This window comes from Musa acuminata, chromosome BXJ3-11, assembly GCF_036884655.1.
Source record: "Musa acuminata AAA Group cultivar baxijiao chromosome BXJ3-11, Cavendish_Baxijiao_AAA, whole genome shotgun sequence".
Lineage (NCBI taxonomy): Eukaryota > Viridiplantae > Streptophyta > Magnoliopsida > Zingiberales > Musaceae > Musa > Musa acuminata.
The window spans coordinates 24,415,799-24,487,887 of NC_088359.1; the positions used below are offsets into that span (position 1 = coordinate 24,415,799).

Genomic DNA, 72,089 nt, shown 5'->3' on the forward strand with positions numbered 1-72,089 from the left:
CAAAAGGTGTTTGTCGTCATACGAAGATTGATGCACAGAAACCTATGAAACTAAAAAACACATGTGAGATAGTTGTATCACCTAGGGAGATCGTATATCCCTGAAATCCTACAGATTTATGGGAGAGGATGAAGGAGGTCAAGTGTCCTTTGTAGCGGTGATCCACACGGTAGGGGCTGCGAAGACGCTCCTCGAATCGTTCCCCAAATCTCCATACTTACTGGCTGAGGAGGAGAAGGGGAGAGGAGAATAGGAGATGACAACCAAGAAGGCCCGGCCTATGGCCCTTTGGTTCCCTCCTATTTGTAAAGGCCCCCATCAACTTAACTCTAATGGATCCTGCCCTATTGGGTATTGGATCTCTATCCAACTACCTAAACCTCTTAGATTAGTGAATTTTTATCCAATAATCTTTCATTAGCTCTTATTGGATCCCATCCATAAGATCTAATAATCCAAGGGCTTATTGGATACCCAATAAGATAGGAGCTCCAACGGATATCTCATATCCGAACCTCTACTCGTCGCAACACCTACCATATGTGTAACCCACTAGGCCTAATATCGAGCTAGCAGTGAGTCATATCTATCAAAACTCCTTCTGACTCGATGAATTAGTATCCTATAATAATTCACTTGACTCATCGACTGCGGACGTACTAGGCCACTACGCCGTAGTCCCCGGACGATGCAGGGGAATCCAATCTATTGGACATGTTTGTCCTTAATTATTGTGTATCTATAGTCTTTCATCTATCTAATACCCCAGAGACCGTATACCGGGGCATGGTGCTGTCAAGACCATACAATTTCTACTCAAGTCTTGCTTTAATCGGATTTTCTCGAAGAACTCTTTCTCTCTCAATCTGAATGACCTTAGCTAGGGATTTGTCTAAGTAAGAACACATGAGATATTCCTCTCATGATACCGAGAGCAGATGATCCTCTATCGAAACTCAATGACCTTAGCTATCACTTCCGATGACCGATTGTCTTAGATCTGAAACTTCTAGACTTATAAGTCTGGTATCAAAGAGTGGAGCACTCATACAGGACATCCTTGGTGTCTCAAGTATAAGGGTCAAATATACCACTATAACGATGAAATCTTTATTTGATAATAAGGTATCATCAACCATTCAGCATTTTGTGAGTGGATCAATTAGTGAACTCATTCTCTAATGAGCATCTGCATTATATCCCTATTGTCCGACCATGAGATTAGTCGCCTCTATCATATGGATGGGTATACAGTACACCAGTTTGTCCGATTATCTCAATGTCCTTCTCGAGTAACTTATGACCGAGATTTTTTAGGGTTTGTGTTTGAAGGCGAATCAGTGTAATTATTATAATCTCATCACGATTCGATTCTCATTGCACAGATCCACGTATATTACAATATATGTATGCAATAAGTAATATAAAATAAAAAATATAATAATAATAATAGATAAAAAGATTATGTATCATGTCACATGTGTCATCACTATGTGATTGGCTTGTAGGACACCTATGACTAGAAAGGATCACATTCTCAACATGGCTGACAAAGCTGTAAAACTTAAAACATTGGGCATGAATGTTGATGAGTCTTTCCTCATGCAGTTCATTCTTAATTTTCTTCCTCCTTAGTTTAGCCCATTCAAGATTCGCTATAATACAAATAAGGATAAGTGGGACTTGAATGAGTTGACTAGTATGTGTGTTAAAGAAGAATTAAGATTAAGGTAGGAAAGTTATCATAATATTATGATTACTACTCAAGGAGCTGTTACAAGAAAAGAAAGTTGAAGCATCATCCATTAAAGAAATTTGTGGGGTCTAGAAATGTTAAACAGACTAATGAAAAGAAAGCTTATGTAGTAAAGTGTTTCTTTTGTGGCAAGAAAGGACATATAAAGAAAGATTGCATTAAACGTAAAACTTGATTTGAAAAGAAAGGTATGAACTCAACCTTTGTATGATTTGAATCAAACATTACAGAAGTTCTTCTAATACTTTGTGGATTGATTCTGGTGGTTTAACTCATGTGACCAATAATATGCAAGAATCTCTTTTAACTCGAAAACCAAAAGAACATGAAATATTTATCATTATGAGAAATCGTCTCAAAATAAAAGTGAAATCAATGGAAACTTATTGTATACACCTAGAGACAGGTCATCTGATGGATCTTGTTGACATATGTTATATTCTTACTATTTCTAGAAATTTAGTTTTCCTATTAAGAATTGATAAGTTAGGATATTATTTTTCTTTTGGTAATGGAACTCAATATATTTTATAATTCAATAAAAGTTGATTTTAAAATTCTACGTGATTGTTTACACAGAATTAATTTAAATCTTAAGTTTGCATAGATACTATTGACCCTAAAATTAAATGTTTGATTTAAACGTAGTTTCAATAATGAAATATCTTATATATTGTGGTATGGACGATTGAGGTATATATCTAAGGAAAGAATTGAAAGATTGGTGAAAGATAATATTTTGAAAGATTTAGACATCACTAATTTTGATATTTGTATAGATTGCATTAAGGGAAAATAAATTAAGCATACAAAAAACATGTCATAAGAAGTAAAAAACTCTTTTTGAGATTATTTATATTGATATCTATGGACCACTCTATATTTCCTATTTTAGTAGAGAAGGTATTTCATCACATTTATAGATGACTTGTCTAGATATAACTATGTTTATCTAATATATGAAAAGCCTCAAACTATTGTCATTCTTGGAGTGTACATAAATGAGGTTGAGAGACAATTAGATAAAAAAGTTAAAATTGTCTGATAAGGGTGGTGAATTTTATGGTATATATGATGAATTCGATCAGAATATTGATCCATTTGCTAGATTCTTAAAACAACAGGTTATTTGTGTTTAGTATACCTTACTAGGTGTGTGCCACAATAGAATAGTGTTGCTGAAAGGTGAAATCGTACTTTTATGTATATGGTTAAAAGCATGATGAGTTATTTCTCTGTACCTGAGTCAATGTGGGGTAAAGCTCTTAGGACAGCTATGGTCATCTTAAATAGGATTCTTAGTAAGTCGATTCCATCAACTCCATTTGAGTTATAGATTAATAGAAAATCTAGTCTAAGACATTTACATATTTGGGGGTGTCATACAGAGATAAGAGTATTCAATCCATATGAAAAGAAATTAGATCCTATAACTATTTTTGGATATTTTATTGGTTATCTAGAAAAGTCCAAGAAATATATATTTTATTGCCCTAATCATAATATGAGGATAGTAGAATCTAATAATGCAAGATTAAAAAAAAATGGTAAAATCAGTGGGAGTAAAAAATCTCGAAGGATCAATTTTGATATTGAGGAGATTCAGATTAATTCTATCGTATCATCTTCTATTCGAGAATTATTATTCCTCGAATCAATAAGAGAACTAACGAGGGTGAACAACAAAATAATATTGATAAACTCTCATATGATGCTGATTTCATCGTTGATGATCTTATAGAACAATCACAATTGGTAGCTTTGAGAAGATCTTGTTAGTACTGAGTGGCTGGCCCAAGATCTTGTTAGTATTGAGTGGCTGGCCCTCCGAAGATCTTGTTAGTACTGAGTGGCTATCCCAAAAAAACCTTCTTCTTGGTTGACCTCATGAGAGGTTTTTATCCTCCCCATATGGGACCAGTTGTACCTATCATATTTGTTATCGTTGGCGCTGTACTTGGTTGGCGTTGTCCCAACATTTGCGGGACGGCGCTGTACTCGGTTGACGCCGCCCCGGCCCTCGCGAGATGGCATTGTAGTCGGCGGGTGCTGTCTCGGCCTTTGCGGGATGGCATTGTATTCAGTGGGCGTCGTCCAGGCCTTTGTGGGATGGTGCTATACTCGGTTGATGTCATCCCGACATTTGCGGGATGGCGCCGCCTCGGCCCTCACGAGACAATGTTGTACTCAGTGGGTATCGTCCTGGCCTTTGCGTGATGGCGCTGTACTCCGTTGACATCGTCCCGATGCTCGCGGGACGACGTTGTATTCAGCGGGCACCGTCTCGGCCTTTGCGGGATCGTGTTGTACTCGGTCGGTGCTATGCCAACCTTGCCTTTGCGGGTCAATGCAATACTCGTTTGGCACCGTCTCGACCTTTGCGGGATGATGCTGTACTTGGTTAATGCTGTGTCGACCCTGCAAAACAAAACCCCTACCTCGGTTAATGCTGTGCGGGGGTTGCCTCGGTTGGCGGGGCTTCGCCCTATAAATCCCCACACCACAAAACAAAACCCCTACCCCCGCACCCGCACCCACCCCCCCCCCCCCCCTCCTTCTCTTATTTGTTTGCTCGTCTCACTCGTTTCTTGCTGAGTCCACTCCTGTGCTCCAGGTTCTTGCTCCCCCATATTCTCCTTGGTCAGTAGACACCTCAAGTCGGTCGAGATGTCCACCTTTTCTTCCTCTACCTCTTCCTCTTCTTCTTCGTCTTATGTTAGGTTGGTGCCCGAGGATGTAGTGTCAGTTTCAAGTAGTGGTCTATCGTCGGGTGGGATGTCTCATGTGAGTGAGAGGATGGTTCGGGCTCTAGAGGTCATGAAATCCCTACACGACTCTGATTCTATCGTGACCATGGAGTGGCTCGGTTGTGTGAGGGATCGCTATAGTATCCCGAGTGAGTATGAGCTGCACGTTCCTCGGTCCGGGCAAAGGGCTTACGACCTGTTTTCGGGCGGGTTCGTATTGACCCTCGATGCCCTTGAGGCCAGGCTTAGGTTCCCCTTACACCCGGTAATTGAGGCCTGCCTCTCTTGGTGGTGAATCTCGCCATCATAGATGGCTCCCAACTTATGGAGGTATATGGTGGCCTTCCTCGGGGAGTGCCAGGGGGCAGCCATCACTCTGACCCACTCTCTTTTCCTATCTTGCTTCCGTTTGTTGAAGGGGTTGGGCGGCTATTTTTTGTCCTCTCACGGGGGCTTTCGAGTTAGTGGTGGGCCCTCTAACAACAAAGGGTGCAAGAGCCGTTACTTTTTTGCTTATTGTAGTCGGGGGTGGGGGTTTAGCCTTAGATGGTTTGCTCAAGTAATCAACAACAGTTGTCCTGGGTTGTCTAACGATGAGCACGAGCAGCTAGAGCGGCTGAAGGGGATTCTCACTACCTCGCGGGCTATTAGGGACATGATCGAAGAATGGTTGGTTGAGGTCAGCCTTAGTTTGGCGCTTCGAGGTATGGCTCGGACCAATCCCCTTTTACTAGTCATCTCAGCGTCGCTTAACGCTAACATTCTTGATTTCTTGGGTAGATATGATGGACCTCAGGAACCTGCGGGGAATGCCTCGCGCTTCTGCAGCTCCTCCGTCTGATCTTCCCGCTGCACAACCTGCGAGAGATCCGAGTCGACCGGGGGGTTCGGAGCCCGACCGTCCATGCAAGAGGCCGAAAACCAGGACGCCGAAGATGCCTGCCTCTGTCACGGCTCGAGAGGCTGCTGCCAAAGCTGGGATTAGCTCGAAGGGGCAGTCTCGGGGTCCTGCCCCGAGGGAGGCCGTTGAGAGCTCACAGGGCAAGGAGCAAGTTGGGAAGTCAGGGTCAGCCAAGGCAGCCCGTCCGGCCACGGTGCGAGATCTCTGCCGCACCCGAGCCTACTCCAAGGATGAGCCTTTCTAGGCTCTCTCCATGGGTGAGCTGCCCGAGGGCGAGGCGTCTGAACCTCTTGTGACACACTGGCCGGATTTGACCCTTGGCAACCGGGTTTGGACGGATGGCGCAACTTCTGCGACTTATGCTCAAGGTGCTCTTATTCCAAACATCGCCAGATAGCTATATGGTTCGCCTTCCAAAGTGTTGATCGAGAAGGCCGCCAAGTCATTAGTCTGGGTATGGATATTTTTTCCCTCTCGACCCTTGTTCGGCTTTCTTTGCTTACGCCTGGTTGTTCCTTTATGTAGAACCTGCACTACTACATGGCGCTCGTGGACTACGTTCAGGATGCTGGTCGGATAATCAGCAGCCTGGGGAACAAGAATGCTGAGTTCCACGGCCAGGTTGAGGAACTGAAAGCCAAGGCAGGGCCGGAGGCAGTGGTGGCAGCCGAGTAATAGGCCGGGAACCTGGAGAGTGAGGTTGCGTGGCTGAAATTGGAGCTCGAGGACGTTGGGCGACAACAAGCGAGTCTCCGGGAGCAGCTAAAAGAGTCTCGCGAGTTGGTTCGCTCAATAGAGGGTGAACTGCTAGACTTGTCTCGGAGCTTGGAAGAGGCCCGCTCATCGGCGACGAGGGCCGAGGAGGCTTTCGCGGAGGAAACCCGAGCGGCCCTTGCAAGGAACAAAAAGGTGATTGAAGAGTACAAGGAGTCCATCAGGTTTCAACTTGGGCTGCAAAGGTCGGGGCAGGTTTCATATGAGTATGGATACTAACTCACGGTGTCACGGTTTCGGGCTCGATTTCCCAACCTGTACTTTGACGTGGATCCCTTCTCGTGTCATCCCAAGGATGAAGACGTCAACATGCCCATGGAAGTACCTTTCGACGACACCATGGATCCTCCTGGGGCATACGTGACGTCTCCCTTCTTTTCTTTTCTTTTTGGTGGCCGCTTGCAGCCATTTTGTTTTGTAGGCCGCGACCAACCAGGTGATGTAAATTCCTTTTCATCAATGAAAATTTCCCTTGCTACTTTCGCACATCTTTTTCTTCTTTGTTCGGCAATAGGGCTCTTGCCCGACATACCTTTCAGACGTAAAACTTCCTTAAATTTGATATGTGCCATGTCCTTGGTACTGGTTGTCCTTCTCGTGTCATTAGGCGATAAGTATCGTCTCGGATTACTACAGCTACTTGGTAGGGACCTTCCCAGCTTAGAGCTAACTTACCTCGGGCGTTCGTCGGGTCGCTAACCTCGACCTTTCATAAGACCAAGTCGCCAAGCTTGATCGGCCGGGGGCGCACTCTTTGATTGTAAAGTCTTGCGATGGCATTTTTATAGAAGAGGGCACGGAGATGCACACTGTTCCTCGATGAGATCCAAATTGGCCCGAAGCCCACTTTCCGATGTGGTGCCATCAAAATTTTCTACCCGGGCAATTGGGAAGACTACCTCGGGCGGAAGTACCACCTCGATGCCAAATGACAAGCTAAAAGGTGATTCCCCCATGGTAGTCTTCGGTGTTGTTCGGGAGGCCCATAGTATGCTTGGGAGCTCGTCAACCCAAGTACCCTGGGCTCCCATGACCCTCTTCTTCAGACCCTCCAGTATAGCCCAGTTATTTACCTCAGCCAGGCCATTGGTCTACAAGTGGGCCACTGAGCTAAACCTTAGTTATATTCCATAGTCCGAGCAAAATCTTTTGAATTTCTCGTTGTTGAATTGGGTGTCGTTGTTGGTGATGATGGCTTTAGGGATGCTGAAATGAGTAATGATGCTTCTCCACACGAATCCCTCTACTTGCTTCTCGATGATGGACGCTAGCGGCTCGGCCTCCAACTATTTGGTAAAGTAATCCACCCCGAGAATGAGGAATTCTCTCTATCCCGACATCGATGGGAAGGGGTCGAGGAGGTCCATTCCCCGTTGCGCGAAGGGCCAAGCGCTGTCCAAGTGGGTCAGGGGAACCATGGGCTGATGATGTGCCCAAGCATGCTTTTGACACTGCAGGCACCGCTGTACGTAGGCCATAGCATCTCGACGCATGGTCGGCCAATAGTATCCCTGTCGGAGGACTTTGAAGGCTAGAGTCCGACTGCCGATGTGCTCTCCATAGATTCCTTCGTGAACCTTAGCCAACATCGACTGGGCTTCCGCGAGGTTCAAACTGCGTAGGAGCAATTGGGTGAATGACCTTTGATAAAGCTGCCCATTCATCTCGCAATACCACGCCTATGTGCACTGGAGTCATTGGGAGGCCATCTTGTCGGCTGGCAGTGTCCCATCTTTTTTCTAGCGGAGGATTTCTTTGACCCAGGTTGGGGTCACATCCGCGGTGGCCACCTCTTTGGTCTCAGTAGTTCGGTAAGGAAGTCGTTCGACCTCTGGCGGTGGTTCAGTGCCTTGACCCGAGGCGGGCTTCACCAAGGCATCGGCTTGCATGTTCTGCGTCCGGGACACCCTTGTTATGGCAAAGCCATGGAAGTGGCTGACAAGTTTCTTTGCCTCAGACAGGTACCTCGCCATGGTGTCGTCCTGAGCCATATAGTCTCCGTTGATATGGCCGACCACTAGCTGAGAGTCGATGAAAACTTAGATGCCTTTGACTTGTAGCTCGAGGGCCAACTTGAGGACAGATAGGAGCGCTTCATATTCGACCTTGTTGTTGGTGGCCTTGAACCCGAAGTAGAGTGCATGCCTGAATGTCTAGCCGTCGGGGCTTTCAAGGATGAGGTCAGCCCCACCTCCCTGTGCATTCGTCGAGCCGTCGATGTGCAGGCTCCACCATTGCTCAGTAAGCTTGCCGTCGATGTTGTCGAGGGGAGTCAATTCTGAGATGAAGTTGGCTATGGCCTGAGCTTTGATGACAGCCCTCAGGACATATTGTATGTCGAACTCCCTGAGTTCGACTGACCACTTGAGCAACATTCGTCCAGATACATCAAATTTTGACAAGATCTGCCGCGGTGGCTGGTCAGTTATCACTTTGATAGGGTGGGCCTGGAAGTAGGGGCATAACTTTCTTATCGTCTGTACGAGTGCTAAGGCCGGTCTTTCCACCGGCTGATATCTCACCTCTAGCCCGCCGAAGGACGTGGCTCAGGTAGTAGATCGATTATTGTGCTCCGGAATCATCTCGGGTCAGGGTGGAACTGACGGCGTGATCAGAAGCCACAAGGTGGAGGCTGAGTAGTTCCCCCGGAGAGACCGTAGCATGTCGGGGTAGGTGCGCCAGGTGCTCCTTTAGTCGGTCAAAGGCCTCTTGACATTCTGGGGTCCATTCAATGTTCTTCGGGCTTTTTAGGATTCGGAAGAAGGGAAGGAACTTATCCCCTGACCGAGATAGGAACCGGGTCAGGGAGGCGAGCCTTCCGACTAAGCGCTGGACCTCCTTTACCGACCGGGGGGGCTCCATGTTGATGATTGCTCGAACTTTTTCTAGTTTGGCGTCTATTCCCCTTTAGTGGATTATGAATCCGAGGAATTTTCCCAAGCTGGCCCCGAAGACACACTTGGCGGGATTGAAGCGTATGCCACATTTCCATAATTTCCTGAATGTCTCGGTGAGATCCATTAGGTGAGTCTGGGCAGATTTGCTTTTGAGGATCATGTCGTCGACGTATACTTCCATGTTCCTTCCGATATGGTAGGCGAACGCCTTGTTTATCATCCTTTGGTAAGTTGCCCCTATGTTCTTCAACTCGAATGGCATAACTTTGTAGAAGTAAACTCCTCGGCTTTTGATGGATGTCGTATGTTCCTAGTCTTCGGGTGCCATCTTGATTTGGTTGTACCCCGAGAACGTGTCCAGGAATGTGAGGAGCTCATGCCCTGAGGTTATGTCAACTAGTTGGTCGATCCTTGGTAGTGGATAGCAGTCCTTTGGGTACGCCTGATTTAGGTCGGTGTAGTCAAAATACATCCTTCAACTTCCATTCAGCTTTTTAACAAGGACTACATTTGACAGCCATTGGGGATATTTTGCTTCCGCAATGAATCCCGCCGCCAGGGGTCACTCTATTTCGCCGTCTACCACTTTTTTTCAGTCAAGCACCATCTTCCGAGGTCGCTGCTTCATCGGTCGCGCTTAAGGATTGATGTTTAGGTGGTGTTGTGCGACTGCTTGGTTGATCCCGGGCTTGTCTGCTGGTGACTAGGCAAAGATGTTGTTTTTAACTAAAAGGTTGATGAGCTGCTCTCTTTCCTCCTTTGGTAGCCCTGACCCGACCCTGACGACCCTATCTGGTCGGTCGCAGCACAGTGGGACTTCTTGGGTGTGCTCGGTCGGTTTGGGTCGCTGTGCTAGTTTGGCGACGTCTCGAGGGTTAGCAATAGGTTGTTCATGTCTTGGCTTCTTCGGTAATGCGATGAGCACCAGGTAGCATTGTCAGGACTCCCAAGGATCGCTCCTTGCTTCCCCGACCCTTTCTCGTGTCGGGAATTTTATCGCCCGGTGATATGTGGAGATGACTGCTTTGAGCTTGTTGAGGGTTGGACGACCAAGGATAGCATTGTATGTCGAGGGGAGCTCCACCACCATAAAGGTCACCATGACCGTCTTGACTTCTGGGCCTTCACCCAAGGTGATCGGTAGAACGGTCATGCCGAGGGACGAAATGGAATCTCCGGTAAATCCGATAAGTGCCGATTGACGCGGGGCGAGGTCTCTCTTGGTGAGGCCGAGTTTTTGAAAGGCGTCGTAGCATAGGATATCGGCGGAGCTCCTGGTGTCCACCATGATCCTTTTAACCCGAGCATTGCCGATCCTGGCCGAGATGACCAGCGCATCATCGTGCTCTAGGTATTTGGTCTCTCCTATTGGGAAGGTGATCTTGGGCACCAAGGGTTGCCTCGGGCACTTCTCTATGGTTGCTCGGGCATAAGTCTTTCATCCCGCCATGCTATCTCCCCCTACCGTCAGACCACCACTGATCACATCAATCTTCTTCTCGACCGGGCCAAAGGGATGGGGAGACATTTCGCGAGGCCTCCTAATATAGTGCCCTAGATGCCCTCGGCGTATGAGCTCCTCGATTTGATTCTTGAGGTCGCAACATTCCTCGGTATCGTGTCCATAATCGTGATCAAACCGACAATACTTCGAATGATCCCTAAGCTCGCGCGGTGCCTTCATTGGGTTTGGGGGCTTCAGGAGTCCCTTTTCCCTTATATGCAGGAATATCTTGGTCTTGGAGGAATTCAAGGACGGTAGTGGGGGCCTTGAGAGCGTCGCGTTGGGTCAATTGATTCTCCTTCTTGGCGGTATCGGAGGTTGCCCTCAGGTTAGCTCCGGTCGCGGCCTCTTGTTCTCTTCTCACTTTCCCGCCACCAATGCTTCGGTGGCCACGTATTGGTTGGCTCGCTGAAGCATTTCGGGAATGGTCGTAGGGGGCCGCTCGACCAGCGACCAGAAGAACCTAGAAGGTCGGAGTCCCATTAGAAAGGCCTGCATTATCAAGGAATGGTGAGCATCGGGCAGCCCCTGGATTTCAGTGGCAAAACGTGTCACAAAATGAGAAAGTGGCTCGTCGTCCTTTTGACTGAGACCGAGGAGCAGAGCCATGGACGGCCTTGGTCGCATGCTGGCCATGAAGTTGAGCTCGAATTCTTTGGCAAGTTGGTTGAAGGAGGCGATCGAGGCCGATCTAAGGCGGTTGTACCACATCCGAGCCCGGCCTTGGAGCGAGGTGGGGAACGCCCTACACATGAGGGCATCAAAAGTACCATATAGGGCCATATGGGCCCGAAAAGTGGCAACATGTTCCATTGGGTCAGAACCGCCATCATAGGCTTCGAGAACAAGGAGATGGAAGCTCAGAGGGATTGGCTTGTCTTGAACCTCGAGTGTGAAAGGCGATGCTCCTGAAGAGGCCTCTCCGAGCTCCTCCTTGGATTTATGAAACTCATGCTGAACCTCGTCCAGATGCCGATTTACCGAGCATAGTTGTGCGCGGAGGGAGTCCACTGAGTCAGACGATAAGTTGTCGGGCTAGTGGCTACTAGTGCGAAGGCGTTGAAGGCTCCATGCATCGTGCGCGGGCACCAGCTTCGGGTTGAGTCACCACTCGGTCGGGCTCCGTCGCCGTTTGGGCGATGCAGTGATAGTCATTGTCGTAGGCTATCGGGGAGCTAGGGGCGGTGCAGGAAAGGGTGGGGGTTATGCAGGAGCCTGGGGCGACAATTCCCGTTGTGGCGCCGGCTGGAGCGTCGGGAGTTGTTAGGGGGGCGAGACGAGGGGGACGATGGTTTGCATCATCCCCGCCAGAACTTGAACTTGGTGCATCGGGCTGAGGAATGCCTCTACGGAGACGACAGGTTAAGCAGCAACCATTCCCGGGGGCGATAACCTCGGGTCAGTGAACAACCTCCAGTAGCACTGTTGGGTTGCTACGTTGGCTTCCTGTTCAGGGGGAGGTGGGTGTTGCTCCCCGAGCCCGGGGGTTGAGTGGGTCGGGAGGCGATCGTTGCTCGGGCGTTCAGTCAGGTTACCTGGTTGAGGTTGATCCTACGTCATCGGGCCCTCCTTCTTGCACCAATCTGATAGTGATCCTTTACACCATGGCAAAGCAAGCTGGCACGCCTTGGTTCAGTCCCAAGTGCGCAAGATCATCCACGTCGGTGTTCGGTCATCGAGGATCGTAGCCTGGCGAGGTCGGGCTTGGGCTCTGGCTTCAAGGCCTGGGACTCCCTTGGGTTGACCGCCTACTTGGCCTCCAGTCCCTGCACACAGGTCGGGGTTGTTGAATCTCGGATTTTGATGATGAAACCAATCAATATGTGTTTATATTTTAATTTATGTTTTGAGTGACGCGGGATGCTTCGATCAGGATGAGATAATTAAAGCAGGAAAATCATGTTGGGCCGGAGGAACATGTCAGAAGATTGGACGTTAGGCCGGTGGATCGGTCGACGTATCGACAGAAGGCTTCGGGCCGTGGATTCGGGCATCGGGCCAAGAAGAGCGGAGATTGTGCCAAGGATATTGGAGTTGCGGAGTCAACTGGTCGATTGGGCAATAGGCCGCAAGAGAGGACGATGCACCAAAAAATCGAACGAAGCGTCGAGGAACCAATGACATGCCGGACAACTTGATTAGATACTTAGGATTAATTGTCTAGATCGAAGTATATTTTACATATGCAGGATTAACTACAATAGCAAGATATGAAACAAAATGAAGTCCCAAAGTCAAGATTGAGATCACGATGGGAGTTTGAGAGTTCGTCGGAAGTTCGTCGGAAGTTCTGCGGGAACCAGCCGAGAAGTCGCGGAGCTTGCCAGAGAAGCTCGTCGGAACTCGCCAATAAGATCGCTGTGAAGTCCAGGAGTTTGCCGGGAGTCCGCCAGAATATTACCGAGAGTTCATCGAAATATTACCGAGAGTTCGTCGGAGGTTCGACAGAAGATCGCCGGAAGCTCGTTAGAAGAATTGACATAGGGATTTGTTTAGCTTAGAATATGTCTTAGGAATCATAGTTAGCACGTAATTGGGATTGGATTTGGGCCAACCTAATTAGGGTCCAGCTAGACCCATGTAAGAACTGTTTTGGGCCCAAACAATGCCCCAAGAAGACTCACCGTCATGGCACAATCTTTGAGATTGTGTCAAGTAGTGATACTGCCAGTCTGGGCGGTTATACCACTGCTGGCAGGGTGCCAAGCGGTGATACCACCAGTCTGGGCGATGATACCACCCAACACTATGTCCCAAGCGATAGTACCGCCCAAGTCAGTGTCAGCCAAACTGACACTGGGCGGTGGTACCGCCCAACACAAGCGGTGGGACCGCTCGTGCCCGGGGAACCCGGGATGAGATGGTTTTAGGCTCCAAGTTTGAATCAACTTGAAGCCTATAAATACCTCTCTCATCCCTGGTTAAAGCACACAAGCACAGAGAGCAAAAAAGGAAAGAAACGCTATAGAAATCAGTTGAGAAATCCCTCCTCTAGCTTAAGTGTTAGAATTCTATTTAAGAGGGGAGAGTGAGTGCTTGTAAGGGTTGTCTCCTAAACCCGGTAAAATGAGAAGAGGAGTGTAAGAAGGAGGTTAAACTTTGCCTAGTAAAAGAAGATCATTAGTGGATGCTAGTGGCCTCGATGGAAGAGGAATCGGAGGAGTGGATGTAGGTCACGATTGAACGAACCACTATAAACTGTCGTCTTCTCTGGTTTGTATTTTATTCTTGCTATTTACATATTGCAAACTACTTAGATAGTCACTACGCTTCCTTACTCTTCCATGTTATTAACTTTCCGAAATTGGTTTTCAACGTAAACGACTTTTATCGTACGAAGGTTTTTTGAACTGACGTAGTTTTTATCGCTATAATAATTCACCCCCCCCCCCCCCCCCCCCCCTCATAGTGCCGACCCTGATCCTAACAGGGGTCTGGAAAGGGTTCCTGACTTCGACCCCTCCGAAGATCTTGTTAGTACTGAGTGGCTGGCCCAAAAAAACCTTCTTCTTGGTTGACCCCACGAGGGATTTTTATCCTCTCCCTAGGGGACTAGTCGTACCTATCATATTTATTATCATTGGTGCTGTACTCGATCGGCGTTGTCTCAGCATTTGCGGGACGGCACTGTTGGGCTGATGGCCCATATTCAGCCCATGTGGGCTTTATCAGCCCACAGCCCACACCCTCTCTTAACCTAACCCTAATTAAGATTAGGGGGGTGTGGTGGCTGCGTTTTAGAGGCAGATTAAGGCTATAAAAAGGCAGCAACGAGGCAGATCTTTGAGGCCACGGGATTCCAAAGAGAAGAAGGAGATCAAGGCAGAAAAGGAAGAGAAAGAAAGGGAAGAAGACAAGGACAACGCAGAGAGACTGTTCACAATCATCTAGCAGTGTTCTCATCTCAGGTTAGATCAAATCTACAGTAGACTTTTGCTGTGATTACTTGGGGAGGTTTTAGATATTGTGGGCAGTGACGTGATCCTTGTATCCCAGTTATTCTCTTGTGGTTGTTGCTAGGGTTTTGGGCAAGAGATTGAGATTTGTATATTCATTATTCTCATAGTGGATTATCTCTAGTTTGCCCCGTGGTTTTTACCCTTCACATTGAAGGGGTTTTCCACGTATATCTTGGTGTTCTGTTTGATTGTGTTTCCATTTTATTTCGCTGCGTATTTTGGTCTTCTAGTATTTGTTCCTATACAAAGGTTATTCCTCTTTTTATCCCCATCAACTGGTATCAGAGCGGGGTTTTGGTGATTTAATTTTTGTATTTGAACATGGAGGCCAGTAATATTTCTCGCATGATTAGTTTAAATGGAAATAATTGGATGATATGGAAACCAAGAATGGAAGATCTCTTGTATTGCAAAGATTTGTATGGACCTTTGCAGGGGGATAGTGCAAAACCTACAACTATGACAGATGATGAGTAGAAGAGGTTAGATCAAAAAACAATTGGGTTTATGAGACAGTGGCTTGATGATAGTGTCTTTCACCATGTTTCTACTGAAATTTCTGCATATTCTCTTTGGAAAAAATTGGAAAGTCTCTATGAGAGAAAAACAGCTGGCAACAAAGCTTTTTTGATCAGAAAACTTGTGAACCTAAAATATAGAGAGGGTGATTCTATTGCTGAGCATTTGAATGAAATGCAGAGTATTACTAACCAGTTATCCTCTATGAAAATGTCTCTTGATAATGAGTTGCAGGCATTGTTACTTCTCAGTTCATTACCAGAAAGTTGGGAGACACTGGTGGTTTCCCTCAGTAATTCTGCGCCAGATGGTATTGTCACTATGAGTCAAGTAACAAGCAGTTTGTTGAATGAGGAGTTGAGAAGAAAGAGTTCAGCAACATCTCAGAATGATTCACAGTCACTTATCTCAGAGAACAGAGGAAGGTCAAAGTTCAAAAGCAGTTCACGTATGGGTAGGAGCAAGTCAAGATCAAGAAAAGATATTGTTTGCTATAACTGTGGTGAGAAAGGACATTACAAGAACCAATGTAAGCAACCTAAGAAGAACAAGAAAAAGGGAAAAGAAGTGGAGTCTACAGAATCAAAGGATAATACTACAGCTACAGTGCAGGGTGGTGATTATTTGATTTTGTCTCCTTCTGATGATATTTTTTCTTGTGTGTGTCAGGATCTTGAGTGGGTGATTGACACAGGTGCTTCTTATCATGCTACACCTCGGAGGGAGTTTTTTGCTACATACAGGTCTGGAAACTTTGGTGTTGTCAAGATGGGCAACTATAGCACAGCAGACATCATTGGCATGGGTGATATCCACTTAAAGACCAACCTTGGCTGCAAGTTGGTACTTAAGGATGTGAGACATGTGGTTGACTTGAGGCTGAATTTAATTTCAGTTGGAAGACTAGATGATGAAGACTATGAAAGCAGATTTCACAGAGGGCAATGGAAACTCAGTAAGGGTTCTCTTGTTATAGCTAATGGAAAGAAATGTCATACTTTGTACAGGTTGCAGGCTAAAGCTTATGGTGAGCAGTTAAATGCTACAGAGAAAGACTTCAGTATGGAGTTGTGGCATAGGCGATTGGGACACATGAGCGAGAAGGGGCTGCAAACTCTTTCCAAGAGAGAGGTATTACCAGATCTCAGAGGTATACATCTAAACCCTTGTATTGATTGTTTAGCTGGTAAACAACATAGAGTTTCATTTGCTAGTGCTGCTTTGTCTAGAAAAATGCATGCCTTAGACCGTGTTTATACAGATGTATGTGGTCCTTTGAGGACAAAAACTCCTGGTGGATCTGTTGATGTTCTTGGTATAAGTGGTGCACTTTATTTTGTCACTTTTATAGATGATTTTTCTAGGAAAGTTTGGGCCTATGCTTTGAAGACCAAAGATCAGGTTATTAATGTCTTTAAAGAGTTTCATGCCAGGGTTGAAAGGGAGACAGAAAGGAAATTGAAATGCATAAGATCAGATAATGGTGGTGAGTATACAGGATTGTTTAATGACTATTGCAGGTCACATGGAATCCAACATGAGATGACAGTTCCTGGTACACCTCAGCATAATGCAATTGCAGAGAGGATGAACCGCACCATCATGGAAAAGATCAGATGTATGCTTTCACAGGCCAAGCTACCCAAAAGGTTTTGGGATGAGGCTTTGAGGACTGCAGTTGATGTGATCAACTTATCACCATGTACAGCCCTAGATGGTGATGTTGCAGAGCATGTATGGTCAGGGAAAGATGTTTCCTATAGGCATTTGAAAGTGTTTGGTTGTCGTGCATTTGCACATGTTCCAGATAATGAGAGGTCCAAGCTGGATGGTAAGTCTAAAGAATGTATTTTTCTTGGTTACTCACATGATCAGTTTGGTTATAGGCTTTGGGATCCAGAAAAGCAGAAGGTGTTCAGGAGCAGAGATGTGATCTTCTTTGAGGATCAAACCTTTGAGGATTTGAAGAAGAAGGCACCAACCAAGACTTCTGCAGAAGGATTAGCAGATTGTGACCCAGTTACTCCTCTAGTATATCAGGGTGATGGGGGAGATATACAGGAAGATGGTGTAGAACCTGATATTGATCTACCTGTAGGACATGTTGAGCAAGAAGAAGTAGGAGAGCAAGTTCCCGCAGAACCTCAGTTGAGAAGATCTTCTAGACAACGTCAACCTTCCAGAAGATACTCTACAGATGAGTATGTGATGCTTACTGATGCAGGTGAACCAGAGAGTTACCAGGAAGCAGTTGAGAGTGAGCAGAAAGAGAAGTGGTTAGCTATGCAGGAAGAGATGGATGCTCTTCAGAAGAACCACACTTATGATTTGGTGCTGCTACCAAATGGAATGAAGGCCTTGAAGAACAAGTGGGTTTTTAGGTTGAAGACTCAAGAATATTGTTCTCAACCAAAGTACAAAGCTAGATTGGTTGTGAAAGGCTTTGGTCAAAAGAAAGGTATTGACTTTGAAGAGATATTTTCTCCTGTTGTTAAAATGTCTTCTATTCGTGTTGCTCTTGGTATTGCTGCTAGCCAGGACTTGGAGGTTGAGCAGTTAGATGTGAAGACAGCTTTCCTTCATGGTGATTTGGAGGAGGAAATTTATATGGAGCAACCAGAAGGCTTCAAAGTCAAAGGTAAAGATAATTTTGTCTGCAAGTTGAAGAAGAGCTTGTATGGGCTAAAGCAAGCTCCAAGACAGTGGTACAGAAAGTTTGATTCATTTATGACAGAAAATGGATACAAAAGAACGGCTTCAGATCATTGTGTGTACATCAAATGGTTTGGTGAGGATTTTATTATTCTCTTACTTTATGTTGATGACATGCTTATTCTTGGGAAAGATATGTCTAAAATTGACAGGTTGAAGAAGGAAATGAGTGAGTCTTTTGCAATGAAGGACATGGGGCCAGCAAAGCAAATACTAGGCATGCAGATTTCTCGTGACAGGAAAAACAAGAAGATTTGGTTGTCACAGGAGAAATACATCGAGAAGGTATTGGAAAGATTCAGTATGAGCAATGCTAAGCCAGTTGGTTCTCCTCTTGCAGGTCACTTCAAGTTGTGCTCAGAACAGAGTCCGTCAAGTGATGAGGAGAAGGAGAAAATGCAAAAGGTTCCTTATGCTTCAGCAGTTGGAAGTTTAATGTATGCAATGGTATGTACGAGGCCAGACATCGCATATGCAGTGGGTGTTACTAGCAGATTTCTTGCAAATCCAGGCAAAGAGCACTGGGCAGCGGTGAAGTGGATTTTTAGATATCTCAGAGGGAGCTCTAAGGTTTGTTTAAGATTTGGAGGTGGACCACCTGTGTTGACAGGTTACACAGATGCAGATATGGCCAGAGATATAGATACGAGGAAGTCTACTTCAGGTTATGTACTTACTTTTGCAGGGGGAGCTGTGTCATGGCAATCCAGGTTACAAAGGTGTATTGCTCTCTCCACCACAGAAGCAGAATATATTGCTGCTACAGAGGTATGCAAAGAAATGTTATGGATGAAAGAATTCTTACAAGAATTGGGGCTGAAACAGGAAAATTATGTGGTGCATTGTGACAGCCAGAGTGCCATCCATTTGTGTAAGAACCCAATGTTTCATTCCAAGTCAAAGCATATAGATGTCAGATACCACTGGATTCGAAATGTATTTGAAGAGAAGCAGTTGCAGCTTCAGAAAATTCATACAGATGACAACGGAGCAGACATGTTGACGAAGACCTTACCAAAAGAAAGATAGGAGATATGCCGACAGTTGGTCGGCATGGCTTCACATTGATGAGTCATGGGACAGCCTCCCTTATGGGCTGAAGGGGGAGGTTGTTGGGCTGATGGCCCATATTCAGCCCATGTGGGCTTTATCAGCCCACAGCCCACACCCTCTCTTAACCTAACCCTAATTAAGATTAGGGGGGTGTGGTGGCTGCGTTTTAGAGGCAGATTAAGGCTATAAAAAGGCAGCAACGAGGCAGATCTTTGAGGCCACGGGATTCCAAAGAGAAGAAGGAGATCAAGGCAGAAAAGGAAGAGAAAGAAAGGGAAGAAGACAAGGACAACGCAGAGAGACTGTTCACAATCATCTAGCAGTGTTCTCATCTCAGGTTAAATCAAATCTACAGTAGACTCTTGCTGTGATTACTTGGGGAGGTTTTAGATATTGTGGGCAGTGACGTGATCCTTATATCCCAGTTATTCTCTTGTGGTTGTTGCTAGGGTTTTGGGCAAGAGATTGAGATTTGTATATTCATTATTCTCATAGTGGATTATCTCTAGTTTGCCCCGTGGTTTTTACCCTTCACATTGAAGGGGTTTTCCACGTATATCTTGGTGTTCTGTTTGATTGTGTTTCCATTTTATTTCGCTGCGTATTTTGGTCTTCTAGTATTTGTTCCTATACAAAGGTTATTCCTCTTTTTATTCCCATCAGGCACTGTACTCGGTCAATGCCGCCTCGACCCTTGCGAGACGGCGTTGTACTCGATGGGTGCTGTCCCGACCTTTGCAGGACGGTGCTGTAATCGGTTGACGCTGTCCCGGCCCTCACGGGATAGCATTGTATTCGACGGGCACCGTTCCAACCTTTGCGGGATGGTGTTGTACTCGGTCGGCACTATGCCGACCCTACCTTTGTGGGTCGGTGCGATACTCGTTCGGCACCATCCCGACCTTTGTGGGATAGCGCTGTACTTGGTTAGCGCCATGCCGACCCTGCCTTTATAGGTCAGTGCGATATTCGTTCAGCATTGTCTCGACCTTTGCGGGACGGTACTGTACTTGGTCAGTGTCGTGTCGACCTTGCCTTTGTGGGTCGATGCGATACTCGTTCGGCGCCATCCCAACCTTTGCGGGATGGCGCTGGTCAACATCGTTCGACCTTTAGGGAATTGGTGTTGACCGAAGGGTATAATCCAGCGTGATGTCGTTGATGCTAATATGACTAAGAATAGTGGTTGGAGGTAGAGTCCCCAGATATACCCTATCATCTTGGTAGGGAATATCTCACCTGATAATGATATGATTGTCTTGGTAGGGAAGCCGTGTCAAACGCATACTTATTATCATCGCCCACTTGCTTGACTTCTATGACAAAGAGGAAGATGAAATTGGTGGTGGTGGGGCAAGAGGGTTAAAGAAAAGAAGATGACACCACCCCTGAAGAGGGCATCGTTGCTATTAATATTTTCTTTTATGTGTATTCGATGTCTTGTTTTCCACTGGACATAAGAAAGTTCGATAATGTATTTGTTTCTATCTTAATAGCAATAATTTGAATTTCGTTTTTTAAACAAAAACTCGAATCATAAGTTAAAATTTAAGAAAGAATCGAGTTGTATATATCACATTCTTTTTTCTCCATCTTTTTATTAGTGATTTGTGTATGAATTTTTTATCACCATCTTTATATATATAAAGGGTTATATGTTTAATTAAATTTAAAATATTTAAATTTTTTATTAAAATTTTTAGGTCATTTTCTACATCTGCTCATATGATTTCAACTTTCTATCACATCTTATCCGGAAACGTTACATAATTATTATTCACAAATAAAATTATTATTTTTAAAATAAATTTATTTTTATTTTTATATATTTAAATTTCACATAGGTATATATATCTTGTCAAATTTAGAAATTTTACTTATTTACATTATAGTTATTATCCATCAACTAACTATCATTTTGCAGTTAGTTAAAACCATAAATGACTTAAATATTTGTTGAAAACTTATTATTGAAATAAAGATCAGGAAATATAATTAATTCTAATTATGGTTAGAAGATACTTTATTTTGGATGAATATTAACCGCAGAATTATTTGTAAGAGAATCTTAACGTAGGGATATAATGAATATTAATGGGAGAATTTGTAGGTTTTCTTCTCTTTTAATCTGATTTAAGATCACCAACTCTATTGCAGGTGACACGCGAGGGAACTGGGTCGCCTACCGTGGGTCCCCTAATTCGACACGTGGACGTGTTTCATTCGCTAGGTTACCTTCCTTTTGGGTCACTCACCGTCCCCATCTTATCCCACCTTAGGTATGTAAAAATCACTCCGCATGCCATCGACACGTGGACTAACGTTCCGAGAGAGCCTTACGAACATAAAAATCCGAACACGAAGACGAAACAATAATAGAAGGCTTCCTCGGCACGCCCACGTGTCACCCACGCGTGCTGCATCCCTTTACATGGCAACGGTATCCTTGGTTGTTTTGTGGGCGGCCTACCAAAGTAGGTATCATTAGGATTTTGATGTTAGTCTCGTAAGAGCAACGCTGGTCCAAAGCGTATAGGCTTGCTGATCCAATTATCGTTAGCCACGTGTGGCATTTCCTCGCCGCAAGCTGCCCTCGCTTCGCCATTCCAACTCCCTTTTCTGCGTCTCCCTCCTCCTCTTCGATCTCTTTGCTCGACGAGGGAGATAGAGCGAGGCGATGAAGTCCAATTCCGCCGATGGATCGCCGGCAAGCGACAGCGGGAGCCACGCGTGTCTTGATGGCCCCATGAAGGTCATCATCGACACGGATCCCGGGATAGGTGCCCTCCCCTCCCCTCCCCTCCTCTTCGTCCTGATGTTTATGGCTTGATGTTTCGTTCTTCGTTCCGATCTTTTTGTCTATCGAGTATTTTTTCTGTATGTGCGTGCCTGGATGTAAAGGGGAGCTGCTTGAATCGACGGAGCAGGTTTTAGCGCATAAGTTGATTTGATCGTCCTCCCCTCTGCTTCTCGACGAACTGTTAAAGGGCCAGATTGGTTCCCTCGATAGTTCTCGATTCCTCGAGTAGATTTTGTCCACTGCGTGATTCAAGATCACGCTTACTCCATCTTTCGTCCAATCACTTCCTCGATCCGTTTCATTAGATGATGAATAAGGAGAAGATACACTGATTACATACATACCTGCTTTTATGCTTTTTACTGTACATGGTCATGGTGAAAGATACACTTCATACCTGTGGAATACATGTGTTTAATTTGGTTGCAGATGACAGTATGACCATATTAATGGCGTTTCAATTACCAGAGATTGAAATCTTAGGTCTGACAACAATATTTGGCAACGTGCGCACCGAAGATGCCACTCGCAATGCCTTGCTGTTGGTACTCTCCTCCCACTTCATGATTATGTTCTTGTTTTCCTTTCACATCTGTCTTTACTTATAATCTGTAATGTTGAAATCCGATAGTGTGAGATCGCAGGACACCGTCAAGTTCCAGTAGCAGAAGGAAGCCATGAACCTTTAAAGGTAGCGATCGTTGTCATAATTCTTGTTGATGACTGCCTATATTTGATGCATGACTGCATAACGCACTTACCTCGAATGATTAGTATTCTGTATTCGTATTGCTTGTTGGCAAAAGATAAACTGCATATTTAGTGCCTCAAATTGTAGGGTGATTCCTCACCGGGACATCAACATATGTTCACGTCTTCATCTATATGAAGAACCTTAACCTTAACAATTGCTGGATTCTTTGATGTCTTCTCATTTCCATAGTGAGAATGCACAGTGAAAGAGGAGTTACTAAGCATTCGGGCCTGTGTACACGTAGTTTGGTATGAATCAGAACCTTCTCAGTAACAAGAACCACATGGTTTGATCTTATATCATGTTTAATTTAACCAAACCTGCTTTTTATTCGCATTGGCGTAATTAGATTGTACTAGGAGTTGCATGTTTGAACTCTATTTAGCTGCAACAACTGGTAAGCGTGCTTTTCTATTTCCTGTAGGGAGAAGAGCCAAGTATTGCTGATTTTATTCATGGATCTGATGGGCTTGGCAATATATTTCTACCGCCACCGGTGGGAGAAAAGATGGATAAAAACGCATCAGAGTTTTTGGTTGAGATGGTTTCTCAGTACCCTGGTGATGTAACCATCCTTGCATTGGGTCCTTTAACAAACTTAGCGTTGGTAAGCATCTGTCGAGATGTTCAGAAGACCGACTTTTACGAACAAGGAACTAAATTTGCCTGATCTGTGTTTTGATTGTATGACTAGGCTATCAAAAGAGACCCTTGCTTCGCAAGCAACGTGAAGAAAATAGTTATTCTTGGCGGGGCCTTCTTTACTGCTGGAAATGTCAACCCGGCTGCCGAAGCAAATGTAAAGTATTTTTCACATGAATTATGCATTGATTATTTGGTTTTATCTGTTATTTATGTCAGTAAAAAAATGCAATGACCGAGAACTCGTCAGTAAATCACCTATGGCTTTTTTCTTACACATTTTCCATTACACCTACATAAACTGGGCGTGCTAGTCTGCTTTATTTTGACCATAACTTGCGAGCATTCTTTTGAAACCTTTCCTTAATTCTTACAAATTATCTCCATGCTTTCTATAGGTCTCTACAGGATTTACCGTAATTTTTTTGAAGTCTATTAATGAGATGGAACCTAATATCTACTAATTCTTTATACCGAGATACTGCTTATGCTGCTGACAATCGAGATCTCATTAATGATAAAAAAAAATGATGCTTTTACTGAGATATCTCCAGCTAAAGACCCGTCCCACTGAAAAGTACTTAATGAAGAGCTAATTTCATCGACTCACTATCCTACCAAAGCTATTACTTTATAAATTATAACTTTCATCCGAATGTTTGTAATATCTTAATTAGTTTCACATCTGAAATAGATAAGAATAAAATTAACTTATAAAGATTTGATGAGTATATTATTATCAATTTCAATCTAAGCATTTTGACTTATAAGGATTTGATGAATGTGTTATTATTAATTTCAACCTAAACATTTTAACCAGTGATTTGTGCCAAATGAAGTTGATAGGTCAGTTAGCTTATCAAGCTTGGATCATGACATTTGGTATCCAGAGAACTCATCACGAGAACCTCAAGCTCGTAAAAAGAATTATAAATTATAACATCCCGATCACTTCAAGTAGAGAAGACTAAGATTGACTTATAAAGATCTAATGAGTGTACTACTATCAATTTATAATATGCTTGTTTTATTTTCTAAAGAGGATATGAGATCTCTAGTTCATTCACAATTGAGCCTGTTTTGTTTGTTGAATAGCTAGCATGGATTTGGTAAGGTTCTAAACATCTTCTACCCTGATCTTGCAGATTTATGGAGATCCAGAGGCAGCTGACATTGTCTTCACATGTGGAGCAGACATAACTGTTGTGGGAATAAACATTACGACTCAAGTCAAATTTACAGGTATTAAAGCTGATGTTCCTCTCATCCTGCATTTACGAACATAAACTGAGCGGTCTACGATTTCAGATGCGGATCTATCTGAGCTAAGAAACTCTAAAGGAAGGCACTCGCAAACCATAAGTGACATGTGCAAATTCTTGAGAGACTGGCACGTCCAGTCTGAGGGTGTTCATGGTAGATTACCATTTTCCACGCACTCTCTACTTCACTTCAAATGACACTAGGGATATATATAAAAAATGACAGCTATTATTAGTGCAGGTATTTTCCTGCATGATCCTGTCAGTTTTGCGGCATTAGTCCGCCCAGATCTCTTCACGTTCAAAAAGGGGGTCGTGAGGGTGGAAACACAGGGTATTTGCATGGGCCACACACTAATGGACGATGGATTAAAAGAGTAATGCTCTACCAGCTTACGTTCAATCATCTCTTAACAGTCTTATTTCTCCACTTACCCTAAAGTACTTATCTTGCAGGTGGATCACGAGCAATCCTTGGACAGGCTATACACCTGCATCAGTTGCATGGACAGTCGATGTGCCCGGGGTTCTATCTTTCATCAAACAACTACTGATGAAACCGTGAACCGAAAGGATCATTCACGAAGTTGATTTCCTTTGATAGGCAGAATCCAAATACTGAAATGTGTAAGATATAAAACTCTAAATAGGAAGGTGTCTATTAATAAATTTTCTTTCAGTAAACAATCTCTATGATTGTTTGCCTCACTGAATGGTTCTAATAAAAGTTTGGGCATTAGCAAGCCAGCATTACAGAATGAATCTTTTCACAGGTTTGTGGCAATCCCTGTCATATGAAATGTTCGGCCGTGCGCACCCAATAAAGAGGAGATCCGCCCGATCAGTTGATAGGAAAGATAGGAACATCAATATAGTAGATACGAAAGATAGGAACATTAATATAGTTGATAGGAACGAGTTGACTATTAATATAGTTGATCGGAAAGATAGGAACATTAATATAGTTGATGAATTGTTGGTATGAAACTCTCTGTTCTTTGTTGTTTTCTTCAATAAATTTGATCTATAAAACATACCACAATTAAGGGCAGAAATTAACAAAAACAGAAGTCAGTTATTTGATTACTCTATACCACTGATTAGCTAAGCCCTACTATCAACCTCACAGATATTGTCTGATGTGGTAAGTAATACGCCTTGGTTTTCGTCATCCAAAATTTCTTGTTTAGGCAGTTCATATTAGTTTGGATCTAAGATTTCAATTTCCCCCTGTTTTGGCTCTTAATGGATTTGATAATCAATGAAAGTTGAGGATATAATCATAGAGTTATAAGATGATCAGTGATTAGCACATACACTGAAAGTTTAATTAGCATCACTCGTAAATTTAGCAAGTTGCAGTAAACACTCAACTAAGATAAACCACAGGATTTACACTAAATACTCAGAACTTTAACAAGCATGCAAAGCTCTTTCCTAATGCAAGATTACTGGATTACTAGAACATGATGCCTTAAGGCCAAAAGGACTCTAAGCATCAAAAGAAAGAGCACAGGAAATACCTACCAAACACATCCTCAACATGTAAATATAACTCTAATTAACAGAAAGAGAGAATAATAGGAGGCATTACCAATGTCAGTATTTGTTGTCCTTCACATTGAGGCTCTCTGAGACGCCTTCTCCTTTGACAGCATCTCCCTTGTAGGCACCGAACGTCGCCTCTGAGTTAGCCTTGCACCTCGAGAAGAAAGCAGCCCTTGCCTTCTCCACGTTTTCCTCCTTCCCAGCCAACGTCTTCAATGTGCTCTGCTGCAGTGCTCGGCCAAAGGAGAAAGAAAGCGACCATGGCTTCTTCCCTTTAAGCCAGTCATGGCGTTCAGGTTCAGAGTAGCCTCTTCCCCGCTCTGCTCACCAGAGAGGAACACAATGACTGGCACTGCTGCCGGCACAGTCCTTAGCAAGGTGCGGACTGTGTAACTCCGCCACTACCTCCGGTGCCACTTTCGCTGCGTCCAACCCTGGTGTCACCATGTTTGGCTTCGGCGGATACCCTTCCAGGAGGACATGGTGGCCATTTAGTGCTTTGTAGCAGGCAGCAAGCACCCTCTGTGTCACCTCAGCACACCAATTAATATCACGAGGTCTATTCATTGACATCATTTAGTGTCGCCACTTGGCAAACCGAACGCCTGCTTCATAGTACTTGGCACAGCACTTGCCGAGGTCATCGTGTCCTTTGGTACTGGTCTCACCATTGGTGCCGGCAAGTTCAACAGTGCCCTTGTCCACCTTAATACCCGGAAGGACACCTCCTTCCTTCAAGACCTCAATAAACGCTTCCCGTCGACCCTCTTCTGGTACAAGTTCTCTTCAAAGAGGATCACACCACTGATATACTAGAGGGCACCAGGGGTGCAGAAGAGGAGCTCACGTAGTGCACAATGGTTGGCTTCGACATTGCTGCTAGTCAGACGCTTACCAGTTTTTCCCGTGGACCCATCAGCTGCGATAATCCCCTTCCCCGGGGTGCCAATGTTCAGACATTGTTAGATAGCTGATCTGCAGATGCTTCAAATGCATTTGGTTGGGAAATCACATCTTATTGTTTATCTGACAAGTAAAAGTGGTGCAATTCTACGCCACCATCAAATCCATGAAATAGATCCCATGTGATATAGCATATTTCAGCCACGGCATAAAGACTCGATATGGCATTCCTAAGTCAACGTGTCGTGCAGAGCCTACTCAACATCATAAGCCCGAGGTCACTCAGTTGCCTAACGCCTTCCCTCTACATTCCGCTCCAAGCCATACGAGACAGCGCGACCATGTACTAGGCCACACAAGAGGCAGAAAGCAGCGAACGAGACTAAATCGAGTAGACCATATGGTGCCTGCACCCCATGTACGAGCCGACTGCCTGAGGCATCAGCGGGCATTAAATACCCACGTACGACAACGACCGAGGATCATTAAGGCTGCTACGACTACACGTAGGGGGGGGCGTCTGGTACACACCCACATTCCAACTCTCCCATTTCCAACTCCTGCTAATTTAAGCATCGAAGGGATCGAGTCAAGAAGTCCCTTCCTGACGTCGACTTGTATACGGGAACCCGACAAACAACGAAAGGAGTGGTCTTCAACCTGCAACCTGGCGAACCTAGCTCACAGCCTTTTAACCCGACTCCAAGTTAATACTCTCTAGCTCAGAGATCGCACTGGTGATCTTGCGCACTCGGGACGGGCCAAGCCATGCTGACACCTCAGCCATGACATAAAGGTGCAAAACATTTTTTACACTAGAAGGAGGGCCCGATGTCGTAAGAACGCTGGCCATCGACTAGCATATGGTCCAGTAGACAACTATTACCCATGCCTACGATTTGGCTAGCTTCTTCCCCTACGCCTTAAGACTACTATGATCGGCCGACAACCCAGAGCGTCGAACATGATCGAGAGGAACAAAGTCGCTGGAGCCCACCTAGAAGACCTCGATGAGATGGCCCGAACACTCGGAAGGTTCTGTAGGTATCTCAATCCCGCCATTTTGATCCCCAGAGTCAGCTCGAGCGAGCTCCTTGGCTTCGTCATTCGCTAGACGGGTGCAGACACAAATCCCCAAAAGATTCGGGCAAGGTGTAGCCCCCTCAGTTGGTTAAGGAAGCCCAGTGACCCACCGGAAGTGGACTACCAAAAAGCCTTCAAAAGGCTAAAGGCGCACCTTGTCAAGCCACCTGAGATGACTTTCAGAGGTTGACAAATTGGCTGATGCCAAGAGGGGGCGAGTCGGCCCCGTCCTACAGGGACCCGATGCCCAGCTACACAAGTGTGTGCTACATTCCGGATTCAAAGCCACCAACAACAAGGTTGAGTACAAGGCACTACCGTTAGCACTCCGACTGGCCTTGGACCTACACGCGGAGGAGCAAAAAGTCTTCAACGACTTACTGCTAGTGACAATAGTGTCAACGGAGACGACGAAGAGCGAGATTCAACCATAGCGAGATACCTATTCGAGGTATGTCAACTTGGTGATAATTTCCAACACCTTTCAGTGACCAAGGTTCCCAAGGTGGAGAGCCCGCAGACCAATATACTGGTCAAATTGGGCCCCAGTGCATGGTGTTGGTGTCAACAACTTTAAGCCGCGGCCTCAGGGCCAACACGGTTGAGTTCAAGTCCGAATGAGTGGGGATCTCTCGGGATTACCCTTGAGAGTGCTAAGGTAGCCGAGTGCGCTGATCCGGTCTCGACGGGGCAGACGTTTCCTCTAGGAGGGAACTCCTCACCTGGGTGCGCGGTGGAGTGGCGTTCCATCTCTGTCCCTACATACAGGTCAGGTCGGGAGAGCTCGACCCGACCCCTCCGACGGTCAAGTCAGTCGATAATCTTAGGAGGCTTTTTCTCCCTCTTTTTTTTCTCTCACTCATTCCGAACGCGAGGGTTTTTATAGAGAAGGTCACCGTTGTTGATGTGCCCGCTTGCAGGGAGCAGGACCATACTTGGGAAGGCGTTTGACTCCGGCGTTGGGGTTGCGTGAAGGACCGAGCTCTTGCAGAATGGCGACGTGCCTCGGTCGATGTTCTGGTCTGCCTCGGCCCAGTGCTGTTAGGTCAGACCGAGGTAGATGACCCATGTGTCTCCTAGGTTCATGTGACACAGGAGACGTCACCCAGGAGCAAGCGACGTCAGTTTGCGTTCCATCATTATTATTACCCTCATCATTCCCCCCCCCCTTGAAGGAAGCCATGTGTCGGTCATTGCTGGGGGGGTCCGGGGCGTGGCTTCTGTTTTCAGTGGTCGTTCCCATCGATTCACCCTCGGGTCAGTGTCAGGAAGGTTTCCAGAGGATCGCGATGGTCGGTTGCTAGCCCGTTCATCCTATACGACGTGTGACCGAGGGGTATGACTTGGGCAGGGCGGAAGACTCGGATGAGCGGATGGTGCCGAGGTGTAGGAATCATGTGGTTTGCGACCGAGATATGCAGCTCGAGTGGGCAGGTCGCGTAGAGATGGACCCGGGCAGATGCAGCCGAGGGACACGGCTCAGGTGGGCAGGCTGCGCAGAGGTGGACTCGGGCAGAATGCAGCCGAGGGACACGGCTCAGGTGGGCAGGCCGCACAGAGGTGGACTAAGGCAGAATGCAGCCGAGGGGCATGACTCAGGCGAGTAGGCCGCGTAGAGGTGGACTCAGGCAGAATGCAATCGAGGGACATAGCTCAGGCGAGCAGGCCGCGCAGATGTGGACTCGGGCATACTGCAGCCAAGGGACACGGCTCAAGCAGGTAGGCCGCGCAGAGATGTACTCGAGCAGAATGCAGCCGAGGGACATAGCTCAAGTGGGCAGGCCGCATAGAGGTGGACTCGGGCAGAATGCAGTCGAGGGACACGGCTCAGGCGGGCAGGCCGCGCAGAGGTGGACTCGGGCAGAATGCAGCCGAAGGACACAGCTCAGGCGGGCAGGCTGCGTAGAGGTGGACTCGGGCAGAATGCAACCGAGGGACATGGCTTAGGCAGGCAGGTCGCGCAGAGGTGGACTCGAGCAGAATGCAGTCGAGGGACACGGCTCAGGAGGGCAGGCCGCGCAGAGGTGGACTCGGGCAGAATGCAGCCGAGGAACACGGCTTAGGCGGGCAGGCCGCGCAGAGGTGGACTCGGGTAGAATGCAACCGAGGGACATGGCTTAGGAAGGCAGGTCGCGCAGAGGTGGACTCGGGCAGACTGCAGCCGAGGGAAACGGCTCAGGCGAGCAGGCCGGGTAGAGGTGGACTCGGGCAGACTGCAGCCGAGGGGCTGCTTGGAGCAGCAATCTGACATGCGACGTGGGTGGCCAAGTATGTCTTCGTCTGTGCGGGAGGGCAGGCGACGATCCCTCGCGTCGAGTCGTCGACTTCCGGGAGTCGAAATTAAGGAGGCCGTGCCTTGATATTCATGCCGCGAGCCCCTTCGGCTGCCGTGTCTAGTCTCATTTATGGCGGGGTGACGTTTGGCCTGCTTGATGCGACGTTCGCTGCAGGAAGGGTAGCGATGGGCTGTCGCCCACTCCCCTGGATGCCAAGGGTCGTTGCTAGCAGGATCTTTGCTATAAATAGCGCGACGTTGGGTTCCAACACGCCTCCTGCTAGTCATATGATTGATCGCTTCTTCCGAAACTTGTCGCTTCCACTCGAGTCGACTCTCCTATCTTACCTTCTAGAGGTCAATAAGGATGGCCTCCTCCTCCTCGACTTCATCCTCCTCTCCTTCCTACCCAAGTAACGTCGGGGAAAAAACACTGCCGTCGAGCCCCAACTCGTCATCCGACGAGAAGGCGGTCCGGGCCCTTGAAGCTCTGATGTGGCCACACGACCTCGACTCCACAGTGAGCGAGTCGTCACTCGGCAACCTCCGGGAGCGCTTCAGCATCCCCGAGGGTTATGTCCTACTTGCCCCCGAGCCAAGGCAAGGAGCATACGATCCGATCCCCAAGGATTTCGCCTTAACCCTGGATGCCCTCGAGGTGGGGTTACACTTTCCTTTGCACCCCATTATTAGCTCCTATATCTCCCGGTGGCACATTTCCCCGTCACAGATGGCGCCGAACTCCTGGCGCTATCTAGTGGCATTCTTGGGGGAGTGTCATTACGCCAATATTACTCCGACTCGGTCTCTCTTTCTGTCTTATTTCCGCCTTTCCAAGGGGCCTGGGTGTTACTATCTGTCAGCTCGGTCGGGCTTCCGGGTTAGTGGGGCCCCCTCTAGCAACAAAGGATGGAAGGGGCGTTTCTTTTATATTTGCTGCGAGAGGGGCTAGAGTTTCAGGCTCTGGTGTTCGGCACGCATGATCGATAATACCGCCCCGGTTCTAAGCGATGATGAGCATAGGGATCTCCGGAGGCTCAAGGAGATTCTTCCCGCCTCCCGAGCCATCCGGAACATGACTGAGTTGTGGTTGACCGAGGCGGGTCTTAGCCCGACGCCTTGAGGTATGCTCGCAGTGGGTAGATTAGGGTCTTTACGAGTCATTCGGAGTACTGACCAATGTCTATGTTTTTGCGCAGAGATGGTGAATCTTAGATCCATGCGCGAGGGACGGGCTTCGTCGGTTTCGACATTGCGCCCACCGACCGAGCTGACGATCGGCTCGAAGGATGCACCGGTGGAGATCGAGGCTGGTCGGCCTCGGAAGAAAGTGAAGACCGGTGTTATGAAGGTGCCCGACACGACAGCGGCCTAGACAGGGGCAGCCACTATTGAATCAGCCGATCGTGCGGGGAGGAGCCGCGGACGAGGTGAGGCCGGCCCTAGTAAGGAGGGGGCGGGGAAGGCGCCTTGGGAGCCTTCCGTTCGTGATCTCTGTCGCATTCCTACGGGTACGAAGGATGAGCCTTACTAGGCTCGAGCAATGGTCGACCTCCCGGAGGGCGTCATCTCCGACCCGTTGGTGGCCCGTTGGGGGGCCTTGTCCCGCGGGGAGCGGGTATGGGCCGACGGGGATTCCACGACTCTGTTTATTCGCGGAGGGCTTCATCCCGACATGGCTTGGGAGTTGTACACCTCGTCCTCCAAAGTCCTACTCGGCAGGTCCGTCAAGTCGCTACTGTGGGTAAGCATCTCACCATCGGCCCTCCGTTAGTACCCGGCGGTATCATTCTGACTTCTTTCCATGCAGGGCCAGCACTACACCATGGTGCTGATGGATCATGTGTGCGACGCTAGCTGAGTCATCAGCAACTTGAGCGATCGCAATGCTGAGCTACGTAAGCAGGTCGAGGAGATCCGCGCGGGAGCGGCTCCTAAGGCAGTGGTCGCGGCCGAGCAGCGAGCGTCAGACTTGGAGGTAGAAGTGACACGCCTCAAGTCTGAGCTCAAGGCCGCTGAGGAGCAGAACAAAGAGCTCCAGGTGCATTTAAAAGCGGCTCGCGCCGAGGTCCACTTGGCGAAGGGGGAGACGCTCGCGCTCAACCAGAAGCTGGATGAGGCGTGCGCCGATGCACGCGCGGCTTCAGAGGCCCTGACCGACGAGATTCCCCAATGGCCAGAGAAGGATAAGAAGCTAATCGAGGACTACAAGAAATCCTCGAGCTGACCCGGACGAGGCAGGTTACCTATGAGTACGGGTACCGAGTCGCCCTAGCTCACTTTCGGGCATACTACCCTGACCTCAAGGTCGCGAAAGATCACTTTGCTTCCTTTCCTAAGGACTTGGGCATCGACATGCTCGAGAAAGTTCCTTTTGACGACAGCATGGAGTTCCCCGAGAAGTAGGGGAGACCTATTGTAATTTTTTCTAATGGGGTAGGTCGGGCGTTGGCGGAGGCTATAAAGTGTTTGTCTGGTCTTGTAACTAGATTTTTGCTTTAAATGAAAAATTTTTCGTTCAGGCTTCTTCCTTGTCTTTCTCGATCTTACTTATACGAAAAACCTCTTAAGGTTCTGCACGTTCCACATCCTCGGCAGGGGATGGCCTTGCATCGTCGCAAGCCGGTAGGTGCCGATTCTGACGATGTCGATCACCCGATAAGGTCCTTCCCAGTTTGGAGCGAGCTTGCCATGCGCTCGGGTCGGGTCGCTGACTTCGGCTTTTCGCAAGACCAGATCTCCCAGCTTAATCGGTCGGGGACGAACCTTTCGGTTATAGATTCTTGTGATAGCTCTCTTGTAGAAGAGGGCCTTTAAGTGTGCATCAGCACGCCGCTCCTCAAGCATGTCGATGTTAGGATCGGAGCGGCACTAAGAGGGGGGGGGGTGAATTAGTGCAGCGGATTAAAACTTCGATTTTAACAAGATCTTTCGTACGATAAGAACGGAACTTGAAAAGTTTAACTTGAAAGCGTATTCTTAAAGTTGCACAGCAAGGGTAATAAGGAACTAAAGCAGTAAGAAGATTTGCAGTAATGTAGATGACAATAATAAAATGCAAACCAGAGATTACGCCGATTTTTAGAGTGGTTCGGTCAAATGACCTACTCCACTTGCGATGCCCCTCTTCGATGAGGCTCCCACCTTCCACTAGCAAATCTCTTGAAATGAAAGGGTAAACACCCCTCTTACAACCTCTTACAAGCAGCTCAACCTCTTACAAATTTTCAATAAGAAAGGAGGAGGAGAACTCTCTAGCAAATTGAAAACAAGACTTGCTAAGACTTTCTAAGACTTTTCTCTCAATCAAAATGCTTCTCAAAAGTTCTAACCTCAGCTGAGATTTGAGGGGTATTTATAGGCCTCAAGAGGATTCAAATTTTGGGCTCCAAAATTTGAATTCTCTTAGGGTTCCCGGTGCTGGAGGTTCCACCGCCCAGCCAGGCGGTGTCACCGCCCAGCGCTCGGGTGCTGGACGGTGCAACCGCCCAGCCAAGGAGGTGTCACCGCCCAGCACTCGGGTGTTGGGCGGTTTCACCGCCCAGCCAGGCGGTGCCACCGCCTAGCTCTCCGATTCATTGGTTTGGCTTAATTTTAGCCCAAACCAAATCTGACTTTGGGCCCAATTGGCCCCTAACCAGGATATAGGATTATCTCTTAATCCTAATCCTAATTACAAGTGAACTACATAACACAAAAACATCCTAAGCAAATTTTCAACCGCGAACGTCGAGTCTTGTTCCGGCGAGCTTTCCGACGAACTTCTTCCGACGGACTCCCTGCAAGCTCCCAATCTTTGTGATGACTTTAACGAGTAGCCGAGCCTTCTCGGTGATCTCCGCGAGCCTCCGACGATTTCTTCGGCGAACTTCCGACACGTTCCCGATTTCTTCTCGGATGGTTCCGGCAGCATCTCCGATGATTCTTCGGTCTCTTAAACGTCCATCGAGCTCGACTCCGGTATCCTTGCTTTATGTTTGCTGGTTATCGTAGTTAATCCTGCACACTTAACTCAATAATATGGATTAGATCAATTAACCCACCAATTGATTATATCATCAAAATCCGAGATTCAACAATCTCCCCCTTTTTGATGATGACAATCAATTGATGACGGAGTTAAACATAACTCCCCCTATCTATATGCCATATTATGAGAAGATAAAAAACACTTGAATTCCATCCCATTGGATTCAAGCATAACCCGATAAGTTCTAATCGTAGAACTTTATCGTTATCCTCATTAAACAATAGTAAGTACGAAACTTCGATGAAAATCATAAGTTAAATGATACGGGACGAATTTTGCTACGACAGAAGATAAAGATTTTCAATATAAATTTCATGATATCAATCTTGTGATATTTTCAAGGATTTACAAGTCATATAGGACATTCATATCACATAAGTTTTTGTAATTCATATTAGTCATGCTATCGTTCTAGTGTAAGTCATCACTTCTCCCCCTTTGTCATCAACAAAAAGAGACAAGCCAGCTAATTGATGATCATAGAAAAAGGTTTAGCATTTATCAAAGTTCATCATTCAAATTTGCCAGAAATAGTCTATCCAAAAGACATCATCATCTATGCAGATTAAGACAGTAGTTATCTAAAGGAAAGATCAGTTATCGTACAATCGATGACAAACATGAACTTGTTTTTAAAAGCAAACAGAACAGAATAAAAAGATACATCAATTTAATCCTTAGGAGGTAATCCACAGTGCTGATACATGATATCTATTTTTTCATTCATCTATCGTAGTGTCTTCAAAATTTCAACTTGTTGATTTTGAATTTGCTCTTGCTGTGATTTGATTTGAGATAGCTCCGCCATAATGATATCTTCAGAGGAGGAAACATGAGCTGAAGGTGCTGCTCCAAAGGGACTAGGAGGAGGAGATTCATTTCCCATAAGAATTGGTGTTTCAGGTTGTTCTATTGGTGTAGGAATTGGATCCGTCCTTCTAGGCTGCCTAACCCATATGCCATTGCTAAGAGTGCACCTAAGTTTTTTTAGCAGGTTTTTATTTATTATGTTATATCGATCATTTTGAATAGATTCTTCATCGGGTGGAATGCAAATGTCATAGGCATGAAGAATTCTAGTGATTAACCTCCCATATGGCAATATAGTATCTTTAGTCATAATTTCCTGCATATGTTGGCGAATCAAGTACCCGAAACAATTATGCTGACCGGTCATAATCCAATACATGGTTCCTATCTCTAATTGACTTACTTCGTCAAGATGAAATTGTTTGGGGAATATGATGCTTGTGATAATGTGATGAAGAATTTTAGAGTTGAAAGGCATTAAGTGTTCACAGCTCTTGGGTAGGAAGTCAAGGTTTGGATTTGCAAAAATTGTTTTCACGGCTTCGGAATAGGTTGCTCCTATTTTTTTGACGTCCCATTTACCTTTAAAATAGCATCCCCTATCTTTTTCAGTTATGCCAATTAGCTCACAAATGGTGCTGTCAAAAATTCTAATGGGTGTTCCTAAAATGTAAGTGCTTAGGCTATCATTGTCTTCATATAGGTTGGCATAGAACAATCTCACTAACCGTGGATAGATTGGTTCATCTATTTGTAGTAGAGGTAGAGCTTCTAGTTCAGCAAACCACTTAATGGGATCTAAGTCCTCTAGTTCATCCAAATCAACGTATTTTCCCTTATGGACACATCGTGTTTCAAATTTTGGAAAGCTAAGGGCTACCTCTTTTGATCTAAAAAGGTCATGGTTATATGAATCTCCTTCGATCCTTATTCCTTTTGATCTCTTTGGAGCCATTTTCTAGACAAGATGATGATGAAATTGTGAAAAAATAAGCAAGAGAAAGAGAAAAGAAAGGAGGGATTTCAAATGTTACCTTGTGGAGATTATGTTGAGAGATGGAAAGCTTGGACCACCAAGAATCCTTCTCCAATGTTTCTAAGAGTTAGAATGAGGGTTAGAGGGAATGGGAGAGGGTTTTGGAGAGGTCTTTCTTCGGGTTGGGGGCGGTGTCACCGCCGGCCCTAACCCCTCGGGTTAAAAGGGTGACTCGGTCGGTGTCACCGCCAAACTGGTCGGTGTCACCGCCTGGCGCCCGAGCGCCAGTCGGTTCAACCGCCGGATCTGGCGGTGCCACCGCTGGCATCACGCGGAGGAAAGAAAAAAAAAATTTTCTTCCTTCCTTTTGTTTAGCTTCTTCCCTCAAGATCATAATTTATACTTTAATGGATCATTTTGAATTGAAGAAGAAGGAAGAATTCAAATTCATAAACGAAGGGAAAAGAACGAGTCCTTTTTGTGAAGTTCATTTTAGGGACAATTTAGCATGCCTAATTCCCTTCGGATGAATTCAAATTGGTCTTCATTCAAAGCTTTTGTAAATATATCTGCTAATTGATGCTTTGTGTCAATGAATTCTAGAACAACATCATTGTTAAGAACATGATTGCGTATGAAATGATGCCTAACGTCGATGTGCTTAGTTCTAGAGTGCTAAATTGGATTTTTAGTAAGGCATATGGCACTAGTATTATCGCATTTTATGGGAATATTTTCAAGGTGAATTCCATAGTCTTCTAATGTATTTTTCATACAAATTACTTGTGCACAACATGCACTTGCAGCAATGTATTCGGCTTCCGCCGTAGATAGTGCAACTGAATTTTGTTTCTTGGAAGTCCAAGAAACAAGTGCATGTCCTAAAAATTGGCATGTTCCGGATGTACTTTTTCTATCTATCCTGCATCCGCCAAAATCGGCATCTGCATAAGCTATTAGATCAAATTTTTCAGATTTTGGATACCACAATCCTAAATTTGGAGTTCCTTTAAGATACCTAAATATTCTTTTAACACTCTTAAGATGAGATAATTTAGGATTAGATTGAAACCTAGCGCAAAGTCCTACACTAAACATAATATCCGGTCTAGTCGCAGTGAGGTAGAGTAGACTACCTATCATTCCCCTATATGTTTTTTGATCGAAACTTTCACCATTTTCATCCATATCTAACTTAGTCGCAGTACTCATAGGGGTGTTTATTGCTTTTGAATTATCCATGTTAAATCGTTTTAACAATTCTAATGTATATTTGGATTGGTTAAGAAATATACCATCACTAAGTTGTTTGATTTGTAATCCCAAAAAGAAAGTTAATTCACCCATTAAACTCATTTCAAATTCAAGACTCATACATTTGGCAAATGATTCACATAGTGATTCATCCGAAGAGCCAAACACAATATCGTCAACATAAATTTGCACAATAAGAAAATTATTTTCAAAATGTTTAATAAACAATGTAGTATCAACCTTGCCTTTGGTAAAATTATTTAAAATAAGAAAGGAACTAAGCCTTTCATACCAAGCTCTAGGAGCTTGTTTTAAGCCATAGAGAGCTTTAGTCAATTTGAATACATGATTAGGAAGAAGAGAATTTTCAAATCCGGGAGGTTGTTCGACAAATACTTCTTCGGAAATAAAACCATTCAAGAAAGCACTTTTAACATCCATTTGAAATAGTTTAAAATTATTACTACTAGCATAGGCAAGGAGCATCCTTATGGCTTCTAATCGAGCCACGGGAGTGAAGGTTTCTTCGTAATCGATACCTTCTTCTTGGTTGAAACCTTTGGCCACTAATCTAGCCTTGTTTCTAACCACGATACCATTTTCGTCTTGCTTGTTTCTAAAGACCCACTTAGTACCTATGACTAAGTGGTCACTTGGTCTAGGAACAAGCTTCCATACCTCATTCCTCTCAAATTGGTTCAATTCTTCTTGTATTGCAATGATCCAAAAATCATATTTTAAGACTTCGTCAATGCATTTAGGTTCAATTTGAGAAAGGAAAGCGGCGTTAGCACAGAAATTTTTGAAAGAAGAACGAGTTTGAACCCCTTTTGATGTATCTCCTATAATTTGCTCGTTTGGATGAGCATCTACATACTTCCATTCTTTTGGTAAAGAAATTTCGGAAGAAGATGCATTCAAATGGCTATTTTGAGGAGAGGGTTCATTTAAATTCAAATTATCAAAACCAAGATCATCATCAAAATCATTTTTCTTTAAATCGGAAATTTCATTAAAAACTACATGAATAGACTCTTCAATTACTAAAGTTCTTTTATTAAAAACCCGAAAAGCTTTAGAAACGGAAGAGTAACCAAGAAAGATGCCTTCATCGGATTTAGCATCAAATTTTCCTAAAGCATCCCTTTCATTTAAAATAAAGCATTTACAACCAAAAATTTTAAAATAGGAGATGTTTGGTTTTTTGTTATTCCATAATTCATAGGGAGTTTTGGATAAGGATGGTCTTATTAGGACTCTATTCATGATGTAGCAAGCCGTATTTACGGCTTCGGCCCAAAAGTACTTAGGTAAACTATGTTCATTCAACATAGTTCTTGCCATTTCTTGTAGGTTTCTATTTTTCCTTTCAACTACTCCATTTTGTTGAGGATTTCTTGGAGTTGAGAAGTTGTGATTGTACCCATTACTTTCGCAAAAATTTTGAAAGTCACGGTTTTGGAATTCACCACCATGATCACTCCGAATTGATGAAATCATGAAGCCTTTATCGTTTTGAGTGAGTTTACAAAATTTAGAGAAACACTTGAAGCAATCACTTTTGTGAGCTAAGAAATAGGTCCAAGTGTATCTAGAGTAGTCATCCACAATCACAAAAGCATATTTGCTTCCACCTAGACTTGTTGTATCAATTGGTCCAAATAGGTCCAAATGGATCAATTGTAATGGTCTAGTAGTGCTAATTTGATTTTTTGGTTTGAAGCTTGTTTTTATTTGTTTGCCTAGTTGACATGCATCGCATACTTTGTCCTTAATAAACTTTATATTTGGAATTCCTCGTACTAATTCTTGAGATGAGATCTTAGATATTGTTTTCATGCTTGCATGGCCTAATCTCCTATGCCAAAGCCAAGCATCATTATTTACGGCGGAGAAGCACATTTCATTACTTAGTTCATCAAGATTGATGGTATAGACATTATTTTGTTTTAAAGCAATCATAGTCATGTTATGATTTGGTTTTTCAATAATGCACATATTTGATTCAAATCTAACGATGTAACCTTTATCGCATAGTTGACTAATACTCAAGAGATTATGTTTCAATCCATCAACTAGTAAGACATCATCAATGGAAAAATTAAATTTGTTACCAATAGTTCCCTTGCCAATGATTTTGCCCTTGTTGTTGTCTCCGAAGGTAACGTACCCTTCTTCTTTGCTAGTGAGCATAGAGAAATGAGATGGATCTCCAGTCATATGTCTTGAGCATCCACTATCGAGATACCATCTCTTGCTCCTAGCTTGTGGGTTTGTCTACAAAAGAGGATGATTTTTAAGTACCCATTTGATTTTGGGTGCCTCAAAAATTGACCCACTAACTTTGTTATTTATGATTGAATTCTTTATAGTTCCTTTAGGAACCCATATTAATTTTTGTGAACTAATTTTCCTAAATGGGCATTTGTAGGCAATATGTCCGGATTTGCAACAAAAGTTGCATTTCATATAAGAGGAAACATGTAATGTATGTCCTTTTATGAAAGTGGTAGGATTTTGATGTAATCCTTTTACAAATCCAATTCCATTTCTATTTGCGATGTGACCCTTGTGTGCAAGGATCATATCTAATCCTTTGCTACCAACCTTAAACTTGTTTAAGGTTTCCTTAAGAAGCAAATTTTCATTTTTTATTGCTTCTAAGTGCTCACACTTAGAGCATGGAGGAGTTTCAAGACTATCAAACTTATCTTGTAGCAAAGCATGCTCTTTCTTTAAGATACTTAACTTCTTGCTAACAGTTCTACATTCATCAAATAATTCATGAAAAGCGATAGATAGTTCTTCAAAAGATAAATCTTCATTAAATAAATCACATACCTCTTCTCCTAACGCCATTAGCGCGTAATGAGCAACTTGCTCGGTGTTGGACTCCTCTTCTTCGGACGCGCTTGAATCATCCCATGTTGCCTTGAGCGCTTTCTTCTTTGATGTCCTCTTTTTGGCTTGAGGACAATCGTTCTTATAGTGTCCCGGTTTTTTGCATTCATAGCAAATCACTTGGTCCTTCTTTTGTTCAAATTTATTTTTTGTATTATTCTTAAATCTGTTCTTTCTTAAATATTTTTTAAATTTTTGAGTCAAAAGTGCAATGTCATTGTCACTGTCCTCATCACTTGATGTTCCTTTCAAGTGGTCTTCTTGTGATTTGAGTGCCATATCCTTCCTGTTCTTTGGAAGGGGGTTCTCGAGCTCGTCATGAGCTTGACATGTCATTTCGTAGGTCATTAGAGACCCAATGAGTTCTTCAAGAGGGAATGCTTTAAGGTCTTTGGCCTCTTGAATGGCTGTAACTTTTGGATCCCAACTTTTAGGGAGGGATCTTAAGATTTTAGTTACTAGTTCAAAGTTAGTAAAATCTTTACCAAGAGCTTTGAGTCCATTGATGACATCCGTAAACCGGGTGTACATGTCTCCGATGGACTCACTTGGTTTCATTCGGAAAAGTTCGTAAGAGTGCACAAGGATGTTGATTTTGGACTCTTTCACTCGGCTAGTGCCTTCATGAGTGACCTCAAGAGTTCTCCAAATATCAAAAGCCGAATCACACATTGAAACACGATTAAATTCGTTTTTGTCTAGTGCACAAAACAAGGCATTCATAGCCTTTGCATTTAAAGCAAAAACCTTCTTCTTCGATTCATCCCATTCGCTCATCGGAAGAGAAGATTTTTGAAATCCATTCTCGACAATAGACCAAAGCTCAAAGTCCATAGAAATGAGGAAGATTCTCATGCGAGTCTTCCAATATGTGTAATCCGACCCATTAAACAAAGGTGGTCGTGCAATAGAATGGCCCTCTTGCATGCCGGAGTAAGCCATCTCTCTTGGGTATTAAAACAAATATGAGAGATAACCTTGCTCTGATACCACTTGTTAGGATCGGAGCGGCACTAAGAGGGGGGGGGGGGGTGAATTAGTGCAGCGGATTAAAACTTCGATTTTAACAAGATCTTTCGTACGATAAGAACGGAACTTGAAAAGTTTAACTTGAAAGCGTATTCTTAAAGTTGCACAGCAAGGGTAATAAGGAACTAAAGCAGTAAGAAGATTTGCAGTAATGTAAATGACAATAATAAAATGCAAACCAGAGATTACGCCGATTTTTAGAGTGGTTCGGTCAAATGACCTACTCCACTTGCGATGCCCCTCTTCGATGAGGCTCCCACCTTCCACTAGCAAATCTCTTGAAATGAAAGGGTAAACACCCCTCTTACAACCTCTTACAAGCAGCTCAACCTCTTACAAATTTTCAATAAGAAAGGAGGAGGAGAACTCTCTAGCAAATTGAAAACAAGACTTGCTAAGACTTTCTAAGACTTTTCTCTCAATCAAAATGCTTCTCAAAAGTTCTAACCTCAGCTGAGATTTGAGGGGTATTTATAGGCCTCAAGAGGATTCAAATTTTGGGCTCCAAAATTTGAATTCTCTTAGGGTTCCCGGTGCTGGAGGTTCCACCGCCTAGCCAGGCGGTGCCACCGCCTAGCCAGGCGGTGCCACCGCCCAGCGCTCGGGTGCTGGACGGTGCAACCGCCCAGCCAAGGAGGTGTCACCGCCCAGCCAGGCGGTGCCACCGCCTGGCTCTCCGATTCATTGGTTTGGCTTAATTTTAGCCCAAACCAAATCTGACTTTGGGCCCAGTTGGCCCCTAACCAGGATATAGGATTATCTCTTAATCCTAATCCTAATTACAAGTGAACTACATAACACAAAAACATCCTAAGCAAATTTTCAACCGCGAACGTCGAGTCTTGTTCCGGCGAGCTTTCCGACGAACTTCTTCCGACGGACTCCCTGCAAGCTCCCAATCTTTGTGATGACTTTAACGAGTAGCCGAGCCTTCTCGGTGATCTCCGCGAGCCTCCGACGATTTCTTCGGCGAACTTCCGACACGTTCCCGATTTCTTCTCGGATGGTTCCGGCAGCATCTCCGATGATTCTTCGGTCTCTTAAACGTCCATCGAGCTCGACTCCGGTATCCTTGCTTTATGTTTGCTGGTTATCGTAGTTAATCCTGCACACTTAACTCAATAATATGGATTAGATCAATTAACCCACCAATTGATTATATCATCAAAATCCGAGATTCAACAGTCGAGACCGGCTCGAAGTCCTTCGATCATTGTCCTTTCCTCGTAATTTTCCATTCGACGGGTAGGGAAAACCACTTCGGGCGATAGGACGGCCTCGGTTCCGAATGCAAGGCTGTAGGGGGATTCTCCAGTTGCGGTTTTGGGGGTGGTCCGCAAGGACCACAAAATGCTAGGGAGCTCGTCCACCCAAACCGACCGGGCCGCGAACACTCTTTTTCTGAGCCCGTCCAGGATGGATCGGTTGGTTATGTTAGGATCGGAGCGGCACTAAGAGAGGGGGGTGAATTAGTGCAGCGGATTAAAACTTGTAAGTTCGAAAATGATTCCATAAAATGTAAGAAGATTTCGCTTTGATTGTAACTTGAGTAAAGTAAAAATCGGAAACTTGCTGTTGTGTAGATAACGATTGCAGAAAAGTAAGTACTCACACATTCAATGAACATGTCAATTTAAAGTGGTTCGGTCAAATGACCTACATCCACTTACAAAGCCTTCTTCAATGAGGCTCCCAACTTCCACTAGCAAATCTCTTTGAAGGGGAAGGACAAATACCCCTCTTACAACCTTTTACAAGTGGTGGTTCACACTCTTACAATTTTTGAAGAGAAAGAGGGAGGTGAACACTCAAGCTATTGGAAACAAAAACTTGCTAAAGACTTTGCTAAGACTTTTATCTCAATCTCTTGCTTCTCAAAGGTTGTAATCTCAGCTAAGAATTGAGGGGTATTTATAGGCCCTAAGAGGATTCAAATTTGGGCTCCAAAATTTGAATTCTCTTGGGTTTCCGAGGCTGGCGATGCCACCGCCCGACCTCTCGGGTTCTGGGCGGTGCCACCGCCTACACTATTTCAGCTCACTGGTTGGGCTCCAAACTTGGCCCAAACCAGTCCGAACTCGGGCCCAATTGGCTCATACTTGGGTTATAGGATTAACACCTAATCCTAACCCTAATTAACGTGCTAACTATGAATTTAAAGACATTTCCTAAGCTATTACAAAGTCCGCAAGTCAAGACTTTTTTCGGCGAACTTCCGGCGGTCTTCCGACGAACTCTCGGAAACCATTCTACGGACTCCCGGCAAGCTCCTAGACTTCACGATTTGATCTTGGTGAGTTCCAACGAGCTTCTTCGGCAAGCTCCGATCTTTCTCGGCGAGCTCCGCGAACTTCCAACAAACCTTCCGACAAGCTTCTGAAAAACCCTTCGGCAAGCTCCCTACTCATTCTCGGCTAGTTCCAGCAGCATTCCCGACGAACCTTCGGACTTCCGTCGAACTCTCAAACTTGCAACAAATCCTTCGCTCTTGACTCCGACACTTTGTTTCGCTTTATGTCTTCATCGTTATCGTAGTTAATCCTGCACACACAAGCCAAAACTCTACTCCGATCTAGACAATTATTACAACACGAATTGACATTCTGTTACCCGGCACGTCATTGGTTGGCGCTTCGTCCAATTCTTCAGTGCATCGTCCTCTCTTGCGGCTTGTTGCCCAATCGACGGTTGACCTCCGCAACCCCGATATCCTTGGCGCAATTCTGCTCTTAGCCCGATGCCCGACGTCCGAAGCCTTCTGCCATCCAATATCCTAACGTGATCTCCTCCGGCGCAATGTCAATTCCTCCTGCGTTAACTGTCTAATCCTGATCGAGTAGACCTACATCACTCAAAATGCAGTTAAACATATAAACACAATCAATTAGTTTCATCATCAAAATCCAAGATTCAACAGGTTACCTCCGCCAGTCCGTTCGTTTGGGGGTGGGCCACCGAGTTGAACCTCAGCTGAATCCGATGGCTCGCGCAAAACTCTCGAAAACACGCGCTGGCGAACTGGGCCCCATTATCCGTGATGATAGTCCTGGGCAATCCGAACCGAGTCACTATATTCTTCCAGACAAATTTCTCCACCTAACACTCTGTGATTGTCGCTAGCGGCTCGGCTTCGACCCATTTAGTAAAGTAATCCACTCCCACGACGATGTATCTCCGCTGCCCGAGGCCAGTGGGAAAGGTCCGAGGAGGTCCAATCCCCACTGCGCGAACAACCATGCACAGTTAATGGGGGCAAGCGGAACCGCGGGCTGTCGGGGCGTCCGAGCGTGTCTTTGGCACGAGCCACATCGTTGTACGTAAGCTTTCGCGTCCCGGCACATGGTGGGCCAATAGTACCCTTGGCAAAGGATCTTGTACGCCAAGGTTCGCCCATCGATGTGTTCCCCATAAATCCCTTCGTGGACCTCGGCCATAACCGACCAAGCTTCTTCGGGTTCCAAGCACCATAGGAGAGGATATGAGAAAGACCTCTTGTAGAGTCGTCCATTCATCTCGGAGTACCACGCCTGCATACGGCGCAAACGTCGAGCCGCGACCTCGTCGGTGGGAAGGATCCCCTCCTGCTTGTAGTGCAGCATTTCCTGTACCCACGTAGTCTGCGGGTCGGTTGGGGACACAGCCACGATCGCTCGGAAAGGGAGTTCCTCGACCTCGGGCTAGGCTTCGAGATCCGACCTTGATGCCAGTTTAGCCGGCGCATATGCTCGCTCGTTCTCATTTCTTGGGACCCTAGATAACGTAAAGCGAGAGAAGTTGGCGGTCAGGTTTTTTACCTCTGCTAGGTACTTTGACATGGTTGAGTCGCAGGCCTCGTATCCGCCACTGAGGTGCTCGGCCACTAGCTGCGAGTCGATGAGGACATGTATGGCATCTACCTGCATCTCAATGGCTAATCGGAGTCCTGCTAGGAGTGCCTCGTACTCTGCCTCGTTATTCGTGGCTTCCAACACTAGCCCCATGCCTGCGCCCTTTGAGCTGGCTGATCCGTCCACACGCAAGACCCATCCTTCTTTAACCCGCTCAGAATCCTCATCCTCGGGCTAAGTTAGTTCCGAGATGAAGTTGACTACCGATTAGGCCTTGATGGCGGTTCTTGGTACATATTGTATGTCGAACTCCACCGACCATTTGAGGAGGCAACCTGCAACGTCAAATTTAGACAAAACCTGCTAGAGCGGTTGGTCGGTAATTACCTCAATTGGATGGGCTTGGAAGTAGGGGCGCAACTTTCGGGCCGTTAGCATGAGCGCCAGTGCCAATCTTTCGATCGACTGGTACTGCTCCTCGGGCCCGTTTAGGACGTGGCTGACGTAGTAGACTAGTAGCTGTTCCCTGGAGGCTTCTTTAGTGAGGATGGAGCTGACCACGTGTTGGGATGCGGTCAGGTAGATACTGAGTTTCTCCCCGGAAGAGACTGAGGCAAGGCGGGGGAGGCTGGCTAGGTGTTGTTTTACGCGTACGAGGGCTTCCTCGCACTTGGCCATCCATTGGAAGTTCTTCGGGTTTTTTAGGGCCTAGAAGAAGGGGAGGCATCGATCACCCGATCGGGAGAGAAACCGAGTTAGGGCGACGAGCCTGCCGTTTAGCCGGTGCAACTCCTTGATTATCCGAGGGGCCTACATGCTGATAATCACCTGGACCTTTTCCGGGTTGGTGTCGATTCCCCTCTCGTGTATGATGAATCAGAGGAATCTTCCCGAGCTGACGCTGAAAGCGCATTTTGTTGGGTTGAGTCGCATGCCGTATCTTCGCAACGTGGCAAACGTCTCGGCCAAGTCTGCTAGGTGGGCAGTTGTCGTACGGCTTTTCACGATCATGTCATCAACGTAGACCTCCATATTTCATTTGATCTGTCGGGCGAACATCTTGTTTATGGTTCTCTGATATGTGGCACCAGCATTCTTCAGCCCGAACGACATGACCCTGTAAAAGTATACCCCCTGGTTGGTGAGGAAGGTCGTGTGCTCTTGGTCCTCGGGCGCCATCCTGATCTGGTTGTAGCCGGAGAAGGTGTCCATAAATGAGAGGCGGGCATGTCCAACGGTCGCGTCGACCAACTGGTCGATCCTCGGGAGGGGGTAGCAGTCTTTCGAGCACGCACGATCGAGATCGGTGTAGTCAACGCACATCCTCCAGCTCCCATTAGATTTTTTCATGAGGACTACATTGGACAGCCATCGCTGGTATTTGACTTCCTCTATGAAGCCCACTGCCAAAAGTCGCTCCACCTCCTCGCGGACAGCCAGTTGTCAGTCGGGGGCCTATCGTCGGGGCCTCTGCCTCACCGGGCGAGCATCGGGCGAAATATTTAGGTGATGTTGGGCAACCTTTGGGTCGATGCCTGTCATGTCAATCGGCGACCAGGCAAAGACGTCGGCATTCTCCTGTAGGAAGCCGACGAGCTGCTCCCTCTCTCGTTCATGGAGCTCCGACTCGATTTTGATCGTCTGGTCTGGCCGACCCTCCATTAGGGGTAAGCTATTAGTGGACCCCATTGGCTCGAGATGTCGGGTTGGTTTCTTCGTTTCCCGGGGATCCCCCAGTGGTTGTTCAGTCCTTGCCCTTTTGTGTAATGAGACCGCCGTCAAGTAGCATTGTCTAGATTCGCGAGGACTTCCCCAGACTTCCCCGACCCCGGCGTGGGTCGAAAACTTCACTATTTGGTAGTAAGTGGAGATAACGGCCCTGATCTTGTTGAGGGTCGGGCGGCCGAGGATTGCGTTGTATGCGGTGGGAAGGTCAACCACCAGGAAGGTCGCTATCACTGTCTTGGACCTTGGCGGGACTCCTAGGGTTAGGGGCAAGGTGATCGCTCCCAACGGCGAGATCGAGTCGCCGGTGAACCCGGTGAGTGCCGAGCACATTGGTTCCAAGGTGTCTCTAGTTAGCCCGAGCTTTTGAAAAGCATCCAGGTAGAGCATGTCGGCCGAGCTCCCTATGTCAATCATGATCCTCTTCACTTGGGTGTTGGTGATCCTGGCCGCTATTACGAGTGCATCGTCGTGCTCAGTTCGCTCGGTCCCTTTGGCCGGGAACGTGACCTCGGGCTCGGGTCCGCGTCTGGGGGCTTCAGTCGCGGCGGCGCGGGCATATGCCTTTCGCCCGGACATACTATTCCCCCCGGATGCTGGGCCGTCGGTAATCACATTGATCTGGCGCTTAATAGGGCCCTTCGGGTGGGGCGAAAGCTCCTTGGCTTGTCGGAGGTACCGGCCGAGGTGCCCTCCGCGAATGAGTTCCTCAATCTGTCGCTTCAACTCGCGGCACTCCTTAGTTTCATGTCCGTTTTGTCGATGGAAACGACAATACTTGGATTGGTCCGCGAGCTCCCACGGACTTCTCATCGGGTTGGGGGTTTTGAGCAACCCCTTCTCCCTTATTTGGAGGAATATCTCTGTTTGGGACGCCCCCGAGACGGGGAGCGGGGACCTCGATGCTGGGTGGTTAGGTCGGTCCACCCTGCGCCTCGGCGTAGCAGATTGTTGCACCTGGGGTGGCTCCGGCCCGACCCTTTTGCGCTCCTCTCGTCTCTCGGCCATCCATGCCTCGGCCGCGATGTACTGGTTAGCCCGCTGGAGCATCTCCGGCACCGTGGTGAGGGGTCGCTCCACAAGGGACCAGAAGAACCTAGAAGGCCACAAGCCTATCATAAACACCTGCATTAACAGAGAGGGATGAGCATTCGACAACCCTCGAATTTCACAGCGAAACGATTCACAAAATGGGAGAGGGGCTCGTCCTCCCTTTGGTTAAGTCCGAGGAGTAGCGCGACGGATGGCTTTGGCTGGGCGTATGCCAGGAAGTTGAGCTCAAAGTCTTTGGCGAGCTGATCAAAGGAGTTGATTGCCCCGGCCTTCAGGCCGCTATACCATGCGCGGGCTGATCCCCTTAGAGTCGTGGGAAACGCCCTGCACATCAAGGCGTCTGAGGTCCCGTACAGCGCCATCTGGGCACGGAAGGCGGCTATATGGTCCGTCGGGTCGGTGGCGCCGTCGTATGCATCGAGAGAGGGGAGACGAAAGTTCGGGGGGGATTGGCTGGTCTTGTATTTCAAGGGCGAACAGAGACCCCCGATGCGGGTCCTCCCCAAGTTCTTCCTTGGACCTACGAACCTCCCTCTACACTTCGTCGAGTCGCTGGTTCACGCAGCGCAACTGGGCTCGTAGAGAGCCCGCTGAATCTGAAGATAACACCTCAGGCTCCAGGCGGGCGCTCGGGTTTCCCATTGCTCGATCTTCGAGTGGGGCCGGTCGGACCTAAGGCGACGCGGGGAGCTCCGGGGGTATCGTGTGAGCTCGATCGGGCGACACTTATTGCAGCAGTGGTTGGATCGTAGGCGGGTGCGCCAGATGAGAAATGAGCGGGATAATGGTTTGCACCATCCCAGTCAAAGCTCGGACTTGATGAGCGAGGTCCTGAAAGGCTTCAGGCGATACGGGTGATTGGTTGGTCCGGGCGCCTCCCGGCGGCGACAAGCCTAGGTCATTGAATAACCGTCAATAGCGCTCTGACGTCGCGGCGGGGTGCTCAGCTCGAGTTTCATCATGTGGGGTGTGCTCCCCCGGAGCCCCGATCAGCCAATCCCCTAACGCGATGGTGTCTGCTTTGGTAGAGATCTCTTTTGACGACTGCCGGTTGCTCCTACAGCATTGCCTCATGCTACAGGACGCGTTTGCGTCTCAAATGTCTTTTTTGTCCTTATTGTATTTTGCGACTTTTTGTTTGGCTAATGACTCTCTCCCTCTGAGCGCAAAATTCGATTCGACCTAGCCTCGGAAGGCAGGATGCCAAAACTTGATTTCCTTTCAGCAAGGTTTCCTCTTTCTTGACTGATCAAAAATCTTCTTCTCCTCTTTCGCCCACTCTGACTGGGCTCGTAGTGCGACGTTGGCTCAGGAGAGCTGGCTAATCAGCACCCCCGCGTCTCGTAAGCGGTCAACAAGTGTCGTCATGTAATGATAATGCTGTGAGAAATCAATGTCAATCAGAGGAACTGGAGGAAACGACCAGAAGCGCCCGAGCAAGCACTCTCACTAGGACTTCATGGCAGAAGCAAAGATCCGCCAACCCCTTCATCAGGCAACAATACACTAGCCCAACCAACGCCGAGCTCAGTGACCCTCGACAATAGGAGGTTGTTGCTCCATTCCAACTCTCCCACCTTCAACAGGGATCGGGCCGGGAAGTCCCTTTCCAATGTAACCTATATGCAGGAACCCAACAAACGACGAAAGGAGTGGTCTTCAACCTGCAACCGGATGAACCTAGTGTTGAATCTCGTATTTTGATGATGAAACTACTTGATATATGTTTATGATTTAATCTGCGTTTTGAGGGACGCAGGATGCCTCGATCAGGATGAGACAATTAAAGCAGGAAAATCATGTTGTGCTGGAGGAACATGTTAGAAGATTGGACGTCGGGCCGGTGGATCGGTCGACGTATCGACAGAAGGCTTCGGGCCGTGGACTCGGGCATCGGGCCAAGAAGAGCGGGTATTGTGCCAAGGATATTGGAGTTGTGGAGCCAACTGGCCGATTGGGCAATAGGCCGTAGGAAAGGATGATGCGCCGAAGAATCGGACGAAGCGTCGAGGGACCAATGACATGCCGGACAACTTGGTTAATTGCTTATGATTAATTGTCTCGATCGAAGTTTTTGTTTTGAGTGTGCAGGATTAACTACGATGGAAGAAAGACATGCAGCAGGAGTTGCGCCGGAGTCATGACAATGATCACGTTGGGAGTTCGAGAGCTCGACGGAAGTTCGGACAGTCGTCGGAGGTTCTGTAGGAACAAATCCGAAAAGTCCAGAAGCTTGCCAAAGGAGCTCGTCGGAACTTGCCAAGTGGATCGTCGCAAGTCCAGGAGTTTGCCGGAAGTCCGCAGGAGGATCACCGAGGGTTCGTCGGATGATCGACGAAAGTTCGTCGGAAACTCGCCGGAAGAAGCGATTGACGCACCGGAGCAAGCTGCAGAATATGTCTTAGGAAATAATCGTAGTTAGCACATTGATTAAGTTAGAAATGGGAGGTGATCCCATTAGCTTAATCTTGGGGCAATTGGGCCCCTAAAAGAATCAAATTGGGCCGAATGGATTAACCCATTCGGACCTTGATTGCTGTGGGAGGTGCAACCGCCCAAGCCAGGAGGTAGCACTGCCCAGACTATGTCTCCCAGCGAGACTGGGTGGTGCAACCGCCCCAGCCAAGAGGTGGCACCGCCCCGGGCTCAGTCTCCGAGCGAGACTGGGCAGTGCAACCTCTTCTGCCAAGAGGTAGCACCGCCAGAGCTCAAGTTTCGAGCTCTGCCAGGCGGTGCAACCTCCCCAGTCAGGCGGTGCAACCGCCTGAGCTCGGTCTTCGAGCTCTGGCAGAGAGGTGCAACCGCCCCTGACAGAGGTGGCACCGCCCAGAGGCTCGGTCTTCGAGCTCTGCCAGGCGGTGCAACCGCCCCAGTCAGGAGGTGCAACCGCCTGATCCCGGAATTCCGGGAATTGACAGAATTGAGCTCCAAATTTGAATTGGGTTGGGGCCTATAAATACCCCACCCATTCAGCACTGAAAGCACAGAACACACACTCGAAATCTTGCTGTCTTTCTGTGGTTCTTAAAGCTCAAAACTACTAGTTCTCCTCTTTCTGTTCTTCAAAGTTTGAGTTGTAAAGAGAGGAGAGAAAACTTCTGTAAGGGTTGTCTCCTAAGCCCGTCAAAAGGAGTGAATCTGTAAGAAGGTGGTTGGCCTTCGCCTATTGAAGGAAGGCCTCTAGTTGACGTCGGTGACCTCATCGGTGGAGGAAGCCAAAAGTGGAGTAGGTCAAGATTGACCGAACCACTCTAAATCTCGGTTTGCATTTCCTTTAAGCATTTTACCTTCACTGCAAACTTCTCAATAGTTACTGCCCTCTGCGATTTTACAAACAAGTTTCAACGTTTAGACGTAAATATGCGTTTAGACGTAAATCTGTGTTTAGACGTAAATCTGCTTTTTCGTATGATCCTCATATTGCAGATTGCATTTACGTTTTGAGCTTTACCAATACTGCACACTGCCTTTATACTCCTGCTTAAACTGCGTCTTATCTAATCAAGTGATTTACGAATCAGCATTTAGACGTAAATCAGTTTCTTCGTACGAACTTCGGATTTCAGTTTGCGCCGATATTCTGGTTTTCATCATAGCTGCAAACTGCCTGCTTAGTTTGACATTAACATTGATTAGTATCAACTTTCATACAGAAGTTGTTTTTATCGGTCGAACGCAGCTTTCGATTTTAATCGCAGAAAGTTTTCCGCTGCACTAATTCACCCCCCCCCCCCTCTTAGTGCTCTCGATCCTAACAATTGGTATCAGAGCCCGGTATTTCTCATTTCGGACTGACACCCGAGAGAAATGGCTCTTCATGGCTTTCAAGAGGGCTTTTCCGTTTTTCGTCCACCGTTGTTTAACGGATTAGACTACACCTATTGGAAGACCCGAATGAGGATCTTTCTTATTTCTATGGATGTTGAACTTTGGAATCTTGTCGAAAACGGTTTTTTGAAGTCTTCTCTTCCAATGATCGAATGGTCGGATTTAGAGAAGAAGCATTTTTCTTTAAACGCAAAGGCTATGAATGCCTTATTTTGCGCCTTGGACAAAAATGAGTTCAATCGGGTTTCTTTGTGCGAAACGGCTTTCGATATTTGGCGCACTCTTGAAATCATGCACAAGGGAACTAGTAGAGTCAAAGACTCGAAAGTTAATATTTTACTGCATGATTTCGAGCTTTTTCAAATGAAGCCAAGCGAAACCATTGGTGACATGTACACCCGTTTTACGGATGTCGTCAATGGTTTAAGAGCTCTTGGCAAATGTTTTTCGAATTCTGAACTTGTGAACAAGATTTTGCGTTCTCTTTCTAAGAAGTGGGATTCAAAAGTAACGGCTTTACAAGAAACAAAAGATTTAAATATTTTTCCACTTGAAGAACTAATTAGTTCATTGATCACATATGAAATGACGTGCAATGCACGTGAAGAACTTGAGAACCACCTTCCAAAGAACAGGAAGGATTTGGGACATAGAACATTTGAAGACCACTCGAGCATAAGCTCAAGTGATGGTGAACTTAAACAACAAATGAAACAAAAATTAAAAAGTAAAAAGAACGGAACTACTTGCTTTGAACGCAAGAAGAAGAACAAAAATTGGGATGCATCGAGCTCCTCCGAAGACGAGGAGAAAATCAACAAAAGCGAGGTGGCAAACTACGCCTTTACGCCTTTCGACGCTGAGGTAATCAAAATACCTTTAATTTACTTTGAAATTACATAATGCTTTTCATAATGCATTTTTCTTTTTTATTTAATTTTCTTGAAAATTGCATGTTTGATAATTTTATAATAAAAATACAAAAAATTAGGAATCATGCTTATCATTCTAGTAATTTTGAAAATAATCATGAAAATTGCATGTTTATGATAAACAAAATGATTTTGATTAAAAATACCTTATGAAATCATGCTATATGTGGTTGAGAAGCAATAATGTGTATCATGTTGATTTCCATTGTTATTTCTCGATTTTGAGTATATGAAATCATGTTTAATTTGAAGTTATGATTAATGAGTATATATTTTTGAAATTATGATGATTCTTGATATTTATGGATTATCGATTTTCATGATAATAACAGTGGCTTTAAAAAAATTGATGCATGTTTTCATAAATGAAAAGGCATGCTAACATGAAATCGATCACTTAAAATGAAACACTTAAAAAGGGGGAAAATATATTATCAATGAAATCATGAATCTATTTATGTTATAAATTTTGTGAGCCATAAAAATGATTTTGATGATTTAAATTTGAAATTAGTTTTATCAAAATCATGATCTTGATTTTTCTCTTGAATGATTGTGACTTGTATTCCTTGTATTCATGATATGATTTTTATGCAATTCTTTGTATTCATGAAATATTTATCTCATCACCCAATTATTTCTCTTTCAATATTCCTCAAGTGATGATATGAATGCATGAGATATTCATGAATTTATTTTGATGTATGCAAATGAGAAGCTTCGATCATGCATGGTAGGATGCAATGTGACAAATTAATACCATGATGATTTGAAATATTTATGATTTGGAATGATGCATATGCTTTTGTATGATGTGTATCATGAATGCTTAAAATAATAATAATAATAAATAAATAAATAAATGTTTATATCATGTTAGATGGTTTTACATATTATGCATGATAAGTTATAGTGATGAGTGAAACAATGATTGAAATAATATGAATGATGATCATAATAATGAGTTTATATGTTTTGAAAATGTGCATGTTTTAATTTGAAAATATAATGATGCACAAATGAGATTGACACTAACCTTTGTTATGATTTAAAAATTGATGTAAAGGGTTTTTCCCTTCTTTTTTGACAATGACAAAAGGGGAGATAGCTGGCTTGCACAATTCAAGAAGAAAGCAAAAATTGAACTTCTCAAAAGAGAAGAAATTACTATCTTGAACATCACCAAGAAGTGCTATCTTGCAAGTCTCAAGACACACAAATGCAATCATGCAAAATTTGTAATTTTGCACATTATTAAAATTTATGATGCTTTGGTGATTATGCATGTTCTAAAATGTTATAAAATTCACTAGCTTGCATGATGTAGAACTTAGCTATATTGAACATCACCAAGGAATGCTATCTTGCCTATCTCAAGAAGCAAAAAGTTAACTTGCACATCTAGCAAAACTTATATTTCAAGAAGCAAGAGTTGCTTTCTTGAACATCTCAAAATTGCTAGCTTGCGGGCCTTAAAATATAGAAATTTTTTGCTAGCTTATATATGGTAAACTTGCTATCATACTACCATGATGATGAGCATGCCTTATCTTCATGATTATATTTGAAAAACTATGGCAAAAATATGTCCGAATGATTAAACGTGTTAAAATTATTTTTCGGACTCTTTTGATTGAATGATCAAATCACTTGATTGCCATAATGATTTTACACAATTACTTGCCATGATTACATGTTGGAAATTATGTGCTTGAATACAAAAATTTCCATGATAATAAGCATGTTTTACCTTCATGATTGTAATTGAATATCTCTAGTAAAACCCTGTCCGAATGTATGAAAGTGTCAAATTTCATTTTCGGATTTTCTTGATCCTAACAATTGGATTTTCTTGATACATTATCCTCTTCCGAACTTAACAAGCATATGTCATATCAAGTTTAATTCACATCATTGATTTTTGACATATGGAATCATCTAGCAAATGCACTTATCATGTGAAAAATATTTTTCGAGAAACATATTTGATGATTCCCTCTTATAAAAGGAAGATATTTTTACATACAAGGATTTGACTCACTTACATATCTTAATCCTTGCAAAAATGAAGTGTGCTTTAATATCTTATCGATTTGAACTTCATATATGGCTTTCCTCCTTCATGTAAAAAGATAACAAATAAAAAGGAAGAAGCAATAAAAGTTATCTCCATATCATGTTTTCCTCGAGATGTTTGCATAATTGGTATCCTATCACTCACTGTTGGAAAATGACATGAACCAACTTATGGCATCGCACTTATATTTAAAATTTGCTTATATCGTTCTCCTTGTTGTTGATGACAAAGGGGGAGAAATATATAAATTGATACTATGAGTGTCATATCTGAAGAATATGAATAGATGCCATGAATGCCATATTATGATGAGATATCAAAAGCAGCATTCATATGAATAGGTGCTATGAATGTCATATCATGCTAAGATATCAAGAACTTGAATCGCAATTTTACATGTTGATATCTTACCATTTGATGATAGCAAACTTGCATGATGATAACAATAGATATTATGTTTTTCATGCAATGAGTTAAACTTATATCACAAACACTTGATTGTGGTACTTATCCTTTTTGTTGATGACAAAGGGGGAGAAGTATGTTGATGACATGACATGTTATGCATAAGTTTATGATGACATGTTGCTTGGATTTTTGAATCCAAGAGTTTCTATCAATATGGCATATTGATAGGGGGAGTTTGTTTAAACTCCGGGAGTTAAGTTTAACTCCGTCATCAAGTGGTTGTCATCATCAAAAAGGGGGAGATTGTTGAATCTCGTATTTTGATGATGAAACTACTTGATATATGTTTATGATTTAATTTACGTTTTGAGTGACGCAGGATGCCTCGATCAGGATGAGACAATTAAAGCAGGAAAATCATGTTGTGCTGGAGGAACATGTCAGAAGATTGAACGTCGGGTCGGTGGATCGGTCGACGTATCGACAGAAGGCTTCGGGCCGTGGACTCGGGCATCGGGCCAAGAAGAGCGGGTATTGTGCCAAGGATATCGGAGTTGCGGAGCCAACTGGCCGATTGGGCAATAGGCCGTAGGAAAGGACGATGCGCAGAAGAATCGGACGAAGCGTCGAGGGACCAATGACATGCCGGACAACTTGGTTAATTGCTTAGGATTAATTGTCTCGATCGAAGTTTTTGTTTTGAGTATGCAGGATTAACTACGATGGAAGAAAGACATGCAGCAGGAGTTACGCCGGAGTCATGACAATGATCACGTTGGGAGTTCGAGAGCTCGACGGAAGTTCAGACAGTCGTCGGAGGTTCTGCGGGAACAAATCCGAGAAGTCCAGAAGCTTGCCAAAGGAGCTCGTCGGAACTTGCCAAGTGGATCGTCGCAAGTCCAGGAGTTTGCCGGAAGTCCGCAGGAGGATCACCGAGGGTTCGTCGGATGATCGACGGAAATTCGCCGAAAACTCGCCGGAAGAAGCGATTGACGCACCGGAGCAAGCTGCAGAATATGTCTTAGGAAATAATCGTAGTTAGCACATTGATTAAGTTAGAAATGGGAGGTGATCCCATTAGCTTAATCTTGGGGCAATTGGGCCCCTGAAAGAATCAAATTGGGCCGAATGGATTAACCCATTCGGACCCTGATTGTTGTGGGAGGTGCAACCGCCCAAGCCAGGAGGTAGCACCGCCCAGACTATGTCTCTCAGCGAGACTGGGCGGTGCAACCGCCCCAGCCAAGAGGTGCCACCACCCCGGGCTCAGTCTCCGAGCGAGACTGGGCGGTGCAACCTCTTCTGCCAAGAGGTAGCACCGCCAGAGCTCAAGTTTCGAGCTCTGCCAGGCGGTGCAACCTCCCCAGTCAAGCGGTGCAACCGCCTGAGCTCGGTCTTCGAGCTCTGGCAGAGAGGTGCAACCGCCCCTGACAGAGGTGGCACCGCCCAGAGGCTCAGTCTTCGAGCTCTGCCAGGCGGTGCAACCGCCCCAGTCAGGAGGTGCAACCGCCTGATCCCGGAATTTCGGGAATTGACAGAATTGAGCTTCAAATTTGAACTGGGTTGGGGCCTATAAATACCCCACTCATTCAGCACTGAAAGCACAGAACACACACTCGAAATCTTGTTGTCTTTCTATGGTTCTTAGAGCTCAAAACTGCTAGTTCTCCTCTTTCTGTTCTTCAAAGTTTGAGTTGTAAAGAGAGGAGAGAAAACTTCTGTAAGGGTTGTCTCCTAAGCCCGTCAAAAGGAGTGAATCTGTAAGAAGGTGGTTGGCCTTCGCCTATTGAAGGAAGGCCTCTAGTTGACGTCGGTGACCTCATCGGTGGAGGAAGCCAAAAGTGGAGTAGGTCAAGATTGACCGAACCACTCTAAATCTCGGTTTGCATTTCCTTTAAGCATTTTACCTTCACTGCAAACTTCTCAATAGTTACTGCCCTCTGCGATTTTACAAACAAGTTTCAACGTTTAGACGTAAATCTGCGTTTAGACGTAAATCTGCTTTTTTGTATGATCATCATATTGCAGATTGCATTTACGTTTTGAGCTTTACCAATACTGCACACTGCCTTTATACTCCTGCTTAAACTGCGTCTTATCTAATCAAGTGATTTACGAATCAGCATTTAGACGTAAATCAGTTTCTTCGTACGAACTTCGGATTTCAGTTTGCGCCGATATTCTAGTTTTCATCATAGCTGCAAACTGGCTGCTTAGTTTGACATTAACATTGATTAGTATCAACTTTCATACAGAAGTTATTTTTATCGGTCGAACGCAGCTTTCGATTTTAATCGCAAAAAGTTTTCCGCTGCACTAATTCACCCCCCCCTCTTAGTGCTCTCGATCCTAACACCTAGGTCGTGGCCTTTCAACCCGACTCCAAGTCAATACACTCTAGTTCAGATATCACGTCGGTGATCTTGTGCACTCGAGATAGGCCAAGCCATGCTGACACCTCTGCCACCGCATAAAGGTGCAAAACACCATGCATTAGTACGGATGAAGATGGATCGAGATGCATCCCTAAAACATGTGTGGCTTTCACTTTCACGTGAAAGCGATAGGGTGAAGGGATGAGATCATGAGTGAGTGATGAAACATTAACCACAAACTGCTCAAGAAGAATCAAATGCACTATCAAAGACTTTGATGATTAGGGATTCAAATGAATAGGAAGATAGATTTCTAACTAAGCGTGAAAGTTGCGAACCTCATGGATTTCATCCATACGGCAGCAACCACCAAATTTTCCATACGATCGAAACAAGACGATCCAGGAATCAATCTTTAGCGCTTCATACCATGTTTGTGCTTCGATCTCAGAGAAGCACAGATAAGTTGAGCAGTAACAAATCTAATTAGAAAGCGAGATATAATCGCCAAACAGATCCATGAGACCCGGTCTATCTAAAAGAGAATAAAGAATGGACACATGAAGAAGAGATATAAAAACATCCTTTCTTGGTCACAGAGATATAATCCACTCTAACCCCAAAGAAAGCAGAGGACATGAGATGGAACGAGGGATCGTTTACCGTGGTACTTACCGAAGTAAGCCGACATCGTTGTTCGATCGGAGGATGAAGACGACGAAGGAACAGTAACAAAGGGGAAGAGGACGGATAGGGAATGAGGAGAACGGCGGCCATAAATATGCTACGAAGAGCGCGGGGAAGATTCGAGAATGGCAACGGCGAGCCTCTCGACCACGTGGGCTTTGGAGGCCCAACATCGAGAGGCTCGCTGTGGGCGCCCATTCGAGTGCGCGCAAATCTCGTGACACGATACCCGTGAAATTTTCCCTAATTATTTTGAACTCATATATATATATATATATAAGAGAAAATTTTGCCGCATTGATGAGCGAGGTCGTAACATTACTGTTGGGATGCAATTAATTGAGCACCGGATGTGGATGGAGGCAACGTGATGGCGTCACCATGGATAACACGAGTCATGCATTCCATGCATTCACGGAGGTCTTCGATTGCTGGTCACGTGGGAAGGGAAGGGCACGAGATATCGCATGACAACGATGGGGCCATGAACCCAGACATGGATTCTTCTGCCGATGTCAATGGCGCTGCAGGATCAGTCCCTAAAGTGGTAGACTAAGATTAACTTAACAAAAGACACGACTTGTGTTTCTTGTTATTCTCTTAAAAATACATTATATTTCATACATTTCAAACACCACGTGCTTTTTTTTTAACGATGTGCCATGCACATGCAATGACATCTTATGCCGATGTCAATGATAGTACCATTTCATACATTATATTTTAACGATGTGCTTTTCTTGTTATTCTCTTCAAAATACATTATATTTCATACATTTTATACTTGCATGTGCCATGCACATGCAATGACATCTTATGCCGATGTCAATGATGGCACCATTTTTTGCCACCATAATCGCATGTTTTATTTTAACAAATGATATTTTAATCTTTTCATATGGCATGTGAGTTCCAATTCTATATGCCATGAAGGAAAATGCTAAATTTTATAAAAAATGTTTTAAGTTTTTATTTAATAACCAAATATTTTAGGATGAATGATTATCCAATGAAAATATTTATCATATGTATAACATGGCTTAACCAAAATCTTTTTCATAGAATATTTTACTATCCTATGCTTTGCGCAATAGAAATTACAAACCGAAAACAATTTTACAATTTATATAAATTTGATTGCAACGAAAATAGACAGATGTATAACATCAAATTTCAATATGTGAACAGATGAAACGTGTTTCACAAATTAAAATGAAAAAGAAGTATTTCCTATACGCCTTATGGCATGGTTTGACCGCATTGATTTGGGCACTCAATTTTGAATCGACGTTGAATGATGAAGGCTTGCGGGCATTCCTAATTATGTAAATTCATCATTCGTCAACCCTAATTTACCCTTTAGGCGAACTTGATCGTTATTCAATGCTACCAAAGATTATATCTGATCGTCTCTAATCACGAACAAGTACACCGATAAGCATATAAAACTTATGTAGAAACAAGATTATGCCCCTGCTTGTCGTCTTGATTATCGGGTTAAATTAACATGTCTCACCTATACTTTTAATTTAATAATTTTGTTAAAACTTTAGTTAGGAGAATCTAATTGAGAGGGACATTCATATAAATTTTACTTAGTCGACCCTATTAAAGAGGTGAAGAGGCCGGCTAAGGTTAGGAGGTTGTTTCTCAGAGAAGAATTAGGAATTGTAAAGGAATATGAGCCTTGAGTAGGAGTCTTATTAGGAGTTAGTTAGAAGTAGGAGTCTTGAGTAGGAGTCCTATTAGGAGTTGGTTAGAAGTAGGAGTCTTGAGTAGGAGTCATATTAGGAGTTGGCGTTTAGAAGCCCTATAAATAGCCATGTATTCATCCACTTTTCTCAAGCAATAGATAAATCTTTTCTAGCCTTTGAGCAGCAACTTGGAGGAAGGAACCACTATAGAGTTCTAAGGAGGCTGATTCCCTACAGAGATCAACCCCAAGCTTAGAATCTGTAAGGGTTCTAACACTTTGTATCAGAGCAACGTTCTTGGCATCTCGTTGCCCTTTCACATCCATCCATCAGCCCTCCATAGCCACCCAAAGCAATTCCTACAGTTGTTTAAAAGATCATCGCCAAATTCCACCGTCATCTCCATCACCGCGGATCATCATTTGATCTCCCCATGAATTGCAACAGATTCTGGTTTCCTACTTTACTGCTGTTGCAATTTAGTTATCTTTATTTAAAAATCTAGCCATCCATCAGCCCTCCATAGCCGTTCAAAATAATTTTCATAATTTCACCATCATCTCCACCACCACGGATTATCCTTTGATCTCCCTATAAATTGCAATAGGTTCTGGTTTCCTACCTTAGTGCTGTTACAATTTAGTTATCCTTATTCAAAAATCTAAAAAAATAATTATTCCTATATTGCTGCATAAACCTTTTATCGCAAAGCTTTCATCTCTACGACGTAGAATTCCAACCGCATAATACAGCCTGTTTGATCTTGCTATTGCATTTTTTCTATCCAAATCTTTACGAAATTTTTATGATAGCTTTGACACTTCCTAACAGCGGATTTTCCTTTAGTTTCGTTAAAAAATTCTCAATATAAACCACTGATCTTTTACGTCCAAACTACTACACTTGAAAATATGCACTATAGAATTCCAACCGCATAGCTCAGTTTTTTTTCTCTTGCTACTGTAATTTTTCTATCCAAATCTCTACGAAATTCTTACAACAACTTTAACACTTCCAGACAGTAGATTTTCCTTTGGTTTTGTTAAAAAATTCTTAATATAAACTACTGATCTTTTACATCCAAACTGCTACACTTTAGACGTAAAAATATGCCGTAGTACCTTTTCGTGATCTTTAATTCTTCCGAACCTTCCATCACCCATGCCATTAACCCATCAACAGAAAAAAGACATGGACATCTCTAATCTGTAGGCATATGCGATGGCTTCTCAAAATCCAATTGATGCCAAATTTGAAGCATGGAAATCTCGGATTGAATTGTGGCTTGAATCGTGCTTGGAGGACAAATTACGCGCTTTGTTTGCAGAATTCAGAATTGGACAACCGCCGAGTCTAACCAAATTTCAGTAAGGAGAGAGTTTAGAGAGGCCTCTAGAGGAGAGACAGCCCTCAGACATGCAGCCACGCATGAGGGTGTTGAATCTCGGATTTTGATGATGAAGTCAATTGTCATTTGTTGTCTAATCTATGTGTTGAGATAAGTGTGCAGGATTAACTACGATGAAAGATAGACAAGCAGCAGGAGTTGCGCCGGAGTCAAGTTCATGATCACGTTGGGAGTTCGAGAGTTCGACGGAAGTTCGGACGGTCGTCGGAGGTTCTGCGAGAACAGATCCGAGAAGTCCAGAAGCTTGCCAAGCGAAGCTCGTCGGAACTTGCCAAGTGGATCGTCGCAAAGTCCAGGAGTTTGCCGGAAGTCCGCAGGAGCATCACCGAGGGTTCATCGGATGATCGACGGAAGTTCGCCGGAAACTCGCCGGAAGGAGCGATTGACGCACCGAAGCAAAGCTGCAGAAGTTGTCTTAGATTTAATCGTAGTTAGCACGTTGATTAAGTTGGAAAATGGGAGGTGATCCCATTGGCTTAATCTTGGGGCAATTGGGCCCCTGAAAGACTGAAATTGGGCCGAATGGAATGAACCATTCGGACCCTGATTGCACCAGGAGGTGCAACCGCCCAGGCCAGGAGGTGGCACCGCCTGGGCTAGGCCTTCCAGCGAGACTGGGCGGTGCAACCTCCCCAGTAGAGAGGTGGCACCGCCTGAGCTCAGTCTTCGAGCTAGACTGGGCAGTGCAACCTCCCTGACAGAGAGGTGGCACCGCCTGAGCTCAGTCTTCGAGCAAGACTGGGCGGTGCAACCTCCCTGGCAGAGAGGTGGCACCGCCTGAGCTCGGTCTTCGAGCTCTGCCAGGCGGTGCAACCTCTCCAGTCAAGAGGTGCAACCGCCTGATCCCAGAATTCCGGGATTTGATTGTTTTGAGCTCCAAATTTGAATTGGGTTGGGGCCTATAAATTCCCCACCCATTCAGCACTGAAAAGATACAGACCTACACCGAAATCTTGATCTTTTCTGTGATTCTAAGAGCTCAAAAGTGTTGTAAAGCCTTTAAGTCTCCTCCTTCTGTTCTTCAAGTTTTCAGTTGTAAAGTGAGGAGAGAAAGGTCTGTAAAGGTTGTCTCCTGAGCCTGTCAAAAGGAGAGAAACTGTAAAAGGGAAGTTTGGCCTTCGCCTATTGAAGGAAGGCCCCTAGTTGACGTCGGCGACCTCGTCGGTGGAGGAAGCCAAAAGTGGAGTAGGTCAAGGCTGACCGAACCACTCTAAATCTCTGGTTTGCGTTTATTTTTGAGCACTTTATCATTACTGCAAACCTCCTTCATTACTACTGCTCTCTGCGCTTTCACGAACAAGTTCTAAGTGCTGTTCTTCCGAATCTGCATTCAGACGTAAATTCGTATTTTCGTACATTACAGTTTACGTTTACGTTTGATTCTGCAGAACTGTCTTCCGTGCTTTTACGAACGAGTTTCTTTGTAGTTTACACTTACATTTTGATCCTATTGATAACTGCAAACTATCCTCTGCAATTTTACGAACGAGTTTCAACATTTAGACGTAAAACTGCATTTAGACGTAAATCGGCTTTCCTCGCACAATCATCAGATCTCAGTTCACGTTTACGTCTTGATTTCAACTGCATACTGCCTTCTGCGAGTATACAATCAAGTTTCAAAGTTCAGACGCAAATCTGCGTTTAAGACGTAAATCTGTGTTTAGACGTAAATCTGTGTCTAGACGTAAATCTGCGTTTAGACGTAAATCTGTTTTTTTGCAGATTACTTTTTGAGCTGTACAACAGCAGCACATTGTCTTTATACTTCTGCTTAAACTGCTCCTAGACGCAAACTGTGTTTAGACGCAATCTGCGCTTAGACGCAATCTGCGTTTAGACGCAATCTGCGCTTAGACGCAATCTGCGCTAAGACGCAAACTGCGCTTAGACGCAATCTGAGTTTAGATGCAATCTGCATTTAGACGCAAACTGTGTTTAGATGCTAACTGTGTTTAAACGTAAACTGCACTTAATCATAAGTAATCTTAGAATCGGCTTTTGCATCAAAATAGTCTTTATCGAACGAACGCAGCTTTCGTTTTTTAATCGCTGAAAAATATCCGCTGCACTAATTCACCCCCCCCCCTCTTAGTGCTCTCGATCCTAACAATTGGTATCAGAGCCCGGTTAACTCTCAAAAGGATTAAAACCCAAGAGAGATGGCTTACGCCGGAAACCAAGAGGGCCATTCCATTACACGTCCACCCATGTTTAATGGGACGGACTACACCTATTGGAAGACCCGAATGAGAATCTTTCTTATTTCTATGGACATTGATCTTTGGAATCTTGTCGAGAATGGTTTTTCAAAGTCTTCTCTTCCAATGATCGATTGGAATGATTTGGAGAAGAAGGCTTTCGCTCTTAATGCAAAGGCTATGAATGCCTTATTTTGTGCACTTGATAAAAACGAGTTTAACCGTGTTTCAACTTGTGAAACTGCGTTTGATATTTGGCACACGCTCGAAGTGACCCATGAGGGCACAAGTAGAGTAAAAGAGTCAAAAATCAATTTGCTGTTACATTCTTTCGAACTTTTTCGGATGAAACCGAGTGAAACCATTGGCGACATGTTTACCCGTTTCACGGATGTCGTCAACGGTCTAAAAGGACTCGGAAAGAGCTTTTCGGATTTTGAGCTTGTTAATAAGATACTAAGATCCCTTCCTAAGAGTTGGGATCCTAAAGTCACCGCTATTCAAGAGGCAAAAGATCTACGAAATTTCCCTCTTGAAGAACTAATCGGGTCATTAATGACCTACGAAATGACTTGTAAAGCTCATGAAGAGCAAGAAGACATCCTTCCAAAGAACAGGAAGGATATGGCACTCAAAACTTCAGAATGCCACTTGAGAGAAAACTCAAGTGATGAGGACTGTGATGATGACTTGGCACTTCTAACAAGAAAGTTTAAAAAGTTCTTTAAAAGAAACAAGTTTAAGAATGATGTAAAAAATAAACTTGAACCCAAAAAGGACCAAGTAATCTGCTATGAATGCAAAAAGCCGGGACACTACAAGAGTGATTGTCCCCAAGTCAAGAAAAGAACAACAAAGAAGAAGGCGCTCCAAGCAACATGGGATGATTCGAGCGCATCTGAGGAAGAGGAGTCCAACACCGAGCAAGTTGCTCATTACGCCTTAATGGCCATCGAAGATGAGGTAACAAATTCAATAGATGCTGATTTATCTTTCGATGAATTATTAAATGCTTTCAATGACTTATTTGACGAATGCAAGAGTATAAGTAGAAAATATAAATTGCTGAAAAAGATGCATGATAGTCTTACTTGTGAGTTTGATAAGTTAAAAGTCGAACATCATGATAGTTTAAATTCATGTATCAAATGTCATGATTTAGAAACTTTGCAAAAAGAAAACCTGCTACTCAAGGATACCTTGAAGAAATTCGAGGTTGGTAGCAAGTCATTAAACATGATCCTTGCAAACAAGGGTCACATTCCAAAAAGGAGCAGAATTGGATTTGTGAGAAGTCCTCACCAAAATCCAACCACCTTCATAAAAGGCTCCATCTTACATGTTCAACACCAAACCAAGTGCAACTTTTGTTGCAAATCTGGACACAAGACACATTGTTGTCCATTCAAGAAAATAAGTCCAAACAAACTAATCTGGGTTCCTAAAGGAACCATGACAAATTCTATGCAACATGATAAGAAATGTAGATCTATTTATGAGGCACCCAAAAGCAAATGGGTTCCTAAAGATCATCCCTTCCTATAAAAACATTAAAATTTTAGGCCGGAGCAAGAAATAATATTCTGCTCCTTGACTCTCGATGGTCAGAAACCAAGAATCAAAAAGGAACTCGCAACGCTTAAGTAACAAGTTGAAGTTATGAAATCACAAATACGATTTGGATACAACCTTATTAGAAACATATGATATCCAAATTCACATACCCCCTTGATCTTCAAAACCCGTTAACACTATCATCTACGAATTAATTCTTGTATCATGAAGAAACTAAATATGTCATGATCTTAAAAGGGATACCAAACAAACTATCAACATACGTATGCACGTTAAAAGATCTATCTTGATCGTACAAGAGCTTCTTCCTTAAATAAAAACTCATACGAAATCATGTAACAAACATTAATTGCTCTGAAACTCTCCTCAAGGCAAAGGCTCCCTGATCAAATCATATTAGGTGTTCACTGGCTGCAGGCGGTGGCACCTCTCCAACTGGCGGTGGCACCTCCAGCTATCACGGGTTGCCAGAGGTTGCACCGCTCCAGCCAGAGGTGCAACCGCCCGCAACTCTGCCTTTTTAAACCCACACTAGGGCCGGCTATGGAACCGACCCCAACTCACTCCCATTTCCTCCTCTACTCTTCCAAGTCTCCTCCATTCCCATTTCACTCCTCTAAGCCTTCCAAATACCTCCCATTTCGGAGCAAAACATCAAGAATCCTTCCTTCTCTTGAAGATCTCACAAAGGTACTCTCTAAGAAGCTCTTAAATTCTGTTTTGTTCTTCATTTACTCTAGCTCATCATCATCCCTCTAAACAGCAGTAGTTATGGGATCTAGAAGATCCTCAAGGGACAAGGGAAAGAGGAGATTAGTAGAAGAGTTTGATTTCACTCTTTTCGATTCGAAATACCATGCTGAAAAATTTCCCTCTTTCGAACTTAGATGTATCAGTAAGGGAAAATACGTAGATCTAAATGAACTAAGAGACTTAGAGACCATCCAATGGTTTGCAAACCTAGGTCTACTTCCAATCTTGCAGATTAACGAACCCATCTATCCTAGGCTTGTTAGATTATTTTACAATAACATACAAATAGATGATGAAGGAAGGATGTCCACCTATCTTTTGGGACAACACATCTCAATCACTGATAGGTTCATTTGTGATATGATAGGCATTCCCATAAAAAGCATAGGACTCTACTTTAGAGGATCATGGGATGATGAAAGTATTGGAACATCCTATGTTGAAGCCTTAGGAACAATCTTTGCCAATCCTAACATAGCATTGGTTCCCAAAAGTTGTGAACATCTATTGCCTTTGAACAGTAAGATACTTCATTATATCATGACTAGTATAATTCTTCCTAAACAATACCATTATAATGAAATAAGTCAACTAGAATTAGGAACTATGTACTCAATCATGAAGGGACATGACATCTGTCTTGGCTATCTTATTCAACAAAATATGTTAGAATTATCTAAGAAAGATATGATGCTCTCATATGGTGGTATAATCACTAGAATAATAAAAGCTTACGACATTCTAATATCACCAGAAGAAGAAGTAATGAAAGTAGATTGATTCAGCATAATAAACAAAAATCTACTTCACCGACTAAGATGTTACTATAGAAACGGTAACTGGGTTAGACTCCCTAGAAGGACTGATCACCCTCAATCTGAACCAGAACCGGAAACACCAGTATTTAGGGGTACTCAATCTCCTCCGACCCTTCCCTTTGAGGAAACACATCCAGTTGAGCAAACTCATACATCCATCGAAGAAATTGGGATTCGTATGGATCGATTCGAACAGAGACAAGAACGGATTGAACAAAGACAAGATCAAATCCTATCTGAGCTGCAGCAAATTCATAGTCAATTTGACTCCTTGTTTAGGCACTTTAATTTTCCACCGCATCAATGAACTTATTGAACACCTGTTGTTGTTGTAAACTTCTTATGATACTCACTTCTGATGTACTGGCTGTAAACATCTATTGTGGTAAAAGTTATCTCAGATTTTTATGGTATCATTACTGTTTGGTATGTGATGTGTCCAAATTAAGAATGTTGTGCTTTGAAACTAAAAGTTTTGAAAATCTTGTGTTTTGATTTCATTCGAAGAGAACTAGGAATGTTGATGTGTCCGAACAGATAAATTTGTTAAAATAATTTTCTTTCGGACTATATTGTATGATCAAATCACTTGATTTCCATGATTATATGTGAAAATCTGCAACAAAATCTTGTCCGAATGCATCTTATTTATGAAACAGATTTTCTCGTACACCTTCATGAAAATTGAGTTTCTGAAATAGATTTGATGAAGTGATTCATGTGTATGTATTCCATCCTGCAAAATCTTTACAATGGATTATAACACAAAGGGGAAGAAGTATTTAAAGCAATCTATGTAAAATTCCTCTATAAGCTTGCTATTATTATTTTCTGGTATCATAGTTACTATGCTTTTTGTTGATGACAAAGGGGGAGATATATATGAATTGATAAACACTGCCATGATTAGAAATACTATGAATGATGCTATAAACACTGCTATGATTATGCCATCCTTGCATCACCAAGAGATATATGAACATGTGCTAAAGTTTGCATTATGCCTTGAGTTGATATCTTATCATATGAAGAAAATGCAAAACTTGCTATAATATTTCAAATGTGTGCATCATGTAATAAGTTTCACAGCTTTATATGATAATGTTCAAACTACATGATGAATAGTTACAAATACAATCATACAAACTTATTGATGTATGTCAAACCCTGACATCATCCTTGAAGAGATACATCATGATGAGTATCATGATGGGAGTATTGATAAGTTTAACTGATCTAACTTATCAATACGCCACTTGAATTCTTAGGTCTTGAATTCAAGGTTGACTTATCTCAACGATGGCATATAGACAGGGGGAGTTAAGGATAACTCCATTATCAATTGATTGTCATCATCAAAAAGGGGGAGATTGTTGAATCTCGGATTTTGATGATGAAGTCAATTGTCATTTGTTGTCTAATCTATGTGTTGAAATAAGTGTGCAGGATTAACTACGATGAATGATAGACAAGCAGTAGGAGTTGCGCCGGAGTCAAGTTCATGATCACGTTGGGAGTTCGAGAGTTCGACGGAAGTTCGGACGGTCGTCGGAGGTTCTGCGAGAACAGATCCGAGAAGTCCAGAAGCTTGCCAAGCGAAGCTCGTCGGAACTTGCCAAGTGGATCGTCGCAAAGTCCAGGAGTTTGCCGGAAGTCCGCAGGAGCATCACCGAGGGTTCATCGGATGATCGACGGAAGTTCGCCGGAAACTCGCCGGAAGGAGCGATTGACGCACCGAAGCTAAGCTGCAGAAGTTGTCTTAGATTTAATCGTAGTTAGCACGTTGATTAAGTTGGAAAATGGGAGGTGATCCCATTGGCTTATTCTTGGGGCAATTGGGCCCCTGAAAGACTGAAATTGGGCCGAATGGAATGAACCATTCGGACCCTGATTGCACCAGGAGGTGCAACTGCCCAGGCCAGGAGGTGGCACCGCCTGGGCTAGGCCTTCCAGCGAGACTGGGCGGTGCAACCTCCCCAGCAGAGAGGTGGCACCGCCTGAGCTCAGTCTTCGAGCTAGACTGGGCAGTGCAACCTCCCTGACAGAGAGGTGGCACCGCCTGAGCTCAGTCTTCGAGCAAGACTGGGCGGTGCAACCTCCCTGGCAGAGAGGTGGCACCGCCTGAGCTCGGTCTTCGAGCTCTGCCAGGCAGTGCAACCTCTCCAGTCAAGAGGTGCAACCGCCTGATCCCAGAATTCCGGGATTTGATTGTTTTGAGCTCCAAATTTGAATTGGGTTGGGGCCTATAAATTCCCCACCCATTCAGCACTGAAAAGATACAGACCTACACCGAAATCTTGATCTTTTCTGTGATTCTAAGAGCTCAAAAGTGTTGTAAAGCCTTTAAGTCTCCTCCTTTTGTTCTTCAAGTTTTCAGTTGTAAAGTGAGGAGAGAAAGGTCTGTAAAGGTTGTCTCCTGAGCCTGTCAAAAGGAGAGAAACTGTAAAAGGGAAGTTTGGCCTTCGCCTATTGAAGGAAGGCCCCTAGTTGACGTCGGCGACCTCGTCGGTGGAGGAAGCCAAAAGTGGAGTAGGTCAAGGCTGACCGAACCACTCTAAATCTCTGGTTTGCGTTTATTTTTGAGCACTTTATCATTACTGCAAACCTCCTTCATTACTACTGCTCTCTGCGCTTTCACGAACAAGTTCTAAGTGCTGTTCTTCCGAATCTGCATTCAGACGTAAATTCGTATTTTCGTACATTACAGTTTACGTTTACGTTTGATTCTGCAGAACTGTCTTCCGTGCTTTTACGAACGAGTTTCTTTGCAGTTTACACTTACATTTTGATCCTATTGATAACTGCAAACTGTCCTCTGCAATTTTACGAACGAGTTTCAACATTTAGACGTAAAACTGCATTTAGACGTAAATCGGCTTTCCTCGCACAATCATCAGATCTCGGTTCACGTTTACGTCTTGATTTCAACTGCATACTGCCTTCTGCGAGTATACAAACGAGTTTCAAAGTTCAGACGCAAATCTGCGTTTAAGACGTAAATCTGCGTTTAGACGTAAATCTGCGTCTAGACGTAAATCTATTTTTTTGCAGATTACTTTTTGAGCTGTACAACAGCAGCACATTGTCTTTATACTTCTGCTTAAACTGCTCCTAGACGCAAACTGTGTTTAGACGCAATCTGCGCTTAGACGCAATCTGCGTTTAGACGCAATCTGCGCTTAGACGCAATCTGCGCTAAGACGCAAACTGCGCTTAGACGCAATCTGAGTTTAGACGCAATCTGCATTTAGACGCAAACTGCGTTTAGACGCTAACTGTGTTTAAACGTAAACTGCACTTAATCATAAGTAATCTTAGAATCGGCTTTTGCATCAAAATAGTCTTTATCGAACGAACGCAGCTTTCGTTTTTTAATCGCTGAAAAATATCCGCTGCACTAATTCACCCCCCCCTCTTAGTGCTCTCGATCCTAACAGAGGGTGGACTTCCCGTGATGGGAAGAAGGAGACTCGGCGGGGTGGATTTCATGCGCCGAACGTTACTTTCGCTACTATTGAACGTTGGATAATGCTATGGTGAAAATTGCTGTCATCCATCTTGAAGGAGATGCTATTCAATGGTACAATTGGCTGGAATATAATCATGGGGCTCCGACGTGGAATTAATTTAAGAACGTACTGCTGAATTGTTTCGAACCTACGGAGTATGAAAATATCGATGGCCAACTCGCAAAGATTCGACAAACCTCTACGATTAAGAGTACCAAACCAGGTTTGAGAAGCTATCCTACCTTGCTCATGATTGAACTAACCATCAATTGTTAGGAACATTCATCGAAGGACTCAAGCCAGAGATAAAAGGAGAGGTTAAGGCGTGGTAGCCCCGTATCGTAACAGCTACGATTTCTTTCGCCCGAATATAAGAAGAACGACTTAACCAAGATACTCAGAGGATGAGAACCTCTCCTAGGCCTATGGCATATAAACCTCCTTCTACTCCTAGCTATCCATTACTGCCAAAAAAATTGACAAGAGAAGAACTATGTAACCGATCAGCAAAGGGTCTATCTTGGCATTGCGACGAGCCATGAAACCGCGATCATCACTGCAAAAGGGGCCACCTCCTACTAAGTAAACCTTTTAAAGACATGGAGGAGGAGATCCAAGAGCATAAGGAAGAGGTCGCAAATGAAGAATAGTAGCCGGTTATAGCTTTTTGGTACAACTTGAGTAGCAAACTAAGGGAGAGCCAACATAATTTGAAGATCCAAACCTACTTCCTTTGCTTGCTGAATTTTCAGATATATTTGACGAATCGCGTAACCTACCTCCTACCCGTCAGCATGATCATTATATACTGATTCTTCCGGACAAACCTCCAGCAAATACTTAGCCATATCAGTATCTACATCTCTAGAAGGATGAAATAGAAAGGATTGTAAAAGAGATGCTCGAAATAAGAGTTATTCGACCAAGTTGTAGCCCCAACTCTTCACTAGTACTCCTCGTATGAAAGAAGGACTGAACATGGTGAATGTGCATTGATTACTGAGCTCTCAGCGGCATAACTATCAAGGATAAATACCCTATTCTAATAATAGATGAATTGATTGATGAATTAAAGGGAGCACGAGTCTTCACAAAGCTGGACCTTCGATCTGAGTATCATCAAATACGAGTGTGCGAAGAAGACATACCGAAAATCGCCTTTTGAATACACAATGACTACTATAAATTTTTTGTAATGCCCTTTAGTCTCACCAATGCTCCCTCCACCTTCCAAAGCCTTATGAATGATATTTTTCAGAATTATCTTTGTAAGTTTGTGTTGGTTTTATTTGACGATATCCTTATTTACATCCCTTCTCTTGAAAGTCATTTTCAGCACTTACAACTTGTTTTGATGATTTTACGAGAACATATTCTTTTTGTCAAAAAATCGAAGTACAACTTTCTTCAACATAAGGTGAAATATCTAGGGCATATCATATCAGAGGAAGGTGGGGCGGTGAATCCTTCCAAAATTGAAGCAATGTAGAACTGGCCGACCTCGATGAACATAAAATCACTACGCGGCTTTCTCGGTTTAACAAGCTACTACCGCAAGTTCGTGAAAAAATATGGAAAGATCAGTGCATCCCTTACTTCCTTGCTGAAAAAAGATGCTTTCCAATGGTCGGACAAAGCCACCACCGCCTTCGTCGAACTTAAAGCCACAATAACGACAACACCCGTACTAGTGCTACTCGACTTCGGCAAGACTTTTATTATTGAAGCTGATGCCTCTGGAGTCGTAATTGGTGTTGTACTAATGCAAGATGGCCGCGTCCTTACTTATACCAGTAAGGCATTATCTCCTTCCCATCTTAAGATGACTATTTATGATAAGGAGATACTCACGATTGTGTATGCGGTGGCCAAGTGGAGACCGTACTTGATCGGCCGACGCTTTTAAATTAAGGCTGACCATAAAAGCCTAAAATATTTCTTGAAGCAGAAGATATCTTTCCCGAGTAGCAAAAATGGGTAACAAAGCTTTTTAGATATAATTATGAAATAACTTACAACAAGGAGAAAGAGAATATTGTTGCAGATGCGCTTTCGTGGCTACCCGAGCAAGCTGAATTTTGGTCATTTCACTTCCGACCACCGACTTCCTTGAGGATATTAAGAGGGAAT

At 44.5% G+C, this 72,089-nt stretch overlaps 1 protein-coding gene and 1 pseudogene across 1 annotated transcript; one reads left to right on the forward strand and one right to left on the reverse strand.

Annotated features, from left to right (window-relative positions):
- Positions 1-21,364: 21,364 nt before the first annotated feature.
- On the forward strand, positions 21,365-25,038 carry LOC103971390 (probable uridine nucleosidase 1). The gene is made up of 9 exons (XM_009385397.3): positions 21,365-21,602; positions 22,052-22,167; positions 22,254-22,313; positions 22,801-22,983; positions 23,071-23,175; positions 24,164-24,260; positions 24,327-24,434; positions 24,522-24,657; positions 24,737-25,038. The coding sequence occupies exons 1-9, from the start codon at positions 21,500-21,502 to the stop codon at positions 24,843-24,845; spliced, it is 1,017 nt and encodes a 338-aa protein (XP_009383672.1). The 5' UTR covers positions 21,365-21,499; the 3' UTR covers positions 24,846-25,038.
- Positions 25,039-25,879: 841 nt separating this feature from the next.
- On the reverse strand, positions 25,880-28,564 carry LOC135652991 (fructose-bisphosphate aldolase 1, cytoplasmic-like; annotated as a pseudogene).
- Positions 28,565-72,089: the final 43,525 nt, after the last annotated feature.

Excerpts from the sequence above, each read along its gene's own strand:
- LOC103971390 (XM_009385397.3), top strand. The coding sequence starts at position 21,500 with ATGAAGTCCAATTCCGCCGATGGATCGCCGGCAAGCGACAGCGGGAGC. Across the intron at positions 22,314-22,800 it reads GAAGCCATGAACCTTTAAAG|GGAGAAGAGCCAAGTATTGC; the intron begins GTAGCGATCGTT and ends TATTTCCTGTAG. Across the intron at positions 24,658-24,736 it reads ATGGACGATGGATTAAAAGA|GTGGATCACGAGCAATCCTT; the intron begins GTAATGCTCTAC and ends CTTATCTTGCAG.